At 35.1% G+C, this 72,089-nt stretch overlaps 6 protein-coding genes, 1 long non-coding RNA gene and 1 pseudogene across 17 annotated transcripts; 2 read left to right on the forward strand and 6 right to left on the reverse strand.

The window, feature by feature from the left end:
• Positions 1–6,618: 6,618 nt before the first annotated feature.
• Positions 6,619–7,674, reverse strand: LOC135150782 (uncharacterized). Its single transcript, XR_010289047.1, has 2 exons — positions 7,291–7,674; positions 6,619–6,886 (listed from the first exon to the last, which is right to left on the reverse strand). It is a non-coding gene; the product is annotated as an uncharacterized LOC135150782 (long non-coding RNA).
• A 9,547-nt stretch (positions 7,675–17,221) lies between these two features.
• Positions 17,222–22,530, forward strand: LOC108205241 (probable inactive receptor kinase At5g10020; annotated as a pseudogene).
• A 2,422-nt stretch (positions 22,531–24,952) lies between these two features.
• On the forward strand, positions 24,953–28,874 carry LOC108192549 (uncharacterized). Of its 11 annotated transcripts, XR_010291273.1 has the most exons (8): positions 24,953–25,097; positions 25,196–25,303; positions 25,538–25,602; positions 26,118–26,184; positions 26,544–26,634; positions 27,048–27,148; positions 27,237–27,397; positions 28,597–28,874. XR_010291273.1 is itself a non-coding variant. In XM_064091788.1 (7 exons), exons 2-5 carry the CDS (start codon positions 25,223–25,225, stop codon positions 27,121–27,123), a joined length of 315 nt encoding a protein of 104 aa, XP_063947858.1. In that variant the 5' UTR covers positions 24,953–25,097; positions 25,196–25,222; the 3' UTR covers positions 27,124–27,397; positions 28,597–28,734; positions 28,839–28,874. The 11 variants fall into 11 exon arrangements, 5 of the variants coding, with proteins under 5 accessions (XP_063947858.1, XP_063947861.1, XP_063947864.1 ...); XR_010291274.1 differs by having other exon boundaries at positions 26,503–26,634; positions 27,048–27,397; XR_010291271.1 differs by having other exon boundaries at positions 27,048–27,397.
• Positions 28,875–30,390: 1,516 nt separating this feature from the next.
• On the reverse strand, positions 30,391–35,596 carry LOC108196050 (uncharacterized). The gene is made up of 5 exons (XM_017363129.2): positions 34,552–35,596; positions 33,676–34,283; positions 33,438–33,445; positions 31,376–32,280; positions 30,391–31,091 (listed from the first exon to the last, which is right to left on the reverse strand). The coding sequence occupies exons 1-5, from the start codon at positions 35,422–35,424 to the stop codon at positions 30,474–30,476; spliced, it is 3,012 nt and encodes a 1,003-aa protein (XP_017218618.2). The 5' UTR covers positions 35,425–35,596; the 3' UTR covers positions 30,391–30,473.
• Positions 35,597–36,480: 884 nt separating this feature from the next.
• On the reverse strand, positions 36,481–38,444 carry LOC108197992 (cytochrome P450 71AU50). Its single transcript, XM_017365754.2, has 2 exons — positions 37,466–38,444; positions 36,481–37,332 (listed from the first exon to the last, which is right to left on the reverse strand). The coding sequence occupies exons 1-2, from the start codon at positions 38,339–38,341 to the stop codon at positions 36,715–36,717; spliced, it is 1,494 nt and encodes a 497-aa protein (XP_017221243.1). The 5' UTR covers positions 38,342–38,444; the 3' UTR covers positions 36,481–36,714.
• Positions 38,445–40,494: 2,050 nt separating this feature from the next.
• Positions 40,495–42,515, reverse strand: LOC108198071 (cytochrome P450 71AU50). The gene is made up of 2 exons (XM_017365854.2): positions 41,584–42,515; positions 40,495–41,281 (listed from the first exon to the last, which is right to left on the reverse strand). Exons 1-2 carry the CDS (start codon positions 42,451–42,453, stop codon positions 40,667–40,669), a joined length of 1,485 nt encoding a protein of 494 aa, XP_017221343.1. The 5' UTR covers positions 42,454–42,515; the 3' UTR covers positions 40,495–40,666.
• Positions 42,516–44,599: 2,084 nt separating this feature from the next.
• On the reverse strand, positions 44,600–46,584 carry LOC108199417 (cytochrome P450 71AU50). The gene is made up of 2 exons (XM_017367223.2): positions 45,558–46,584; positions 44,600–45,313 (listed from the first exon to the last, which is right to left on the reverse strand). The coding sequence occupies exons 1-2, from the start codon at positions 46,443–46,445 to the stop codon at positions 44,699–44,701; spliced, it is 1,503 nt and encodes a 500-aa protein (XP_017222712.1). The 5' UTR covers positions 46,446–46,584; the 3' UTR covers positions 44,600–44,698.
• Positions 46,585–52,714: 6,130 nt separating this feature from the next.
• Positions 52,715–54,164, reverse strand: LOC135150784 (uncharacterized). The gene is made up of 3 exons (XM_064087898.1): positions 53,363–54,164; positions 53,137–53,266; positions 52,715–53,043 (listed from the first exon to the last, which is right to left on the reverse strand). Exons 1-3 carry the CDS (start codon positions 53,434–53,436, stop codon positions 52,765–52,767), a joined length of 483 nt encoding a protein of 160 aa, XP_063943968.1. The 5' UTR covers positions 53,437–54,164; the 3' UTR covers positions 52,715–52,764.
• Positions 54,165–72,089: the final 17,925 nt, after the last annotated feature.

Raw genomic sequence — 72,089 nt, forward strand, 5'->3', positions numbered from 1 at the left:
GTTATAAATATTTATCAATTTTTTATTAAGGACGGGAGGAAACTCTTTCAGCAACATATTCACCATAATTTTATAATTAAGGAATGGAAGGAAGCTTTATAACTTGCATAACTGGGTTAAGTTTATAGTTATTTATGTTTCAAAATACAAAGATTTATATTGTACACGTCGTTATAATTTCTGTTGCGTGACTTTATTTTTTTCATTAGACATTCGTATATATTACCTTTAAAATCTACAGCGTATTGATCGCCAATAACATAACTTGGGTATTTTGACTGTTACCTACGTTGCCTTTCAGAACTTAAATCTCATATTATACCGTTTGTTAATAAAAAAAATGTATAGGTTAACTAGATAAAAAAATCAAAAAATCATACCCGTGTGCATAGCACGGGCCACAATGCTATGAGCATATTTTTATTGAAATAAAAATTTGATAAATGAGCATATTTTTATTTAAATAACTTGACAATAAAAATTTTACATACAGTTTACTATAATTTTTGTTATTTTATTTAAGATTGGAGGCGTCGCCGAGAAATTTTAATTATATAGTCATTACTATTTTTATGTCTTTTATAAATATTTTAGAAACAATTAAAGAATATTTTTTATTATTTTAACTATACAAATAATGATTTGATCATAGATCCATGAACATATAAATTTCTATTCCAAACACGAAATATTATTATTATATTAAATATTTCATTATATTAATGATACTAATGAAAAATCTATTTCGTTATAAAATCAATGCAGAATCTATTCCATTATAAATATTTATGATGTATATCCTCTTATTATCAATTTTCAATAGGCAATAATTATAGCATATGTATAGTTTTAGTAATGTAACTGAATTATGATTACATATGTATTCTTTTATTGATGTATTACTTTAAGGCTAATTATTTCTTAACATATTTATCAATTTTAATTAAGGACGGGAGTAAACTTTATCATCGGCATATTTACCTTAATTTTATAATTAAGGAATGGATGGAAGTTTTATAATACGCATAATTAGGTTAATTTTATAATTATTTATGTTTCTAAGTACAAAGATTTATATAGTCCGCGTCGTCACAATTTCCGTTGTGTGATTTTATTTTTTCAATTGACATTCGTATATATTATTTTTAACATCTCCAACGTATTGATCGTCAATAACATAACTCGAGTATTTTGAATGTTACATACGTTACCTTTCATAACTTATATCTCATATCATACTGTTTGTTAATAAAAAATTTATAGTTTAACTAGACAGAAAAACAAAAAATCATACCCGTGTGCGTAGCACGGGCGAAAATGCTACATGTATATTTTTATTTAAATAAATTTTTCATAAATGAGCAAATTTTCATTTAAATAACTAAACAATAAAATTTTTACATATAGTTTATTATAGTTTTTGTTGTTTTCTTTAAGATTCGAGGCGTCGCCGAGAAATTATAATTATATAGTCATTACTATTTTTCATATCTTTTATAAATGTTTTAGAAACAATTATCGAATATTTTTTTATTATTTTAACTATACAAATAATGATTTGATCATAGATTCATGAACATATATATTTTTATTCCAAAATGAAATATTATTATTATATTATATATTTGGTTAATGTAATGATATTAATGAAAAATCTATTCCATTATAAAATCAATACAGAATCTATTCCATTATAGATATTTATCACGTATATTCTCTTAGTATCAATTTTCAATATAGGCAATAATTATAGCATTATATAATTTCAGTAATGTAACTGAATTATGAATACATATGTATTTCCTAATTGATGTATTGCTTTAAGGTTAATTATTTCTTATCATATTTATCAATTTTTATTAAGGACGGGAGGAAACTCTATCATCAGCATATTCACCTTAATTTTATAATTGTGGGATGGATGGAAGCTATATAATCTGCATAATCAGGTTAAGTTAATAATTATATATATTTCTAAATACAAAGATTTATATAGTCCGCGTCGTTATAATTTCTGTTGCGTGATTTTATTTTTTAAATCGACATTTGTATATATTATTTTTAACATCTACAACGTACTGATCGCCAATAACAAAACTCGAGTATTTTGACTCTTACGTACGTTGCTTTCGTAACTTATATCTCATATCATACTGTTTGTTAATAAAAATGTATAGGATAACTCGATAAAAAAAAATCATACACGTGTGCGTAGCACGAGACAAAATGCTAATAAACATTTAAAATTCTATAATTTAAAACTCATAATAAATAATTTTCTGCGCCGATTATCCGCCAGATTTGGGGTTAATCACAACATAAATTATAGATTAAGTTGATAAAAATTAAAGAATCAATACCCGTGTGCGTAGCACGGGCCAAAAAAGCTAGTTATATTAGCGCACGTCTTACATTCGGCGGCAGTGATGACAATCGGGTCGGATCGGGTCGGATATAACATAATCCATATCTTAAGCTCAAATTTCTATTCATATCCCAATTCAATCCGAATTTGAAAAATATTCAAATTAAATATCTGAATCCAATCCCGCAGATTTCAGATCAGATTCGAATAAATCCGAAACCTGATATTTTTGGATCAAATATCGGAAATCCCCAAAAACAACATCTTTTGAAATACATGAAAAATAAAATTTAATACACCACTTGCGTTGTAGCAGTAAACAAGGAAAATAAGCACCTGATTTTGATTTTATAGATTACGGTACATCATATCACTCAAAATACATCAATTAGAAATTTTCTAAAACCAAAATGAGATCATTTCTAGTAATCTATTGAAAATATTTATAATTCTTGAATTAAAAAAATATTATAATAGTGACCAATTGAATTGGAAAATATTATACAAATTTCGAAATATTATATATGTATATGACATATATAATACTATATATTAGTTTATTACTCGTGTCATGGGTACTTTTGAAAATATAAGTTTATTTTAGTAATTCTTATGATGATCGAATATCTTTTAAAATATGTATTCGTATTAAAATATTATATAATATATAATTATTCGATTTATTTTATAAATTATCTTAGTAATATTTCATTGTTGATTGATACACGATCAGCGTCAAGAATTTTATATGAGAGAAATGAAAAAGGATTTAGTGAGAATTTAATAATTATATTTGAATTAGAACAGAAAATTGAAAATCGAACAATAGTTAAGAATTTTATAATAAGAATCATATTATATTTACTAAACTTCCTCTTATTTGATTTTAAATATAAAAAAAGAATAAAAGTCATAGTTTATTTATAAAACCTTATTCTTTTTTATTTTACAAAATCTCAATATATCTATCTTGTTTAAAACCGGGGATCTATCTTGTTTAAACCGCGCCGGGAGGGGGGGGAGGTAATTCTATTTATGAAACTCTATTCTAATATTCTGATTGATTTAGATCATCAAAAGTATAAATTATTTTTATATATAAATATTATATATATAGTATATATCTTATGATTATGAATATAAATATTTAAAAAACAATAAAATCTAAAAATTCATATTTATACGGTGGTATTTAGAATATATAAAGAATAAAAGTCGTATTCAATTACAAAATTTTCATTTATATTTGAATTTTACAAAATCTACTTTTTTTTTTTTTTTTTTACAAAACCTACTCTAAACTTACTTCTATAAGAATTTTACAAAACCTACTTTTGTTTGATTTTATTAAACCTACATCTATTTTGTTTAGAACATAAAAAGAATAAGAAATATATTTTGTTTTTTTTATTAAGAAATATATTTTGTTGAGGAACATATTTTATTTACGAAACCTACTTCTATTTGACATAGAACTTCAATGTATAGTTTTTTTTCTATACTTAAATATCTAAACCGTTTATCAAACAATAATATTTAAAAGGTTACGGTAGTATACCACACAACCAAATCATCCTATTACAATAATGGGATAAATATCAAGTTGGTGACTCGTTTCGTTCAAATGTATCAATTGAGTGACTGGTTTCCAAATTGACTCAAATTAGACACTCATTAGAAAAATTTGTAGCAGAATATTACTCTATCGTTAGTCGAAATTTTGCAAATATTATATATTGAGTTTCACACATTTTTTATGAATGGTATTACATCCAAATGAAAGATTCCGAGTCTTACTATTTTTGCTAATAATTTTAGATTTTTAAAATTTTAATAACTATTTATTTTTAATTTTTTGATTGTTTTATTTGATTTAAATAAAAATAAATAAGAGATAAATTTTTAAAAATCTAAAAATATTACCTAAAATACTAGAACTCGGAATCTTTCATTTAGATGTAATACCATTCATAAAAAATATGCGAAACTCAATATATAGTACTTTCAAAATTTCGACTAACGATAGAGTGATATTTTTGATACAAATTTTTCTAATGAGTGGCTCATTTGAGTCAATTTAGGAATCAGTCACTCAATTGATACATTTGGACGAAACGAGTCACCAACTTGATATTTATCCCTTACAATAATATAATATTTAAGTTATTTTTTTATATTTTGGGCTCGGATCGATCGGTAAACATTAAATCCAAATCCAAAAAAAATTGGGTCTTAAACTCAAATCCAAATCAAAAAATCGGGTTCATTATATCTAAATTCTCGGATTTTGAATTAGTATCTGTGTGATCGGATTATTTTTGTCATCCCCGTCCATCGCTCACTGCCTGTGAGTCGGATTGGTTTTATAATCACAATATTTCTAGCGAGTAAAAATGCATACCTCTCTGTTAGCTAACGATGCCCATCATTGCTATACAAAAAATCGTGATGAATAAGTAAATAACGGAAAGTGATCAGCTACAAACTACGGTTCCCCGACAAAATCTTGTATTATTTAAGACACATGACAATGAGCATAGACTGCTAAATGCAAAGTTTATTCACTTATCAAGACGTGCATACATAAAGTTTTATCTTCCTGCATAGACAGTCAATCACATACACACATACACACATTTTAAGTGGTCAGGTTTGTGGGGATGGTGGTTTGAGGTTTGGGACAACATTAACGTCCATACCAGCAAGGTGAAGGGAGCGTTCGCAGCAGTCAGGATCATAGAAACAACAAGCCGGGGTACTCCCAGATGCTCCTTCTATGTAAAGCATAAGAGCTATCAGTAACAAACTTACGAGCTTGGTAATACAGTACTTGAGTGTCTTATTCCCCATTTGCATAAACTTAATAACACTGTATATTTCTCTGAGGACCTCTATTTATACCAGACCAGTGTAGAGGATCCCTGCACAGGTTCTCTCGAAAGTCAATCTATTTAATGATTCAACTGTTTCGGTTGAAGAGATGAGTTCTTAAATGCACAAAGTATATTTGTAGATATGTTACGACTTCATTCATGCATCGAAATTATGAAACAGATAAGTTTGTTATCCCAGCATTTAACTCTGGTTTCATATGCTGGTCTAATTACTCCAGTTCGACAATTGACTTATGTTATACTCATCACACAACAGAGGAAATGTTGGAAATTCTAGATAAAAACAAAGTCGATGACACGAGAAACTACTACGAGAATCAGATTTAAGTGTTTTACAAAATATATTTCCAAATTAAAGGCCTTATTAGACAAAGACGGATTAATTATCATAAAGCCGCGTTTAGCCTGTGGAGTTGGCACTCTGCATCAATAAAACACAATACACAGAAATAGGCACATCTCGAAGCACATCGCTGTCTTAATTAGTTACAATGTTCTAGTCTAGGAAATGCAGAGTACAATCTCAATTGTCTTTGTGCCTTTGAAATTGGTCCCTTTCCTGTTGCATGTAAAATTATCTTTCTATACGGCCCTTTTCCGTTTTCCCCCTTGTTTTGATTTGGTACACTTTCTATTCTCATTAACTAGTCGCATCCTGAAGACTAATTGTTGTCTGGGTCTGTTCCAGAAACATCACTGATTTTCAAAATCTATTTACGGCTAAAATAAAAGTTGCTAAATTTTGAAGGGAGGTTAAATGATGCCGAAACTTAGGAGGTGTTTGGATGACGGATGAGAATGATGGGTATCCCAAGGGGTGTGAAAGGAATGATTTACCCACCAAATGGGTATGTGGTTCCTGTTCCATATCACAAAATGGCTAATCCAAACACTAACACATGGTGGTTGAGATTCCGATTCTCGTTAATCGGGCTCATTATGAACCAAACGCCCATTCTGTTAGCATCCTTATATTGCCCTTGTGAGCATTAAGACCATCTCCAATCATAATTTTATAAATAAAGCAACTTCATCTTCATTTTCACCTTTTTCACTTTATATCTTTATTCCATCTCCAACCATTACTTCATTTTATAAATAAAGTAATTTGTGCTTTATCTTCAAGTTCAACTTCATATATAGAGTAGGATAGTGCATGACTTTATATTTAAAAATAGAGTAATGGATGATTGGAGATAAATTACTCTATTTATAAAGTTAAAAGTGAAGAAATATAAAGTTTAGAGTGATGGTTGGAGATGCCCTAACACATTGGCATGTTTCGCCACCAGGACAAACACTGCTATACTATAATTTACTGTACCACATATTTAAGCACTTATACTTTCACCCAGCTCATTTCTAAAAAAATTCGATCTCTTGATGATGGATAACGAATCTGGGAGATTTCAATCGACTTGGGGATCATAAGTAGCAACTAATATTGATTTATATTATTCGAGATGAATCTACATGACTAAAGCTAAGGGATGGATTGAGTGTAAATGTAGTCCTGGTTCTCGAATACATGTCTGGCTTCCTCTTCCCTTGCATCCCTTTTGTGCTTTCCTTTGCACTCAGTAGTGCTCTCTTTCCCACATAACTCATTAGCTTTCCCTGCCTTCACCTAATCCAAAACAAATCAAGCTTAGTATTGCACCTCTACATCGGCAAAAATTCAAAAAAGAATCATTTCTCCGCACACATGTCTGCAGTTTTTGTATGATTTATTCTAAAATTTTGGAAGTTAGAACTAAAAGATATTAATGTCAACACACTTCTAACAATACGGGCCTTTTGATCCAGCGGTATCTTCCTCGCTCCTTTTATGAGAAGTCGAGAGTTCAAAACTAGTCAAATTTATTCTAAAATTTTGGAAGTTAGAACTAAAAGATAATATTAATGTCAAGACTCTCCTAACAATACGGGCCATTTGATCCAACAGTATCTCCCTCGCTCCCTTTCCGAGAAGTCGATAGTTCAAAACTAGTCAAATCAGATAATTAATACACAAGAGGGTGAGAGACAAACCACATTAAGAGCACTATGAGAAGCTTCGAGTGGCCTTCCATTTGCCCTACCATTGCCATGAACCATAACCAGAGCTCCCAAAAAAAAGATCAAAACAAAAGAGAAAACACTAAACCTCATGCTACTTCTCTATCAATATATATAGACTATAGGTACAATAAAGTTTAGGAGATCAAGAACTCAAGAGGGTAGATATATAGGACTGCACAGATACATGTTCTCTAAAAATACACACATGGGTCTAAGCACTGATGAGTTCAGCTTATTTTGACCTGTCTGCTGATTCCTTGACATGAAGCTCAATGATCAAGAGACTGCCTTTGTATTTATCTTCCAATAATATAATCTGCATGTTTACTTGTGTAGGAGAGGTGTCAACTGTCAACTAGTACTTTGCTTCTTGTTTTTTTTTTCAGATTCCCATGATTTAAATACTTCAGTTGCTACAGTACTCAGTATTATTACAGTTTTTATTTTATTATATGCAGTTGTTTTTTGTGGAAAATATTAAAAAATAAGCTACCAGTTAAAAGTGTGTGATTATACGCTGTTTGGGGCACTAATTTTAAGTGCTTTGGGACCTCTTTTAGCATTTTAAGTTGCTTCTACTTTTGTATGTAGTGTTTGGCATAAGAACACAAGTGCTTCTTTGGGTTATTTTAGGTCAAGTCGTTAGAGTTTTTTGATTTTTTTAGTGATTTGCATTTATTATGAAGTTTTTAAAATTTTAATATTGAATAAATTTTATTTTTTAATAAAGTTTTTGTATTTTAATGATTTGAATTGTTTTTAGATTTATAAATTTAAATTAACAAACACTCAATTGACTTATAAATAAAGTTATTCAAACACTTTTATTAATTTATAAATCAAGTTCACTTATTGTTTTTATAATCATCTTATTTATTTTAAATAATAAGTCATTTTTTTAAAATTAAATCAAACGGCTCCTATATAATTTACAGAAAAGACTATACTGCAATTGAGAGATGCTACACAAGAAAAGCACATATTTTAAGTTGAAATCGGTAATGTTATCAGCAACGTGATGGCACACTGTATTGCTTTATGCCTCTATAAAAATTTTGTATAGTCAACCCAACCAATACCACATTGTGGAAATTGGATGCTGGTTCAGCTGCCTGCAAGACTTTGGCTTTTTAATTTTCTTGTTATGGCTTGTTAATTTCTGGGATCTAGTTTAGTACTGTTCGGATATATCTTTATGATTGGGTCTTATAGTTCAACAAATAAAATATTTAAATTTAAGACTATCGTGATATAATATCAAAAAATGAAAAATTCAGATTTAGAAACTACTATGATTATCAAGAAATGAAAATTTAAATTTAAAGATTAACCAGCTATTATATCATAATAATCGTGATATAATATTATGGGAGTTAATTTTTTTTTTAAGTTATAGTTCTATCGACGAAAAATTACTATAATATTACATAAAATCAATTATGGATAGCAAAGCATACTGCAAGACTTTGACTTTTTAATATTCCTGTTATGGCTTGTTAATTTCTTGGATCTAGTTTACTGTTCGGATATATCTTTATGATTGGGTTTTATAGTTCAAAAAATGAAATATTTAAATTTCAGACTATCGAGATATCATATCAAAAAATGAAAGATTTAGAAACCACTATGATTATCAAAAAAATGAAGATTTAAATTTAAAGATTAACCTGCTACTATATCATGATAATCGTGATATAATATTATGGGAGTTAGTTTGTTCTAAATTATAGTTCTATCGACGAAAAATCGCTATAATATTATATAAAATCAATTATAGATAGCAAAGCATACGAACTCATGCCTTTCTTTTTCCTATCAACAACCATATTTTCACAAATATCATCCACATGTCTTGTAGAAACAGGCCTTAATGGATCTGATTTGTAAATGGACGTATTAACTGCTTAACAACTAGATAAATATATTTAAAATTAAAAAATATTTTTATAGTGTCATAATAATTCTTAAATTGGTAGTTTAATTATTCAAAAATTTAAAATACCGCTATATCGGGATTAAAAACTTGCATATAAAACACACGGTGATATTGTTGGTGATTATATAAGAATTATAGAAAGCACATTGACAGAGAGCTTGAGAAGTTTTTAAAAATAATTGTAAAAATATTTGATGAAGAATATTAAAGAAGAGCAATGAATGAAAATGTGACTAAAGTATTTGTGGGAAATAAACGTCATAGTCTCATGAAAAAAAAAAGCACAATAACATTTATATTATTTTAAATTCAATAAATGAAAGATTTGACTTAGAGTACCCCACAATTCTCTCTTTGCTAATAAATTATGTGGCGCGGATATATGGATGTAGAAAAAATGTATTTCGATTCCCTACATATCCCCTCAATCATAACTACTTTGTTGCTTTATGAAATGTGCAATTGATATCATCATAGGATCGTAATTGATAAGAACCTACCTAAATGACCTACTAGAGCAGATTTCAATCTTGGACTTCAATCATATTTATCGAACGCTTTATTTCTTGAACACATACCATAAACGTTCTCTCTTTCAACAAAATTGCTTATTGTTCATCTAATTTTATTGGAGATGTCTCTTACATTCCAATTTAGTTAAGTTCACCTTCCTAACCTATTAGACATATTGACTAAAGCATCTTCCGTTCTTAATTTTATAAAAAGTCCCCCCATAAGACACGATTTGAAAACATGTTTAACTTATTTGTTAATGTAAGAGCTCGGTTTATCTATTCACTTGAGAGCTTTGGAGTAAGACATCGAGATTATTCTCTTTCTTCTCAGGATCCCATATGTTTCAAGATGATCATAATTCATCCAAATTTTTAATTATTGATCTAATTAAACCGCTATTCTAAATCTTAGTACATGACACAATATTTTTTTATTATTTGTCATTTCTTTGGAGATTGTCACAATATTCTTTGATCCTTGAGTGTAAGTTTTGCTTTTTAGTGAAAAGGTTTCATTCTTCCCTTCTTCATTTGATCAACTTCATCTTTGTTGGCAAAAAAATCATTCATTTCTACATTTTTTGTTTAATAGGTGGAGATTTCACCATTGTTTCCTTTTCATCATTGAAAACTTTTTCGCTTCTTACTTTTTCACCAATAGCACGATCGATTCAATAATAATTTTGAGTATATATCTCCTCCAAACACTTCACCCTCAGAAATATCATAATCTTTATAATCTTAGACAATACTTGATTAAAAGAGTGAAGTTATATAACTAGATTTTGATGGCTTAATATCTTCATATATGGCCAATATTGCAATGATTAACGTTTTTCACATTCCTTATAAATTTTACTATTTATATGTCAGCTTTATTTTCTAGCTATGAATTTCATATGGTTATAGATGTTGTTGCACTGAAATATATATATTTTTATTTAAAAATCTAACAGAATTACTAAAATAAATCTCATAAAAAGATATAAAGAAAAATTCATCACTCGTGACAAGACAAAACCTTTGTTTATAATATTACCAACCTCATAATATTGTCTATATATGATGAATATTTAGAGACCTTAATCATCCATTATCGTATTGATATAACATGTTAAATTATAACAATTTGGAACAATAATAAATTACTATTTTAACATATATTCAGTAATTATAGACAATTTTATTGAGTTTATTTTGTAACAAAATCTAGCCAAGTATTAATTTATAGCAATATAGCCAAGCAATTTAGTCAACATCGTTAAAAAAATTCTAAATTCAAAATTTTATCTAATCAATACAATATTTCATGTTACTTTTAGCTAAAAAATTTAGTAAACTCAATAAAATTATAGATAAAAATTAGATAACTTTAATTAATTATTATTATTTTATTTTCCCAAAGAGCAATTATAATAAATCACAATGAACATCTTCAAATATATATATATATATATATATATATATATATATATATATATATTTATATTTATACATATTGAAATTTCATCTAAAAAAATAATTAATACATGGTGAATGCACAGAGTACTTTATTAGTGTACATTATGAATTTTATTATGACATTCAAGTGAACATGAATGGGTTAGGTGTAAGTCACTCTCTATTTCTTTAGTTAATTTAAACTAGCGTAAAAGCTTTCACTTTTCTATTTGTGCTAATTAAAAGTGTTAGCTTATAACTTCTGCGATACACGGGCGGCTTTTAATCATAATTAATATACATATGGCGCTTACTCCAATACAATCCTTCTAAAAATATAAATTACAAACTAAAATAAAAAAATATATTAAATCACATCAAAAAGTAGGAAATATGTCATGCAAATTGACCTGGGAGGCCATAATCTAGACCACTGATTAAATATAATTTTTAGTTAATTCATTATACATGAAATAATGACATCACTGTAACTAAATTGAAAAAGACAGTGACATAGTATATGAATACGCAATATATTTCTATGTTAGGTCTACAACCGGGGGTTGGACATGGGATACAATCATGTCGAACTAAGAACACAATATATAAAGTAAAACTCAACTTTTATTCAATATATATATATATATATATATATATATATACACACACACACACTAATACAATAGAAGACGACTACTCTCTTAGTGATGTATATTTATCACTAAGAGCTGCTAAATTACAAAAAACGATATTGCTAATATACAAACAGTTATATGATAACTACTGATTGATATAATACTCATTTTTTCCCAAAGAGATATCAATCAGAGATTTAATATTGATCTTCCGCTCCTGATCTGTCTTCAGCTAACTCTGATTTCAGATTAAATTGATCAGTTCACCTGAAACTAATCAAAGTAGTTAAGTCTAATATCATCAAATATGTAGCATTCTAGAAATATGGCACCAACATTGATTTAGGGATCTTTTTGTATTCAAGAATATTCGCATTTTTGTTAATAAAATCAAGCCATCAATTATCATATAATACATTAGACTATATAAATTAATTTACAACACACTCATGTTATTGAGATCATTTAACCTAGGAGCTAGGGAGAGAAGAAGATATAACGAGGTTCTTAAGTTTCATTATACACTTCTTTATGTTCTAAATGTATGTTCAAAATGTCAATAAATGCTAAATTCTTTTAAGTGTTTTATACATGATGCTAATTATGTGTTTTGTATACAAATATGGTTTGACTTCTTATATAGATTTTATTCTATGATGAAATTTATTAGTCCGGAGTTCTATAGGGTTCTTGATAAGTTTATATTATTATTGATGGAAGAGTCCTAGGTTTATAACTAGATTTTTTGTTTAAATTGTTGATGACTATATCTTGTCGATATTTGGTATTTGTTTGTTAATTTCCTTTATATGTATGATTAAGATTATTTGGATTGAAGATTCTTGTTTTAATTTAGAGGTTTTCTTATTTAATTCTTCTATATATTTTTATAAAATAGATTACACGCACACATAAACACACAGACACATAGACACACACACATATATGCAAGTGATTAAATATTAAACCAACTCTTAAATACAAACTAAAAACCAGTTTTCGGACCAGTATTTATAATTACGGGAATCATTAATTTATACTGTATTAATCACTTTTTTATACAATTTAGAAACAACGATTTTTGTTATTCAAAATTGAGAAAATCTACTTACCCAAACTATTGGTGATCGATTATAGATGATCAATTTCGATCGTAGAAAGATTCATGACGGTAAGAAGCCATAAGAGAAGGTGTATGATGGTAGTAAGTAGTCACTAGTTTTGTCATAACTTTGTTCTTTTTTCTCTTAGCCTTCGTGGTAAGTTATAATAACAAGTGTCTGTGATTATTGGTAATGGTAGGCGATGGTGGCAAGTCATAGAAACGGTTAGTAATAGTGGTCGGAGGTCCATTATTACGATTTGGGTGAAGATGATGGTCATATACGATGCATATATATGTATGTATATATCTACATTTGAGAGATATTTTATATACAAAATAGTGATCAATGATATACAAAATAGTGATTTCTGTAGTTAAAGGTAGTGATTAAAAATTTGGTTTGTATATGTAGTGATAGACTCATAGTGATCTTATATTGTGTTTATGAATATAAGATCAATTAAAGATTATGTATAATTGTTTGTACATAAATTTTTAGTTTTTGGTAGGTAAGTTATATTCGTAAATGATCGTCATACATACATTAATTTAAAAAAAATTGATACAAAACAGTAACAAGAATCTAATATGTGTTTCTAAGAGTATTACGTATACTCATTGAATCAAGATTTTTAAAGAATAAAATGAAAACATATAAATTGGTAAGATTTCGAAGAACGATTCTTTACATTGTTTTTGCGGCTGCTTGAGATGGGGAGGGTGGCTGGTATCAATTCTTAGTGACAAAGCGGACCAAAATGCTTGAACCTCTAACTGAGCATGTTTTGTTATCAGTTATATAAAAATTTTAAGGTGATATTTAACATTTTATTCCAATTTAGAATGATTAATATTATTTTTAGTATAGCATATTAGTTTCAAATTAGAAATAATATTAAAATTAGAACTTTAAATTCATCTAAATTTATTAGATTATTGATTAAGCTGAGGGTCAAGACCAGATACTATATATAAAATTGATTATATACTACATTTTGATATTTGATTGTAGGCAATTATTACATGTATTAACTTAGATAATTATATGCAGTAAATTTAATATTACCTTCCAAAATTAAATTATACATATTAATTGATATAATTTTTCAAAATTTCGCAATAATATTGATATATTATTAAAAAAATATTAAGTAGAATATAAAACGTACTATAACACTATTAATATTATTTTACAACAATATTACACTATAAAGTTATTTTTTTCATAATATTAAAGTATCACGTAGATTATTATACATTTACACTTACGAAATTATATCATTTAAATTTGTTATGCAACTTATATGTATGGAAATAAAATATATAATACTTATATGTATGGAAATAAAATATATAATATGTGTTTAGTGTCTAAATTTTTATTCAGAAAAAAAAAATTTAGAAAAAAATTATAGAACTATGTTTTATAGGCTCATTAAAGTGTGTGTCAAGCAGTGAAATCGATGCGAGTCTTGTAGATCACCCAAAATATCATATATATCCTACTCATAAAAACTACTGAAACCCTTACCAAAACACACAAAGTTTCAAAACATAACATACTAACACCTGAAAAATCACGACTAACAACCTTGAAAACAAGGTACTCAACAAGATCTCACCTAAAAATATTAGATCTTGATTTTATTGAAAATCTGATAAATAGAAGAGAGGACCGGAGAGCGAAGGGGGCTTAATCGAAGACGGGGATGAAGACCTGGAAGTGGAGAAGTGGTGGATAAAACCCTAATCACGAGAGTCGACTATCAAAATAGAAGAGATAGAGAGAAAAACCTACGTTATGAAATGATTTAGTATTGATGCTATCAATTAATCAAATGACAAGCAGTCTATTTTTTGTGCAAATATCCCATTTTGTCTAAGCAGCTACCAACAAAGACTTATAAACATATTAGTATTGATCATCAATATTGGATCAGATCTGCTTTGCAATAATTTTTCATGATAATGTAGAAGCTTCAGGGATAGAGGCTTATCAGGTTTGTATTTCTAACTGGATTATTGTGATTTGTGCACATTGTCTGCATGTCATGTAATTCTGTAATGTTATCTCATCAAGCAGAAAATTCATTTACAAAATAAAAGACTAGCAAGGCAACACTTTGTAAGAAATAGTAATTCTGGATGATTTCATGATAGGCAGACCATCTTGTAAAAGGGCTCTCGATCAACTGATGCATTCAGTTAGAGAATCAAAACAGGTTTGTATGTTATTCATCTCCACATTAGCAAATCATATATATACTTTGGCTAATTTTTAGGGTTGCTATATGTTATATGATCATAATCATAATCATAATCATTGACATTTATCTATTTTTGATTTATTCGGAAAGTATAAAACGGGTTTTCAGGATAAGAAGATAATCTGACTAATAATGTGTGAATCAAAATTTTTGCAACCAGATTATATGTTTGGTGCTGGGGAGCTAAATAATACTGTTATACGGAGTTAACCAATAAATTATGTTACACGAACAAAGCCCAAATTGACATTTAAGATGTGAAGAATTTAATTATCATCATCAACAGCAAACAAATAATGTTGGCAAATGAGCACGAATTTGGCTTCTTATATTTTTTTTATAAGAAATGCTCCGTACATTTTTCTTGACAGGACTCATTAATTAATTCAGAAGTTGAAGTTAGAATTATGCACAAAGGACAAAGTATGGATGCCTTTTAATATCACTTGGATCTTCCTAAAAAATTATCTCACCGAAGCTGCAACTAAGAGAGGAAAGGCTGTTAATATGTTTTATGTATGAGGGTGTTATACGCAAAAATCACCATGAAGACCCGGCCCATAAAAGAAGATCATGATGGGCTCAAGATTGGACCAAACCCAAGCTAGCCATGTCAGTCAGAAGGGACCACTTCAAGAAGATAGGGCGCGCCTTATCTTCAGGACGCGCCAAGTTGTAGCTTACAAAGAAAGATCGTTATTTGAAAGGCAGAAGGAGACCTATTTTACCTAGGGGGACGCCCTTAGGTGTATATGGGCTCTACTGTTAACTTGTCGAAGACTCTACCTGGTAGTCTGAGGAGTTGCCTTCCTTGGGAGATAGAGAATGAAGATTAGAGGAGGCCTTACTCTGTAGTCTGGCGAGTTGCCCTTGTCGGGGAGCTTGTGGAACCTTCTCGAAGACGCGCCCTGGAAGGCTCTATCTCTGTAGTCTGGCAAGCTGTCCCTGTCGGGGAGTAGAGACGCGTCCTTGCATTTGTGGTAAGCCTTGGGTGCTCGAGAGTCTACAAGGCCCAAGGCTAAGCCTCATCGTATTGGGCCCCTTTCAGGAGGAAGACAACATAAGGGGAAGCCTAATCCAATTAGGTTGTTTAGGAGAAGGAACTACGTACCGGCTTGATCCCCTATAAATAGGGGTACGTAGGCACATCGTGGGCATAGGTAACTCTTGGGAACAAGAAGCCGATGAATGGACCCCTAGTTTTCTTCGCGATCTTGAACCCTATGCCTACGATCTCAGCCACATCCAAAAAACACATCATCACCACCCCCTATTCCGACGAACAACCGCCGTGACAAATCTTGATTGACGCCGACAACCTCATCTTTGTTAACAAACCAGATTTCTCCGTTAACAAATTGGCGTTGGAAGGAGGGGCTTTAAAAATTTTCCATCGAGGAGAAAGATGTCGAACCACGACGATACGACCCCTAGCGGTAGGCAACAACCCGATCCAAGGTTCAGAAGAGGCAACGTCGGAAAGACAAGCAACACCGGATGGACGGACAACACCACGGTCGGGAACACCCCCTGGAACAGGCAGTTGTGATAACAGATGGAGACAACGTCAGTCTACGACGGTCGATCGCTCAATCGCCGCAAATCATGGTGAGTAACAATGAATTATTTGAGAAGTCCGTTCAGAGGGGATAGATAATGGGATCGAAGGAAAAATCCGTTATGAATGAGAAGATGGCGGGATCAAAGGAGAAGTCCTTTATGAAGGAAAATAAGACGGCTTTGATGGAGAAGTATGTTCAGAGGGGAAAGACGACGGTAAGCATGGTTTTTTGTTATCGATATTGAACAAGGCAAGGTTGTGAGGGCGAAAGATGAAGGCAAGATTGGAGCGAAGGTTTCTAATTAATTTTTTATTATAAAAGTATTTTCACAACCCGGGCAGAGCTCGTTTTTGTGTCTAGCTGAATTAATAATTACACAGTGAGACTGACAGACTGTAAGACTGTGCTGCCCTCTCTTGGGTGACCCGAAACCGCCAATTTTAACCGATAATCTCTCTCCCTCTCTTCTCGCTCTCTCTCCCTGTCCATCCGCTGTAAACACACAGACACGTATATAATGAAATAACTAATACTCCACTTCATATAAACCCTGATTTTGTAGACCTTTTTATCTGTCAATCACACACTCTAATCCAACTCATCTTCCTTAATTAAAAAAACCCACTCCCCCTATTTCTCCTTCATCATCATCATCTTTCCTTCTCTTTCCTCTCTCATCTTTACCCCCCACCTCTCTCCCTCTCTCTCAAATTACATTCTCTCTCTCCCTTCCTACAATCTCTCTGACATAACATTTTCTCATCCACTTCCGATGCCCCTAACCTAGGGTTTCAAAACCTCCCTCTCTCTGTCAATGCTCCAAACTTAGTCTTCCAAATCCACACACATTGTGTTCAAAATGAGCACTCTCTCTCCGCTCTCGCTCCTCCTCCTCTTCTCTCTCATCTCCGCCTCCCTCGCCGTCGACTCCGATGAGCTCCGATCACTCCTCGAGTTCAAGAAAGGCGTAAAAACCGATCCTTTAAGCAAACTCGCCACTTGGAACATTCAAAACCCCAACTCAGATCCAACCGACGCCGTTTGCTCTTCTTTCTACGGCGTCTCCTGCGAATACAACTCAAATTCATCCGGTCTAGTCACCGGCATTGCGCTGGACCGGCTCAATTTAGGCGGAGACTTGCGGTTTTCGACACTAAATGGACTCAAAGGACTTAAAAATCTGAGTTTGGCAGGTAATTCACTAACCGGAAGACTTGTACCTACACTAGGTTTAATCACTAGTTTGCAGCATTTAGATCTAAGTGATAACTCGTTCTACGGGCCAATTCCTGGGAAATTGAATGATTTGTGGGATTTACGGTACTTGAATTTGTCGAGAAATAAGTTTGTTGGTGGTTTTCCGAGTGGAATGGAGAGGTTGCAGCAGTTGAAGGTTCTTGATTTGAGTGGGAATGGACTTTGGGGTGATGTTAGGGGGTTGTTTAATGGATTTAGGAATGTGGAGCATGTTGATTTGAGTGGAAATGAGTTTTTCGGGTCGGTTTTGGTAGATGCAGGCAATATTTCCGGGTGGGCTAATATTGTGGAATATGTGGATTTGAGTAGTAATAATATCAGTGGGGGATTCTTGAGTGGGGATGTTGTTTTGTTGTTTCGGAAGTTGAGAGTTTTGGATTTGGGGGATAATCAGTTGACTGGTGAGCTTCCTTCGCTTGGGGATTTGCCAAGTCTCCGTGTTTTGAGGTTAGGGAATAATCAGTTTTATGGGTCGATTCCAGAGGAGTTGTTGGGGAGCGCGGTCCCCGTAGAAGAGTTGGATCTCAGCCGCAATGGGTTTTCAGGTGAGAATGTGGCATCTGTACATATGACATTTACTGTATGTTATTTGTTCTGTTCAGTTTATAACTGAAATGGTATAAGAATCAAAGTATTTTTCTTCTTGTATTTGTTACTGTATATAACATCGAACAATGTATGGAATGACTATCAGCACTTTCAATATATTGCAGCTTGAGCTATATTATCTTTGAATCACCACCAAATTATACATACGCGCATACATGTGGTATTTGCTTGATCGTTCTGACTTCAAACTGACAAATATAGTACCCAGGTGCCACTTGTTAAAGAATAATAAAAGTAGGACTGCACCTTGTGCCTCTTTATTATGAGTGACTGTGTGCCTTTGTTTTTGTGTTTAAAAAATGTTAGCAGTATATGACATAGGCAAACAAAGGTCTTCCTTTGGTTGGCGTTGTGGTAACTTATTTTTCGTTTTTATGTGCGTTTTTTTTTTTGGATTGATGCTAATGCTATTAGTGGTTGTGTAATTAGTTTTATATGTAGATTCAGAATATAGTTCTACTGCTAGGTTTTATGCAGTAATCTAAGTTGTCAGATCATGATTGCAGGTTCGATCCCTAAAATTAACTCAACTACTCTGAGTACATTGAATCTATCGGTGAATGCGCTCTCTGGTTTATTGCCACCTTCAGTTGGAAGTTGTAAAATTGTTGATTTGAGCAGAAATAGTCTATCTGATGAGATTTCAGTTGTGCAAAACTGGGAAGCGAATTTGGAAGTTCTTGATTTAAGTTCAAACAATTTGGGTGGAATCATTCCTAACTTTACTGCTCAATCGCAAAACTTGGCTATGCTGAACCTGCAAAACAATTCTCTAGTTGGTAGCCTACCTGCTGCGCTGGGAACCTACCCTAGACTATCCGCGGTTGACCTGAGTGTTAACAAACTTGATGGGTCTATTCCGCGTAGCTTCCTTACTTCAGTGACTCTGGTGAGCTTTAATGTATCAGGGAATCAGCTTTCAGGACCCATTCCTCTACAAGGATCCCATACCAGTGAATTATTGGTTTTACCTTCTTATCCGCTGATTGAGTCACTTGATCTTTCAGATAATTCCTTATCTGGACCATTGCAAGCAGAAATAGGAAACTTGGGAAGGCTTAAATTGCTGAATCTTGCAAAGAATAAGTTATCTGGAGAGTTACCAGATGAATTGAAAAAACTTGTTGGTCTGGAGTATCTGGATCTATCCAATAACAATTTCAGTGGTAAGATACCTGATAAGCTTCCATTAACTTTGAAGGGCTTTAATGTGTCTTATAATGATCTATCAGGAAGTGTTCCTGGAAACCTGAACAAGTTTCCAGATTCTTCATTTCATCCTGGAAATGTCTTGCTAAACGCCCCAGATGGTAGTCGATCTAATGGAGGGGCTCCTGTACAGCCTGGAGGGGCTCCTGTACAGGCTGCAGGGGGGAGAAAGAACCACAAATCAAAGACTAATATCAGGACAGCTATTGTTGTAGCTTCTGTTGTAGCTGCTGTAATGATAGCCTTCATTCTACTGGCTTATTATCGAGTACAACTTCAAGATTTCCGTGTAAGAAGTGGATTTAGTGCGCAAACTGCTGGGAGAGATGTTAAAGTTGGTAGATTCAGCCGCCCTTCAATATTTAAATTCCATTCAAGTGCTGAGCCACCTACTTCATTAAGCTTTTCTAATGATCTCTTGCTAGCATCAAAATCAATGTCACTATCAGGGCAGAAAGAATTTATTGAACCTGTTTTACCCTCAGGAAAGGCTGCTACCTCAGATCCAGTAATCTTAATCTGCTTGATAGTTACCCCGAAACATCAGGAAGAAAGTCATCTTCAGGTTCGCCCCGATTCATTGAGGCAATTGAACAACCTGTAACACTAGACGTGTATTCACCAGATCGGCTGGCTGGAGAACTTTTCTTTCTTGATAATTCACTGGCATTGACAGCTGAAGAGTTATCTCGAGCACCAGCAGAAGTTCTTGGTAGAAGTAGCCATGGCACATTGTATAAGGCTACCCTACGTAGTGGGCTTATGTTAACTGTGAAGTGGTTGCGAGTGGGATTGGTTAAACACAAAAAGGAGTTTGCGAAGGAAGTCAAAAGGATTGGTTCAATTAGGCATCCAAATATTGTTCCGTTACGAGCATACTATTGGGGTCCAAGAGAACAAGAAAGGCTTGTTTTGGCAGACTACATTGATGGAGATAGTGTGGCTCTACATCTGTATGGTAAGAGATAGCGAGTGATTATGTATTATGTGATAGTTTTACTCTATGCCTTTCTTGTATATATCCTGTTAGAATCACCCTTTTTTCCCTCATCCACCTAAATGCACAGTTCTACCCTCTTCTTTTAGCTTGAGCCTTGTAGTTTCAGTTTAAGATCTTGTATTAGCTTCTTGCGCACTGGATACCAGTAAGGATATATACACATATATTGTCATAGTTTTGGTGAGTTGGATCATGGATAACAGCGAATTGTGTTCTGGTTATTTGTCGAATTTTTGTGTTAAAACTTATAGGCATCATATTACTTGTAAGGTGTGGTTGTGACTGGGTTTCTTTTTACTCTGAGACTGGCACATGATTATCTGAGACCTAGTGAGTATAAATCTTTAAATTATTATTTTACTTTTGCCCAACATTTCTCGTCACCTGACCGAGCATCTAGTAATGGTTCTATGATAAGTGAGTTTGTGCAACACACAATGGGGCTAAGTGCTGTCATGTCTTTGATCTCTTTCCCCTCGTACATTTTAATAGCCTAGAAATATTTAGGGTGTTTGTTGGAATCTTATGAGTAACACACATCAAAGTTTCGGTTCAGGCATGTTGATACTAAGCTGTCTCTGTCTCTTAGATATCCAGTGTATCTTTTGTTCTAAAAAATTCAGGATACAGAGACATGCAAGTCAAACTCCATATGATCTTGTGGTAAACGAATTTATGTTTCTCTGAATGGGTTAATGTGCTTTATGTGACACGTTAACACCAAAATTCCAGGGTATTAGATCTAAAAAAACAACAAAGTCGAAGCCCCAAATCCAGATCTTATATATGTTGTTATCGGCTCTTATTTTAATGTCTTGCATATTGATTATGTACTCATTGTTATGCAGGCAGAAAATTATTCTACATAGTTTTGCTTTTAACAGTCTTTATCATGTGCAGAATCAACACCTCGGAGGTACTCACTGCTTTCATTGAACCAAAGGTTCAAGGTTGCTGTTGATGTTGCTCGTAGTCTTGTGTATCTTCATGAGAAAGGGATGCCTCACGGAAACTTGAAGCCAACAAATGTCATACTGGCAGGCTCTGATTATGATGCCCGCCTTACAGACTATGGTCTCCACCGACTCATGACACCAGCTGGCATTGCAGAACAAATATTGACCTTGGGAGCTCTTGGATACCGTGCCCCAGAACTAGCAACCATGAGTAAACCAGTCCCGACCTTTAAGGCTGACGTGTATGCATATGGAGTCATGTTAATGGAATTGTTGACTAGAAGAAGTGCCGGTGACATCATCTCAGGTCAATCGGGTGCAGTTGATCTTACAGATTGGGTTCGACTGTGTGATCAAGAAGGGCGAGGCATGGACTGTATAGACAGGGATATTGCTCGTGGTGAAGAACATTCGCAAGAAATGGATGAATTACTTTCAATATCAATAAGGTGCATTCTCCCTGTAAATGAAAGGCCTAACATGAGACAAGTTTATGAAGATATCTGTTCTATATCAGCCTAGTGTACGAAATTTCTTCCACGCCCTTCTTTCATAACTTCATTGCTGATTTCTCATTATTTCATCTTTCTCCTTTGTAATCAAAATTTTCCCCTTCAATTTTTTTGTGTAAAGGGACGAATGTCCATTACTTGATTGAGACGGTAGTATTTTTCTTTTGATCTTTTAGTGAAAAGGGTGTCCATTCTTTTGTTCTCCAATTTTCTTTTATTGGTCTTCTGCTAACAATTATGGCCAACGTTATGATTGACAGTAATTTTGTATCTTTACAAATTTGAGATTCCAGTGGTACGAGTATTTCTCTGGTACGTGCATTTGGTATAAAAAAACCATTACAGGACAATAGAACAACACACTTTGGCCAAAACTAAAAATGAAATTTAAACCGAAATATCATTTGAGACATAATAAACGTAATAAAATAATCGGATTTTATTTGAGCATTTAATTATCTTGAAAAGAAAAAAAAAAGTAACAATTCAACATTAAAAAAAATCCCTATTAAAAAATTATTCTTTTATAACTACAAGTATATTATAAGTGTGTATTTTCGGGAATCTAATTAATCAATACCTTTTATTAATAAGCGAAACCACGTTTCAGTCGAACATCGGTATCACCAAAATTTGATCATTTTCATATTGACTAGGATTTTATAGTCATTATTATACTATCATCAAAAGACTTCTATATTGAATAGAAATTTATATTAAAGACCTCAATTTTGGTCATTTTCATATTGACTAGGATTTTATAGTCATTATTATACTATCATCAAAAGACTTCTATATTGAATAGAAATTTATATTAAAGACCTCAATATTCATTAGGACAGTGAAAGACTTCTGTATTGATTAGAATTTTATTATTAAAAACTTCAATATTGATTAGGACAATGTTATATAAATTTTTTATTCAATAACAATAATCATTATAGAATTATGAAAAGATTTTCATATTGTTATATAGGATTTTATACTTATTATTATACATTTTTAGGATTTTATGATTATTATCATACAATTATGAAAAGACTTCTGTATTGATTCGGATTTTATTATTAAAAATTTCAATATTGGTTAAGATTATTATACGACTACAAAAAGACTTCTATGGTGTTTAGGATTTTGTAATATAACATTTCTTATTCTCACAGTTAAATCGCTAACAATTTAACTTATGAAACAGTTCTATAAAATTCATATCAAAATTTGGCTATCATCATGTTATTTTTTATTTAACAATTATTACTATTATCAAAAAACTTCTATATTTGACAGGATTTTGTATTATAACAATTATCTCACTAATAAAAATATATTACCAACAAAATAATTTATTTTAATTTTTTTAAACTCAAATAATTTAATATACGGAACAACTCTATAAATCTTTTATCATGCTTCAGAGTTCAAATAAATAAAGGTTCATATTGATATTAATATAATATCCTATCAATTGAATAATAATGTCAACGAAATTATTCGTTTTAATTTATAAAACTCATACAATTTAATTTATGAAATAAATTTATAAACTTTCTATAATATTTCAGAATTAAAATAAACAAGATTTAATATTGATAGCAAATTACCAAAAAACTTGGTCGTGTATTTTTTAATAATAATAATTTTATTATCATTTAGTGTTTTTCAAAAGAGTGCGATAAAGACGAATAAGGCGGTGGTAACACTGACTTGACAATAGAATCTCAAAGAAAATGAAATCATTGTCCATATTGAAACATATAATAAAAGAACCAAAACTCTAGACATACGTCAAATATTCGTTTTAATTATTAAAACTCATATAATTTAATTCACGAAACCGATCTATAAAATTTCTATCATATTTCAGAATTAAAACAAACAAGATTCAATATTGATACCAAAGTACCAAAAAACTTGGTCATATATTTTTTAATAATAAATAATTATTATCATTCAGTGTTTTTCAGAAGATTGCGATAAAGACGAATAAGGTAGTGGTAACACTGACTTGACAAATAGAAACTCAAAAAAAATGAAGTCAAGTGTACATATTGCAACATATAATAAAAGAACCGAAACTCTAGATATACGTCAAAATATTTGATATCAAATTATTTTTGGAAAGTTAATTAATATTGTCAAACTACAATATTAGTTTATCAAACAATCACAACAACTATTAGATCTACAAAAACTCCAACTAGAATTATATATAATGTTTTCCAATTAAATGAATAAAATAATTGCGACTTAAAATTTTGAATTTTTGTTCAAGATTAAAGACGCTATAAACGAACTTATATGTGTTGATCTTGAATATTATTTTCAAATTTTAAAAATCATCGAACAACATAGTAATTTTACTAAAATAAATTATAATGCTAGAGTTAAGTTCCATAAAGTCCGTATCTAAGCCGCCATAAGTACCATTCATAATATTTTAGTTTAATCATAAAAAATATTTTTAATTATTCAAATTATATATATATATATATATATATATATATATATTACCATCTTTAAGTGGTTTTAAATATATAATCTACTTCTATATATTAAAAAGGAACCAGGGGCAAATTGAGCCAGAAAATTGGCTGTGAAATGACGTATATAACCTCAGTTTATATTAAATTTCAAAATTGCCATTGGATATATTTTTACGGCCGTTCTTCACATATCCCTTCAATCGTCTTCAAGGGAGTCAGCGGTTACATGAACAGGCAGGCGGCAGTTCCTCCATTTTAATTGGATGATGGAGTCGCCGGTGACAGGAAAGCGTAAGCGAAGTAACTCTGTCACTCAATATCTGCACCTCTATATATGTATGCTGATATATTGCGGTTTTGATTTGTTTGTGATTGGATTGTTATATTAGGAAGCGAGTGTCTCCGGGGGGAGTGTTATGGATTCCGATGTGATTGAGAGGCCTCTGCCGACGCTGATTAATCGGAGTTCGAAATCAAAAACTCTTGTAGTTAAGGAGGTAAATTAATTTTTATTTTTTTTAAAATTTGATTGTTGAAACTGTGTGGCCATTTCACTTAGCCATTTTGGTTTATGGGCAATTGGGAGTGGCTGCAACTGAATTGGGTTGTTAGGATATTTTCATCAATTGAATGCTGCTGAAGAATTATTTCAATATCACTGATTCTTATATTGGCAATCTTGCTTATGATTTGAATTTATAAATTAGTGTCCTCAATTTTTATTTCTGCAGTGTATTTTTTGGAATCCGTAGAACCAATGGATGATTTTCATGCATGTTTCCAGTTTTGCTTTAAGGTAATTTTGTTTTAGTAATCCATCTATACTTTCTGGTTTCGAGTTTTTTTTTTTTTTTTTTTTTTTGTAATTCAAGGTTGTTTGCTGTCATTGTTTGATCTTCTCTGGACAGATTAATAAATTAACCCTTTCAATTATTATACATAAATAAATATATTTTTTTATGTTAGAAATTATTTCTTAGTAAAAATATATAGAAATATTATATAAGTAATAAATATGATAATATATTGTTCAGATCAAATCTTACAAGTCTTAGTCGCTTGATATCTGCGCAGTCCCATGAACATCTATCTTTTAAAATCTTTGTTGACGGCGACTTAACTTTTTTTCCTGGTCATTCCAACACTAGAGCATCTATATAATAATACTCAACAGAATATGGGTAGCGTATACATTTATGCGAGGGTTGTGTTTCTCTTCTCTTTTATTAAGTCTTGTTTGCTGTTTGTACTAATTAAGTTATAATGGTATGAATTTAGTGATCCCGCCCTTAAAAATTATGTCGCGCTCAGTGTGCAGGATCTGGATCTGGGGAAGTTCATACTGGTCTTAGATTGTCTCATGGTGGAATCGATCGAGGTAATCATATATTCCTCTTGTGTTTCCCCGTAATTATATAGTGTGTGTATATTTTGTATATGATTAACTGTGACTTCTCTCAAAAGATGCTTTAATTGTATCTTTGAGAAATCATTGGTCCGTAAACGTCTGTTTGCATATAATTATACCATGTTATTGTATGAGTAAAGTTGTGCTACATTTGATATTTCACGTTAATGATTTCTAGCGGAGAAAGCTTATTACCTCGTAATGTGTATTCATCTTTTATTGCGGTCATCAACCCTCGTATTTTACCAGTGTCCGTACATCTGTTTGAGTCTAAGATTCTTAATCTAGGCATTGAGTTCCTGACACCACCTACCTAACACAATTGCTAGATCTCAACTTTGAAAGATGTCCAAGAGAAGTACTTGCCAGCCTACAAGTCATCAACTTGCAGTGGCAAGAAGGATTTTTTTGGCACATGAGGTAATTAATTAGTGTTTTGCCAATACTTCTTCGGTCTATATTATTTTTATGCGGAACTAACCTTTCTTCATGTATATTGTCGTGGCTTAATGGGGGATTGTGCTTGGCAATGGGCTAATCATCTTTTGGTTAATTTTTCATGTGCTATGCTCTTAATCATCTGCATCTTATTTCCAGAAACATGGAACTTGCTCCTCTCTTGTTGTTCAAGAATTATTTAATTACGCTAATTAAATGATTTATTTATTGTAAATCTGTTCTTTTAATTTGGTAAAAGCACACCCCAGTTGTCTTGGTAAAGCTTTTTAGTAGTACTTGTAAGGAATAATGGGTTTCCGGTTGTTTTTTTTTTTTTTTTTCATTCTGGCATATTTGTCATCCTATTGATTTGGTTTTTATCTCTATTCTGACAGGAAAAAAATATGCCAACATGATCATTGTTTTAGGAAGAGGCGATTCTCAACAGATTGTAGTAGAAATAATATATAAAATTTTGCTAATTATATCCACAAAGGTAAGACAACTCTACTTTTTCTTTTAATTACTTTTCTTTTATAATCAACAATATGCATTTAATTTTGATAATTATGCACACAACCAAGAGGTATTGTATGAAGCTGGATATGTCCCTTCAAATTCTGAAAAGCGTCCTTTGGGGGTTATCATCTCTATTATTCAAATTGCTTTCCATGCAACTCCAGAGTTTACTTGCTCACAAGGTGCTGTAGAGGAACTTCAACTGTGCTTTTATGAGTATTTTAAGGTTCGGATCTTCCTTCCGTTCTAATATAAAGTCGACAAGATTTTATGCATGTTCCTCAAACAACAACCTGTATTACATTTTTTAGTTATATTTGAGAGCAAAGTCCTTAGATTAGCATTTGTGTTGCCTTTTTATCTCGATCGAGTAGAACCCCATGAACACATTCTTCTCTTTGTTCTTGCCCTTGTGTCCTTTGCTAAGCAAATATTGCTACACGTTTACCTTAGTTACATACTTATAGCAAACATTAAAGATGTAGTACTGAAAGACATCTAAGCATTACATTTGCACCTTAACTGTCCCTAATAATTATGTTAGCTCCTCTGTAAGTAACCTTGCTTATTAACTTTATACCATTATTTATAGTATTTGCCAAATTCATTTTAGGAGCTTTTATATGTTTCTTTTTCCACTTAACTTTTTCTTGATTTATGTATCTGAAATGCCTTAATGTTTATCTAACATAATTTAGTTGCCGGTTTCCTGTTCATATACCTAATTCAGCGGTCTGCCAATTATGGGTTGTGATGTGGGTAGGAAGTTATGAAATCAAGACACCATGTGGCAGACATAATTCTTGGCAATAACAGATTCAGATTTACTGATAAAATACTATAATTTAAATACAAATCTTATCTATTCAAACTAACACGAATTCAATAGCTCTGTTACAATACTAAGACAACTTTTCAAGCTACTTACTTTATCAGTGTTGTAATCATAATTTTTATTTGTTAACCTTATTTTTATTTTTAATACCTTTTAATGTTTTCAAAAAATATATAAATAAACAGCTGCATCCTACACTTAAACATTATCTAAATTAGATTGCGATAATTAAGAATTACAAGTTATTTGCAATTTTTATTTTTAAAAAATCTTTATAGTTACTTAAATATTTACTTGCAAATGCATGAGACTAGCTTAAATATGCTTGATATATTGTAACTGGTTTCTCGCTTTATTACAAGATTTAGTTTTTCCATAATATTTGACATGCTGACTTTCATCATCAAGAGTTACATCCCAACTTTGCTCTTTTTCATATTTATTGCTGCCTTTGATTTTCATCCTTTCTATGGTGCCCCCATTCTTTATTTGTTAGCCAATCTTTCTGTTTCAACTTTTGTGATGAATTTTCAGATGTTCATATGTGTGCTTATAAGTTTTTTAAAAATGTTGTGGGTGTTGGTCTGTAGATATGAATAGGGTGGCGGAAATGGGGAATATTGCTCTAGGCTTGGATTCTTAATAAGGAGAAAAAAGTTGATTCTAAGGCTCCCCAGGGTTCTCGGCAACTGCCAAGACACTCACTGCTTTTGACCTCATTGTTATTGGTACATTAATTTGTTTAGCTCCCTTATAACAGTATATTTTCTCGTTCAGACATATGGTTTTTTGTTTTACACCTTGTCAAATATATTGTGTTTACTTGTTGCAGAATGCAGATACATCAGTAAAATGTATTTTATGGTTAGTACTTTCTTGATGACTGGAAGGGGAGCCATCTTTTGTGCACCCCTTTGGTTTTGCCCAACGGTGTTATAATTATATTAGATTAATATAAAGTAATCACTATTGTATACGATATGGGAATAGCCATTGGTGCAAGTATCTACATTTCGGTTGGAACAATTACTAGAGGGCATGCAAAACCTATTTTTGATATCTGTTGTCTTATCGGTAGAATGTCAGCTGATTTCTTAACGTGAGCTGGCTTATCACTGCCCTATGGTCGTTTATGGTCGTAAGTGCTTACAGGAACGAAGGCACAGGGGACATTGATGACGACTGTTCCCCAATTTTTTTGATAATCATGTATATTTTCTCTTAAATTATGTATATCACATGTAAAAAAGAATTAATTTATGATCCTCAAATATTTTTATAATATTTTTTTGATAGAATTGATTCTCTTGAAAAAAAAAATTAATTATAGATATCAAAATAATAAATATTAAAATTTATTCATAACAAAGGCTATTATAGAATATGAAATAAACTAAATTGGTCAGGAGGAGAAAGACAAGCCATTGTTTAGACATAACGATAAGAAGCGATGTCAGGTTTAACATACTAAGCTAACAAGTCACATGTATCATGAGAAATTTTTGTTCAAAGCACAACTTGCTTAAATCAAAAAAATTCGGAAAAATTTCAGAATAAGGCAAGTTAGGTACTCCATACCAATGCCCAAAAAGTAAAATACTCATGTACCATAAGTTGACGGAAATCAAATGATTCCAAAACCTTATCCCGTATGTTACATCGGATTTTTTATATTTAGAACTTAAAACTTGACAAGCATTTAAGACTCGTATAAAAGATAGAATTCATAATTTATTAGTATAATAAAATTTTATTAAGGGAAAAAAATTAAAATTAATTTATAAGATTATACTTTACATAAATCTATAAATACGAATCAAACCTTTCATCCCAAATACAAGCGATTAGATAGGATGGGAAGAGTATTTTGCAATCTACTGTATACATAATAATATAGAATGATTATTTATCAAGAGACAAAACGAATGCTTTGCTGCTGAAAAAAAAAAAAAATAGAACATGCCCGTGCCTTGCACGGACTTCTACGCTAGGTATCAATTAATCATTAACATCTTTCAACAGTAACAATCATTAAGATCATTATTCTACTTATGAGTTATATTTTAGAACATATATAGTGTTTAGTGATTTATAAAATAATTTTTTTATTTTTTGATTGCAACGATTATATTGTAGAACATAACCTGCAAAGCGAATTGTCAGATGTTTACAAATATTGTAGACTAAAAAATTAAACTTGAAACGAGTAGATTATTTTAAAATAATTTTGGACTCCAATACTCTTATTTTGTGGACTCCATAGAACCGTGACCCATATTGTTATGAAATAAATTTAAAGTAGGATCAAGTTTTAATATATAGAAAGTCTTATATTAAATAACAATAATTTAAATATCATTTAAAAACAATAATTTAAATAGGTATAATAAAAATATGATAATGTAATTTAAAAAAACATTATTTTTTCAATAAATAACAAATTTTAAAATTTTATTCGGGTTATCAACTAGTATACATGAAGGCGACAAGATGGAGTAGCTGTGAGGTGATTAGCCCTTCTAACAACAAGACCAAACTCCTCAGTCATGTCCAACTCTGATGGCATCATTCCATCAGGAAGCTTCCAATCAAAACATTGCACAAGCGTCGCCACAATTAGGCGAACCATGAGGATCCCCAAATGCATCCCGGGGCACCCTCTCCTTCCAGCGCCAAATGGTAGAAGTTCAAAATCCTGTCCCCGGACATCTATATCAGTTCCAACAAATCGCTCTGGTAAAAATTCTTCTGCATCATTCCAGACCTTAGAGTCTCTCCCAATGGCATACACATTAACCATGACCGTCGTCTTTTTTGGTATGAAATAGCCTTCGACGTTGCAGTCGTCTATTGACTGATGAGGAAGTAACAATGGTGAAGGTGGATGCAGTCTAAAGACTTCTTTGATTACCATGTTTAGGTATACTAAACTCTCTAAATCCGACTCGTCGACTAGCCTGTCCATGCCAACTACTTCTGCTAACTCTTTTTGAACTTTTACCATGACTCGCGGATGTTTTAGAAGCTCAGACATTGCCCAATCCACTGTTGTTGACGCAGTGTCCACTGATGCAGCAAGCATGTCCTGTAATGCATTTTGTCACACAAATTATGTTGCACAATATGATTTTTAAAACATAATAGTTTAACGGTTTTTTTATGGTGTGCCTGTGGCATGTGCTAAGCATTAAATCCAATGCATTTAACTCATTTTGATTGGCTCTTAGTGGACCCCCTGCATGTACAACAACCACACCAATCAAAATGAGTCAAATGCATAGGATTTAGTTCTTAGCATGTGCCAATGGACACATACCAGACAAACCGACGATTAAAAGGAAAAAAGAAAGCTAGTCATTAGTGGTCTACCAGCAGAACAGCCTTGATGTGGGAACGATCCAAGTCGAACTCTGTTTCCCCTGATTTCATGATGTCTAACATGATATCGACGAAATCTTTAGTTTGCCCGGAGTCCTTGGGAATTTCATGTTCATTAAGGATCCTTTCCAAGAATCTATCGAACACTAAAGCAACAGCCTTCATTCTCTTTGTGAATCCCTGAAGATCAAGTTTCCCAAGAAAAGGGAAGAAATTAGCAATGTTAGGAACTGATGCCAACTTCATGCCCTCTTCAATCACACCCTTGAATCCGCGGCCATCAATGTCCTTATCCTCGTATTTCTTACCAAATATCATTCGGCAACTCACATTTGCACTCATCGACGACACTTTGGCGCTGAGATCAACTGCAGCATCTTCCCCTGCTGCATCTGCAATACTTTCCACCAATAGTCTAATCTCTTCCTTTCTCAAGGCTTGAAATGAGTTGATTTTGACGTTATTAAGCAACTCTAAGGTGCATAATTTACGCATGCTACGCCAGTAAGGACCGTATTCACCAAAAGACAAGTTCTTCTGATCATAAGAAGCGTGCTTAGCAGCATCATGAGACGGCCTACTAGCAAAGTTAAGATCGTGAACTTTTAGAAACTGCTTAGCTGCTTGTGGGGAGGACACAATGATGTTCGGAACAGATCCAAAACGGATATACATAATAGGGCCATGTTTGCGAGCTAGTTTTTGCAAGCCCTGGTGAGGATTTTTACCTATCAAATGTAAGTGTCCCAAGAGAGGTATGCTTTTCGGGCCTGGTGGGAGCTGTCTTTGTTCTTTCTTAGACCATGCTTGGAGAAGGTAAGCAATGAAAACTACTGCAAGAGTAATTAGAATCCAAGACATGGCCAGAATTGATAAGTTTTCAATTCCAAATTGTTCTATTTATAAGGGCTTATAAGGGCCAGGTGCAAAATTCCAAAATTCTCGATAACTTGAATTTGCAATATGGTATATATTGTTTGTTGAAGGGGTGTCAACCCAGGTCCCACATCGTAAAAAAAAAAATGATGATTTGTCTTGAATATAAGCAGTCAAATAACTCCACTAGTATAAGGCCTTTTGTGAGGAGTTTTTATATATTTAGGGGCTGTTTGGTAAGCAAAATCAATTTCTGCTTCTGGTTTCTGCTTTTTTGACCCGTTTGTGTAAAGAAGTAGAAGCACTTTTAAGAAGCTGAGAATGCTAGCTTCTGTCTCACAGCTTCTGCTTCTTTTCCAAACACTTTATTAACTTATTTACTTCTCATTTCTACTTCACTTCTTTACTTTAAGCATGGAATCACTTTTTTTAAGTTTGGCCAAACGGCCCCTTAGTCTGGTTTGAGTGTCACTTATTATCCGTAAAAAGTATGTTGCCACAATTATCTATCTCATTTTCACCCTCTTCAAGGATGATTTAGCTTGCGCAACACAATATAACTTTTACCTTTGAATGTATGTTGCTTCTATGATGTTCCTTGTTACTCCCTCCGTCCCTTTTTACATGTCCTTTTTGAAAAAAAAAATTGTCCCAAATTACTTGTCCACTTCTCTTTTCAAAGCAACTTTTTGTATGTTTTTTCAAAATGTAACAACTTCCAATGTTTGACTAGCATATATATATACACAACTCTATCTAATTCATTACATTTATTAAGGATATGTATGAAAACAAGATCTCCACCTAACATTTTCTTAAGATGCGTTATTTTTTCAAAAAGGACAAGTAAAAAGGGACGGAGGGAGTACCAATGTAGCCTCGGGAAGTTGTAAATGTAAGCCATCATCACACTTTACATGTTTGTTGTTAATTTCTACTGTTTCTCCGCTTAAGAAATAAATTTCGCTTCAGCATCAATGTCACACCAGTTGTGCTTGTAGTTTGTGATTACTTGTTCTCTGCTCAACTGGTGTACATACATTTCGGCACGAATCACATGGACAACATAACGTGATAAACTACTTGTTCAAGTTGGTGTTATAAAAAAGAAGTGCAGATGATGATGAAGAACTTTATTTGGTTCGGTTCTGTCAATTGAATCTGCAGTAACTTTTACTTGCATATCTGAGATTTTGTAGGTTTAGATCTTACTTTTGATGCCTTTGCACAACTATTAAAAGAATAATTCAGAATATCTCCAACTTTTTAATAATTATTAAAACATGCGAAACTTCAATGCAGTATCCTCTTATGGAGTACTCATAGGGGTATTGCACAGTGTTGAGTAAACCTTGTACTCCTGCCTACTTTTATTACAACAAGTAGAGAGGCTGTTTCCGAGGATCTAGTTTAACTGAAGGCGACACGAAGGATTAGCTTTTAGGTGACTAGCCCTTGTAACGACAAGTCCAAACTCTTCAGACATGTCTATCTCTGATGGCTTCATTCCATCAGGAAGTGTCCAATCAAAGCAATGCACAAGTTGTGCCACGACTAGGCGGACCATGATGAGCCCCAACTGAATCCCGGGGCAGCCTCTCCTTCCAGAGCCAAATGGAATAAGCTCAAAGTCGCGTCCCAGGAGATCTATATGACTCCCAACAAACCTCTCTGGTACGAACTTTTCTGCATCAGTCCAGACCTTAGGATCCCTGCCAATCGCGTAAATGTTGACCATGACTGTGGAGTTCTTGGGTATAAAAAAGCCATCGATTTCACAGTCTTCTATAGACCGATGAGGGATTAACAAAGGTGCCACTGGATGCAGTCTGAACACTTCTTTTATTACCATGTCTAGATATTCTAAACTCGTTAAATCTGACTCGTCGACCATCCTGTCCATGCCAACAACTTGTGCTAGCTCATTTTGAACTTTTCTCATGACTTGTGGATTTCTTAGGAGCTCAGCCATTGTCCAGTCTACAGTTGTCGCTGCAGTGTCCACTCCAGCAGCAAGCATGTCCTGTCAAGTTTATTGTTATATTATTAATAATAAAATAGCGTTTGGAAACGTGCATTTCATTTCAAAAGATGGATTTCAAATGACAGGACTGGAGTTGTCATTTCAAATTCTCAGGTTTATACTAATATTTGAATGTCCTCAATTTAAAATGAAATCCAAATCCATATTCCAAACCGGTTATCTGTTCAAATTTAGAATTTCAAATAAAATCCAGGTTCCCAAACAGACATGAATCAATTTGAAATTTTATAAAAGCCAAGTGGTTTACCAGTAGAACAGCCTTGATGTGGGTGCGATCAAACTCAAACTCAGCTACTCCTGATTTCATGATGTCTAACATTGTATCGACAAAGTCCTTGGTCTGCCCGGGCTCCTTAAGTACGTCGTGTTCATCAAGAATCTTCTGCAAAAATTTATCATAAACCTTAGCAACAGCCTTCATCCTCTTGGTGAGTCCTTGAAGATCAAGCAGACTAAGGTAAGGAAAGAAATTCCCGAGATTAGGCAGTGCTGCCAGCTGCATCCCCTCTTGGATCACAACTTTGAATCCGCGCTCATCAATCTCATTATCTTCGTATTTTTTACCAAATATCATCCGGCAACTGACATCTGCACTCAAAGAGCCAACTAGGTCGCTAAGATCAACGGTGTCATGTTCCCGAGCTGCATTTTCAATTCTGTCCACCAAGAATCTGATCTCTTCCTTTCTCATAGACTTAAATGAATTGATTTTAGTGCTACTAAGCAGCTCTAAGGTGCACAATTTACGCATGTTGCGCCAGTAAGGACCGTATGAGCCAAATGACAAGTTTCGCTGGTCATAAGAAATGTACTTGGCAGCCTCATGAGGCGGCCTATTAACAAAATTAAGATCATAATTCTTTAAAAACTGCTTAGCTGCTTGTGGAGATGAGACAATGATGTTACGAACAAACCCGAACCTCAAGTACATGACAGGGCCATGTTCCTCAGCTAGCTTTTGCATATCCTGGTGAGGATTTTTGCCTATCAGATGCAGGTGTCCCAGAACAGGAATGCTTTTCGGGCCAGGTGGTAGCCGTCTTTCGAATTTTTTCTTGGACCATGCTTGGAAAAGGTAAGCAAGAATAAGTAATGCAGGAGTTACTAATATCCAAGCCATAGCTAGAAGTCTTAAGTTTTCAAGTGCTCAAATTGTTCTACATATAAATACTACCTCCAGCATAGAACAAAATTCAACCTTGGTAGAATCGAAACTTAAGATAATTTTGATGCTTATTCCTTTTGTCCTCACTTTTACATTAGAATACATAGCTTGAATCAGTCTAGGCTTGTTAGAGAGCTACTGTACATATCTCTGTCTGAAATCACAGAAGCTTGAATTCAACTATTTAAGCCAATAGTATGAGAATCTAGCATCATTGTTCTGTGCAAAATGCTTGTCAGTGACATCGATAAATCCAAATTTAAAGTTTATTTACAGAATTGACTGACTTTACTATGTGACTTTCATGAAGGCATGCATATGTATTGTATTGTGAAAGTGAACTTTAAGTCTGGTTTTAGCAGATATGACGACTCTGCCTTCAATCACAAAGATACACTAAAAATATAGAAACGTAGCATGAACAACTGCCAGATGTGGAATATATAATTTACTACAAGAATTGACAGAGAGGCTTAGATTGTCACTTATAAAGAAATTTTTCAGATGAGGAAGACTTAAATCGGCTACTTGGCTTAATATGTGTTTGGCAAATACATGATCAAAAAGAGGTTTGAAATAATCTTTTAAAATATGATCTGAAAGTTTCTGTTATTTTGTTCGAATAATTTTAATGTCTGCTCAATATGAATGTGTTAATGTGATTCACATGCTTAACTAGGATTGAAATGGTTCAGACAATTGAAGGCTAGAAATTATGCTGAAAGATGGAGATCTGATTATGCCGATTATCTATATATGAAAAATTAAAGCGGTTCAGGATAGAGATAGATAATTAGTTCAAAAACATTTGCAAAAGGCTCCGGTGGTACTAAATCTACAGATAAGGTGCAGCTGGTGATTGGATGAGACAATCAGTGAGACAGAAGGCAACTAAGCTTGGCGTGTACACGAGTTTTAGCTGCTGATTGTAACTTAAATCAAAGTTTGTAGTAGTTGTACTAGTCTACTAGATACAGTTTAATTATAACAATGGCTCAGAAACAACATCTATGAAGCTTGAAGAGGATCTGACATCAAAATATGCTTAATGGTGAAATGATGTTTATTTGTGCCTTAATCATTAAAAGCACATAATAACTGCAATACATTCTTGAGTTGCTACTGCAAAAACAAATATTTTACTACAGGTCTGCAAGCATGAAATGATCAGATTATTTATCAACTTTTCGCTCAGTAAAATAGACTTGTCTATATTCAAGTATGCCCCCCTTGAATATACAGACTTCATCGCTTTTTAAGGCGACATGTAGGAATGACCATAAGATGAGTAGCCCTTCCAACAACAAGACTGAATTCCTCAGTCATGTCTAGTTCTGATCCCTGCATTCCATTAGGCAGATCCCAATCAAAACAATGCACCAGTTGGGCCACCACCAGGCGAACCATAGTGAGGCCTAATTGCATCCCAGGACACCCTCTTCTCCCAGTGCCAAAGGGAAGAAGTTCAAAATCCCTTCCTCGAAGGTCAATATTGCTACCAACAAATCTTTCTGGGATGAACTTCTCTGCATCAGTCCATACCTTTGGATCTCGGCCTATTGCCCATACATTAATGGAAACTCTTGAATTTTTAGGTATGAAAAAACCATCAACCGTGCAATCCTCTATAGACAGATGAGGGAGTAACAGGGCTGCCACAGGGTGCAGCCTCATGGCTTCTTTTATAACCATTTCTAAGTATTCCAACCTCTCCAAGTCCGATTCTTCCACCATTTTGTCCATTCCAACTACTTGTTCTAACTCTTCTTGAACTTTCTTTATTATTCTAGGATGTCGTAGAAGTTCAGAGAGTGTCCATTCAATAGCCGTTGCAGAAGTCTCCGCGGAAGCAGCTAACATGTCCTGCAAAAAACATTAAGGGTAAAACACAATTAGTGGCTTGTTATTGTATTTTTCTCTTGCAAGTGAGTACAGTGATAAATTTATATGATCATTTTGACTCCATACACTACCATGGTACTAGAAGAGTGGTTACCAGTAGAATAGCTTTGACATGGGTTCGATCAAACTCAAATTCTGAATCTCCAGATTTCATGATGCCCAACATGGTATCAACAAAGTCTTTGGTCTCCCCCTGCTCCTTTGGATGGTCATGCTCTTCGAGAATCTTTTCTAAAAATCGATCCCATACCTTGGAAATAGCCTTCATTTTCTTAGTCAATCCCTGAAGATCAAGTGCACCAATATAAGGAAAATAATCACCAACATTAAAGGCCACAGCCAGCTTCATTCCCTCCTGAATTACACCTTTGAATCCTCTTTCATCCAACTCCTTATCCTCAAATTTCTTTCCAAACACCATCTGGCAGCTGACATCTGAGCTCATACTTTGTATTCTGGTACTAATATCAACAGCAACCTGTTCTTGAGCTGCGTGCTTAAGAATTTTCACTAATTCGTTAAGCTCTCCATTTCTTATGCTTTGGAAAGAACTGATTTTAAGGTTACTGAGCAATTCCATGGTGCACAATTTGCGCATATCACGCCAATAAGGACCATATGTTGCAAATGTCAAACTTTTTTCCTCATAAGAAATGTGCTTAGCCGCTTCAAGAGAAGGCCTGCTAGCAAAATTAAGGTCATGGGTCTTGAGAAACTGCTTGGCTGCTTCTGGCGATGAGACAATAATGTTAGGGACAAATCCAAAGCGCATAGACATAATGGGGCCATGTTTCTCAGCTAGCTTCTGCAAATCTTGATGAGGGTTTTTACTTAACAAATGAAGGTGTCCAATGATGGGCAGGCCTTTTGGTCCTGGTGGTAAATTTCTGTGTGACGTTTTTTTCATCCATGGATGGAAAAGGTAAACGAGTGCTACTACTGCTACAAGTACGATCCAAGTCCATGCCATGAGTAGTTTCTGGTATGTTATAGACTCAATAAATTGCCCCTTATAAGAAATAGTCCTCAGAATGTATCATTGTATTAAAGATCAGTGATGAAAAGTCAGAAACAAGAAAAAAGACTTAGTTGAAATCGATGTCTGAATAAGATGATTTTATTATACTTAAATATTAAACATTTCCGATTTGCTAGTGGCATGACATTGAAAACACACCATATCATTATCAGTTTGTTTTCATGTTAATATATAAGTTGCTATCAGCTTAAGTAAAATATTACAGACTGTTGCATATGACCTTTTTTTTTTTTTTTTGCAAATCATAGTAGATCAGCGGATTATTATAAGCTTGGAAGTTGGACTTAATTATTTGTTCAACTCTTCTTAAGATATATCAAACGTGTATTATTGGTTCGAGGAATTAAACTTAGACTTCTCTTTCAGATGGATCAATTATTCACTTAACTGTTACTATGTATGTTGTGCAGAATCTTGATAATCGGCTGAATCATCAGTTATATCCTGATGTATGAGATTTTTAATATTGGCAGCACCTTCTTGGTTATGTGCTACTAGGAAGAATGCAAGAGAAAATGAACATCACAGGACACACAAGGGGTTTTGCCTATGTTTGACGCTAGTATAATTAAGAGCAAATGAACACCAGCTTATCACTACTTGATTCCCATGTTATTGTTATTATTTCTAGTGTAGTTATCTGCTCCTTACCATTATAGATCTAACATAAAAACACACAGACATTCTGTATTGTGAAAACTGGCCGAACCTGGATTTTTATCTTATTTATCTGCGTTAAAGAAGTTTACCAAGAATTCTAGTACCTGAGCAGGTTTTGATTAAATTCTATTTAGCCACTGCAGATGTGAAATTTTGAGCCATCATCATACAGTTTAGAACACTATGAATCGAATCCCTGTATACACTCTCAGGTCTCCTACCACATTACAGGTCCAGTTTAGTTGTGCCCTTATATATTATATAACTATTTGTTCTTCATCCCTTGGCTTTAATATATTCAGTAAATTCTTCCCTGTTCTTGTTTGGTTTTTACTGCTCGTCAGAACATTTTTCAAATAAACAAACTGATACACTCTATCCCTCATAAAATTGTGATCATTCCTTGAATGTCAAGTATAAGCAGATAGTCTATAATTACCAAAAACAAACAATTGAGTGCCAGTTTGCAAGCAGGAAAACCGACATCATCATTTCTTAAGGCGACAAGTGGATATGGCCATAATAAGATCGATAGCCTTTCCAACAAGACCAAATTCTTCAGTCATGTCAAGTTCTAATATCTGCATTTCGTTAGGGAGATCCCAATCAGACAATGCATCAGTTGTTACCCAACTGATGCATTGTCTGATTATGGAACTGGTGTTTATGACTCTACCGATCTTGGTAAATCCAAATTTTCTAATTTTAAAATGTTTCAGCTACAAAATCTTAAAAAAAGTAAAATTAGTTATATGATAAATTAGTTTTATGATATCGATGTTTGTATATGATTATTCCATTGATGGTCGATTATAAAACACACCATATGTTTATTAGTTTCTTCTCATGATATTATCTACATGTAATACCTGGATAATTCTCATTAAACTATAATAAGTTAATTAATTTTCTTCTTAATCTCTCCTTATTTTTCCCTGTGTAGTGTGGATTATGTTTCGTCTTGTTTTTTACTCTCCTAAGAAACATAATGCATGTTTAGTGGTTCTTTGATTTAAAACCTTAGAGTTTTCTTTTGAATTGATTGCTTTATTAGTTTATCAACGAACTGCTGTCATATGTTGTTCAGAATGTTGCTATCGGCTAATCATCAGTTATCATTAGGTAGGAGATATTCTTTTTTGACAACACGCAGTTGTTTTTCAGAGGAGCACACATAGTTTCAAGTTTTGGTTTGAAAACTACTGCAAGTTGCCCAATTTTTTGGAAAGATTTCTCTGTGATGGATCAGTAGCTGTTGTTGAAGAATTAATAGTTTGTTTGAACTTCACAAAGTGGACAACTTTACATATCACTTTTTTCTTTTATTTGTCTCACTGATTTAGTTTTGGTTTTAAATGTCAGTACTGAGAAAGTGTTTTCTGATAAAAAAAACACTTGAGATTTTTCTATGCACCATGGTGGAAGATGGGTGGTTCAATAGATGTTGTTTGTAATTACCATTATCTGAGTCCGGGATCAATTAAAACAGTTTTCAAGCATGAAACAGTAACGATCAATGAATTTATTAACATCGTTACATACTCAGTAAAAGACTAGTGAATTCACAAGTATATTTACTGGAAAATGCAGACATCATCATTTTTGAAGGCGACAAGTAGGAATGGCGATAAGATGTGTAGCCCTTCCAACAAGTATCCCAAATTCCTCAGTCATGTCAAGTTCTGACAGCTGCATTCCATTAGGGAGATCCCAGTTAAAACAATGCAATAGTTGAGCCACCACTAGGCGAACGATAGTGAGACCTAATTGCATCCCAGGACACCCTCTTCTCCCGGATCCAAAGGGAATAAGTTCAAAATCCCTTCCCCGAAGATCAATATTGCTGCCACCAAATCTTTCTGGGAGGAACTTCTCTGCATCAGTCCATACCTTAGGGTCTCGGCCTATTGCCCATACATTAATGATTACTCTTGAATTTTTGGGTATGAGAAATCCGTCAACCGTGCAATCTTCAAGAGAATGATGAGGGAGTAACAGTGGTGCCACTGGGTGCAGCCTCATGGCTTCTTTTATAACCATGTTTAAGTATTCCAAACTCTCCAAATCCGATTCTTCCACCATCTTGTCCATTCCAACCACTTGTTCCAACTCTTTTTGGACTTTCTTCATTGCTCTCGGATGTCTTATAAGCTCAGATAGAGTCCACTCAATAGTTGTTGAAGCAGTGTCAGCTGAAGCAGCAAACATGTCCTGAATAAAACAAAATTATTGGCTATAAAAACACACTGCTTTTGAGCTATTATTGTATGTTCTAATTTTATAAGTTCTAATATTCCCACTAAAATCCGGAAATCTACCTTTTCCTTGCATAAGTAGCAGCTAGAAGTTGTAAATAAACCTAAATCAGTAGATAATCTAGTAATCTACATTACATTTCTGGCAAATAACTTAATCTGTACTGTAATTGAATGTTTAAAATGGAGAATCTTAAAAATTGCATGATGCAATTAAATTCATCTACTAAGACCTTAAAGTTTTAGAAGGGTAGTTACCATTAAAATAGCTTTGACGTGGCAGCGATCAAACTCAAATTCTGAGTATCCAGATTTCATGATCCCCAACATGGTATGTACAAAGTCCTTGGCTTGACCATGCTCTTTGGGTTGCTCATGCTCGTCAAGAATCTTTTCTAAAAATTGATCCCATATGTTGGCTATAGCCTTCATTTTCCTTGTCAATCCCTGAAGATCAAGTCCACCAATATAAGGAAAATAATCACCAAGATTAAACGTCACTGCCAACTTCGTCCCCTCCTGAATCACGCCCTTAAAGCCTCTTTCACCAAACTCCTTGTCCTCAAACTTCTTTCCAAACACCATCTGGGAACTAAAATCTGAGGTCATGGATGTTATTCTGGTACTAATATCAACTGCAACATGTTCCTGAGCTGCATGCTCAAGAACATTTACTAATTCGCCAAGCACCTTTTTTCTCATGGCTTGAAAAGAATTGATTTTCACGTTACTGAGCAATTCCAAGGTGCACAATTTGCGCATGTTACGCCAATAAGGACCATATGTTGAGAATGACAAATTTCTTTGCTCATAACCAATGTGCTTAGCAACTTCAAGAGATGGCCTGCCAGCAAAATTAAGGTCATGGGTCTTGAGAAACTTTTCAGCTGCATCTGGCGACGAGACAATGATCTTGTGAACAAACCCGACGTGCATGGACATAATAGGGCCGTGCTTCTCAGCTAGCTTCTGCAAATCTTGATGAGGGTTTTTACCTAACAAATGAAGGTGTCCAATAATAGGTAGGCCTTTAGGCCCTGGCGGCAATTTTCTTTGTGCCTTTTTCTTCAGCCACGGCCACAGAATGCAAGTGAGTACTATTACAAGTATAATCCAAGTCCAAGCCATGAGGAGTATGCTATAGACTTATCAATGCCGCCTTATCAGGAGTGTTTAGTGTGTTTGTTACTTTACAGCTAACACATTAGAAACACCAGAAAAACTTGGTTTAAATAGATGCTTGGAAATAATTGTTCTATTAATAAATGATTATAATTATGGCAGGTTTAATTTTTTACAGGCCTGACATAGAAAGCACACAAATTGCCATCAGCTTACATATAACATAATAATATACCAGCTCAAAATACTGATAATTCACAGACGACTAATTGATCCCGCAAGTCCATTAATTAACTAAATCATCAAGTAATGAGTACTATGTATGCCGTACTGGATCTTAGAACTCAGCCGTATCCTAGGTATCTTTGTGTAGGAGAATGGAGATACCCAGTTTTGGCTGCATCTGGTTGGTTTTGTGTGTTTCATTGCGCATGCTGCAGATTTGGTTCAATTATTTTGCTTATATTGGTGCTTATTAATTAACACCAATCATCTACAAGTAGTTCCTGAGCTGGTTTGATAAAAAGTATTTTTAGCCAGTTCAGACTCTGTGATCAGTTACAGATATTGTTGCAACAATGAGATTTGTTACCTGATATTTACTTTTCAAGACTCCAACTAAATTTAAAAACCCGAATTTGAGCCTTGTTAATTATGATGGTCAGAGGATGAATAGAATAAAAAGTTCAAGTCTACTTGAATTAAATACTAGTTTTCTTTCTGTGACCAACATGGATGCTGTGTGTGATATGTTTAGTTCGTTTTACCAAGACAAAACATTGATTTAGTGTCTGTAGCACGGGTGTTAGCCTGCTAGCAGGACCGGAAGTTCAATTCAAATTCTCTTTTAGATGAATAACTATCCCTTTTAAACTTTCTGTTGAATTAGCCTGATGAGTGAGTAGTCAGATTTGTAGAGCGAATCCAATATAAATTTGAAGTTAATCTGATCCGAATGCAACCACTACAATATAAATTTCATCATACATATTTTTAAAGGAGTGGAAAGAAGGCATATGAGGCCTCAAGACACAAGGTATCGTCTCAGCTCAATGTGAGTCGAAGTGAAAACAAACAGCAGCTATGATTAATGAATTTCAAAAATAGAAAGGTCTAAGCACCTGCTAGGTACAGCGCCTCAAAGCACGGCTCTGAACCCCCTCCAATTCATAACCAAAACGTTAACACTTCTTTCTGGAAAACCCTACATGTCTTATCTCAAACCTGCTAGGTTTCTACAGTTTGCAGCCTCAAGGGAGTACAGATGGGCAAAAGTAAGGTCATAGCTCTAATGAAACTGCACGTCTGCTTGTGGTGATGTGACTATTAGCATATTGTGGCGCCTAGTTTCTTTGAATCTTGAAGAAAGTCTTTAATTACTTGGCAGATGATAGAGGTGTCCCTAAATAGACTCTCTTCCTTTTCTGTTTAAAGGAAGCGGAAATATCATTGGAAACATGTGAACAGGACTTACCTTTACGTTTTGGCTGCTTCAACTGTTTGTAGGAGTTCTTAGGCGCAAAAGATGCAGTCTTAATTTATTTGCATTCATCAACAACTTGTGTTCAGCCTTGAATCTATCATGCATGAAAAATCATTTCAAGAATTCTAATCTGGATCAACCAGTCTAACAGATAGAGCATTATTTAAGAGATAACAACTACACACTAAAACAATTAGCAAGCGTTATCTAACAAATAACAACTACACACTAAACATCGCGTCAAACACGCCAACAACACGAGTACATCCATCAAGGATTTGGACATGTTAGTGTTTTGTCTGGCTGAGGCCTAGTTAACTTTATGAACCTCCCCCCTCTTTTGGTGGTAAGGCTATGAACTTCACTAATACTGATTTTAAAATTTAAAATTAAGAAGCGCAAAACAACAAATTTGTGCATCAAATCTCACTGTACAAAAAAAATTAAAAGAAGAAGTATTCAGAAAAGTATATGAAATGGACAATAATTACCTAGATCTAAAGCAGTTTCTCAGTGCAGGACCTCTTTTAAAGCTTAGTTTTGAATCATCTTCCATTCATTTCCTCCTTATCCATAAAAAGTGTAATATATTTATAATAAATTCAGGCCCCTCTGGACTACCTGAGCTGCTGCTGCAAAGAAAAACAGTATAGTGCCAGTTCGCAAGCATGAAAACAGATTGATCAATGACTTTATTATCAGCATGTCATTATCAGTAATATAGATTGGCAATACACAAGTATAGTCCTTTCGGAAACACAGACAACATCATTTCTTAAGGCGACAGGTAGGAATGGCGATAAGAGGTTTAGCTCTCCCTACAAGTATCCCGAATTCCTCAGTCATGTCAAGTTCTGATAGCTGAATTCCATTAGGGAGATCCCAGTTGAAACAATGCAACAGTTGCGCCACCACTAGGCGAACCATAGTGAGACCTAATTGCATCCCAGGACACCCTCTTCTCCCAGAACCAAAGGGAAGAAGTTCAAAATCCCTTCCTCGAAGATCAATATTGCTACTAATAAATCTTTCGGGGAGGAAATTTTCTGCATCAATCCATGCCTTAGGGTCTCGGCCTATTGCCCATACATTAATGAGTACTCTTGAATTTTTAGGTATAAAAAAACCGTCAACCGTGCAATCTTCTACACACATATGAGGGAGTAGCAGTGGTGCCACAGGGTGAAGCCTCATGGCTTCTTTTACAACCATGTTCAAGTATTCCAAACTCTCCAAATCTGATTCTTCCACCATCTTGTCAAGTCCGACTACTTTTTCTAACTCTTTCTGGACTTTGTTCATTACTCTCGGATGTCTTAGAATTTCAGAGAGTGTCCACTCAATAGTTGTTGAAGGAGTGTCAGCTGAAGCAGCAAACATGTCCTGAAAAGACCATATATTAAGGAGTAAAACATTATTGACTACTTACTATTATCTATTTCTACGAGTTTGAAGATTACTAATAGAAATCTTGAATTATGTTTTTCCTAATACTTATTGCAATTAGAAGTTGTAAAAAACCAAAATTGGTCTATAGTTTAAATCTTTGACAACATACTTGGTACCATGACATAATCTTCAACATGGGATACCTTCAAATTGAATGATCAAACTAAGTTCCTCTTACCATTAGAATAGCTTTGACATGACCGCGATCAAACTCAAAATCTGAATCTCCAGATGCCATGATACCCAACATGGTATCAACAAAGTCCTTGGTCTGACTATATTCCTTTGGCTGGTCATGCTCATCAACAATCTTTTCCAAAAATTGATCCCATACTTTGGCTATAGCCTTCATCTTCCTAGTCAATCCCTGAAGATCAAGTGCACCAATGTAAGGATAATAGTCACCGAGGTTAAAAGCCACTGCCATCTGCATCCCCTCATGAAGCACCTCTTTAAACCCTCTTTCATCTAACTCCTTGTCCTCAAACTTCTTTCCAAATACCATCTGACAACTGATATCTTTGTTCATGGATGTTATTCTGGTACTGATATCAACAGCAATATGTTCTTCAGCTGCGTGCTCAAGAATATGTACTAATTCCTTAAGCTCTTTTTCCCTCAGGGCTCGAAAAGAATTGATTTTGAGGTTACTGAGCAGTTCCAGGGTGCACAATTTGCGCATGTTGCGCCAGTAAGGGCCGTATGTTGAGAATGACAAATTTCTGTTCTCATAAGAAATGTGCTTTGCAGCTTCAAGAGGGGGCCTGCTAGCAAAATTAAGGTCATGGGTCTTGAGAAATAGCTTGGCTGCATCTGGCGATGAGACAATGATGTTGGGGACAAATCCAAGGCGCATAGACATAATAGGGCCATGTTTCTCAGACAACTTCTGCAAATCTTGATGAGGGTTTTTCCCTAACAGATGAAGGTGTCCAATAATGGGTAGCCCTTTTGGTCCTGGCGGTAAATTTCTTTGCGTCCTTTTCTTCAGCCATAGCCACTGAAGGCAAGTGAATACTACTACTACCACTACAAGTGTAATCCAGGTCCAAGCCATAAGTAACATGCTATGGTGTTTATAAAATGCAACCTTAAAAGGAGGATTACTTAGTTGGTATTTTGGTAACGAGAGAATAAATTTGTTAAAACAGATGTTTGGAAATGATTTTTTTATTGATAAATGGTTATTTTTAGTCTGCTACTGGCTTGACATAGAAAACACAGTATAATACTGCAAGTCTGTGCTGATGAGAGAATAAGCTGCCAAGAGCAAGAGCTTCCATATAATATAATAGTAGTAATGGCTTAAAATACTAATAATTCACAAACTGATGTGTATCATGTATCGTAATTGCGTGGTATATGATATGGACTTTAATCTACTCTCCTTGAGATTTAAGAGTGACAGACATGTATCATATGCACTAGGACTTGAAACCTCATAATTTCTGCTGCAACTCTATTAATTAATCGACTAATCGTTATAATATATGTTGTATAGGATCTCAGTAATCGGCTGAATCATGGATAAGCTGGCAGGATATACCGTATTTTGTCTGCAACTGGTTAGTGCAACTCTGAGGAATGCAAAAGTATATCCGACAGATGGCAGGTTTGGCTCGGTTACTTGGCATTGGCTCAGTTACTTGTCATATTCTTAATTAGTGCTTTTAAATATTTGACATCAATATCTGAACCAGTAACTGAATCTACTCATCAATGGCATGACAGCTGATGATAGTTGGCAAGCTTCTAGGATAAATGTTTGTTACAGACTTAGTTACAAATAGCTGAACCAGTACTCTTTTCACATAACAATATTTTTTCATTCTTCATCTCTGTGCAAACAGTTTATCTTAATATGAGTTGAATATTATGTCTTCACCAATTCTGTCGGTTTTCCATGATATTGTTGTTGTTATATATTATATCAGTGTACTTATAATTCTGACATAAGAAAACAGGACACCTGGATTGTAGTCGCTTCTGACTAGCAGTTCTGTTCTGGTATAAAATACTAACTAGCTTTATAGCCCGTGCGAGGCACGGGCATGGTGTTTGTAAAAATTTGATTGTTTTTCTGAGAAATCAATTTGGTCTTGAGAAATGCGATGTCATTTTTTTGTTGTGAAGTGGGATATATCTTTGTTGTGTTGCTCTCATGTCCTCTACATCTCCTACTGAAGGGTGAGGTCTGGACGTTAAGCTGATTGACCGAGAACAGTCCATCGTTTTTGTGGTTGCAGTAGAGGCTTCCATGTTCGCTTTGTAATTATAGAAACGGAAGAGCTTAATTAGATGCCAGGTCCGATGGCTGCTGTGAGTTAGCATAGCCTCTTAGACGTGCAGATGAGACCGAAGGAATCCTGATGAGATGAATTAATATTATTCCTGACATGTATGTGTCATAGTGTTTGTTTGGGTGGAGTATGTGTTTAATATTGTTGCCCTTTTTTATATGTTGGTATAGTTGAAGGCAAGCTTTTATTGGGAATGACTGTTAATATGAAACTTGATATCCTAATGGATTCTTTATTAAACTATTAATATAGCCATAAAAGAAAATTCATCATTTTTAGTTTTTTGACTTAGTTGTTACTAAGGCAGCAGCAATGAAGTCATCAACTTTCTTGGCATAATTATTATTTTTGTTTCTTAATTTGATGCATAATACTTATTTATATATATATATATATATAAATGCAGGTAACCTGATAGTTTTGCTTGAAATATTAGTATGGAGAAATCTAAAATGTATTTATACAGAAGAAAGTGCTACCATGTTAGGACTCTCTTAACCGGATTAGTCAGCCAGGCGTTGATATGCTCATTCTCTAGGATGATAGGTCATGTTGGTTTTGGAGATGCCAAACAGGAAGATATATCAGAAGATACAGTAAAATATGTAGCTGAGACACTAAAGATTTCGCCCTATATAAAGATCTCTGAAGATATAGTGAGTGTTCATTTCATTGTTGTCATGCGTGTTTAGCCAGTTTTAAATTCTCGGGCTTGCATGTTTTTTGCTTAAATCTGTGTTTAATAAAATGCAGTAAATTTTAGGTCTCTAATATTGCATTGTAGGTCAGAGAGTTGTCAGGACAACAGAATTACGAAAACCAGAAGAGATTATTGAACATTTCCACTAGAGCACAATGGAGAGCTTGAAGATGTGGAGTCTTTCTTTGCTTAGTTTGCCAAGGTAGTCCGTGCTCTTTCCTAATTTACTCTCTCCAGACAAAAGTTGGTTGCCAATGTGATTGACTAATCTTTAATGTTCATGTGTATATTATTTATTTCATTAGTTTTCTCATTGTAGGATCCTTTGTTCGATCCAAAATTATAGTCTGTTCTCTTTATGAATGAAATTTACTACTTCTGTAAAAATCTAGGAATGTATCCTAAGGCTGTTTGAACTCATGAACTGTAACATTTTTGTTTGTGGCCTAAAGGTTTTCAAAAACAGGTCTCTTAGCTCATGGTTATTTTGCAGACTCAATTTATATACAGATGAGCACTAATACTATGTTCAGTAAGCAAGTTGCCTAAAACGTTACGTTGTTAAAGGAAGGCCCGAACAAAAGGACCTATATATTATTGAACAAGAACCACTGAATCTGACTAATCTAAATTCTACCTCTTCGTAGAAATCTTATAACCCCCACTGTTTTGAGCTGCTATGGGGTTGGAAGACCTGCAGTTAAATGTGCATCTCTACAGTGAATCTAATTTTCAGAATTTTAACCTGTTTATAGGAATATTAAAACTTTTACTGTTTCTAGCTTTCAAGGGGCAAAAGACTTGCAGACTAATGTGCATCCCTAAGAATTTAGTGTTTAGAAGGAGAATGATGATCTTCGTGTAACAGGTAATGGTGAACCACAAATCACAAATAAGAAATAGTCTTTAATCATATTTGCCCTCAAATGTAGTTAATTTCAAAGGGGCCTTTCACACATGACAACCATAGTCTCCAACGATTAAGCAAATAGTTTGTTCTAAGTGAGAAAAGAAACGAAGTAGCGTACTTGTGGCATCACTAAACGACAGAAAACCAAAGGCATATATAAGCGATTAATTTCATAACCAGGAGGAGTCTTTTCCTAATTGTTCAGCAATGGCCATCTTTCATTTGGGTAAGGAAAGCCTCGCTTTCTTGCTCGGACCCACCTCATCGTGGTGTTCACCTCCTTTCACGTGTGATGATGAGCCAGGCATTTCTATTAGCCGTCCGACTGTGTATCCAGCACGTCCATCTCGATTGTAAGACGACACCCTGACCTCAAAAGCACATCGCCTGCCTATGATGTTGTTCATGACCGGTGGGATGTCCTGAGTGAGGTTGTCCTGCAGAATATTATCATTGTGGTAAGGTTTTAATTTGTTAGTAGTGTAAGTGCAATGCTTTCCTTGCATAAATGTGGTTCTTTGAAGGTGGTGGGAGAGTACCTGTCCCAGATTGCTTATAATGCTCCTGACCGGGACGCCTATAAGCTGTTCTGCATCATTGTTTAGCAGTGCAAAGGTTGTTCTTCAGAGTCATCTTGTACGCCAATAATGATCTTGTAGCTGCGAGGTAAATAAGAAGCCACGGTGTTCATTGGTGTAGCGATAAACATAAAATATTAATGATTTGAGTAAAGTTAAACCGTTGTGTGTAGCCGTCTGTCTCCTTCTTGCAAGCGTCGCAGTAAAATTTGTTGTCCTCTATTCTTATACCCTTTGGGCATTTGGGACAGCTATTGTAGTACCATCCATCATATTTTGAGACATTGATAATGTTTGCCTCACATATGAAGCGCATAATCTGCATGGGATGCAATGTCATGTTATCATATAACATGTTTATGAAGTCCAACGCACAAAAATTTATCACTTACCTCTCCCGCATTGGGAAGCTCAACCCCCAGGATGCCCTGTATTTTTACCACCTTTAACTCTTTAAGGCATTTTCTGCCGTTGAAACGAATATTTTTTTTCTTGGTGGAGGGATGGTTGTGCCTCTCTCCCTTGCGTTGCCTATCATACTCTGACTGAGTTCTTTGAGCGGGGCATAATCTATGTTGAAGTAAGTCCTTGTTGTATCCCCACTGGAGAGTACTATATTCTTCCCTGTATGTTTTTTGTTTCAGTTTTTGTTAGTTTATGGCGTTGTTTTGTTGTGGTTGCATCTAAAGGAATTAAAGGACATGAATTGCTGTAAAATGATTGTATATTCAGATAACAGGATTATGCAGTAGGAGGAAATGAATTATCTTTTATAGTGGACATAGCTAAAAGAATATGCATGCATAGGTGTCAACACCGAACTATAATGGTTTTAGAATTCACTGGGTTGTTTTTGCGCTTGGCAAGTGTCCAAGACATTTCTACAATATGGTTGTTTGCAGTTTGCTCTGCTTAAATACCACTGGTGAGAGAAGCGCACATATGCTGATGAAGCATCCTGTTTTTTCGAAGAAAAGTAGTGCTAATATATAAGTTTATTTTAGTAGTTTAGTGTAGCCTGTCCAGCCTGGGCGATTGTCGTAAAGATTTTGAAGTTCAAGTACCTTATTGCTCGACCAGAAATAGTTGACAGCTGGATTCTGTTAGAGTTAGTCAGTTAGTCCATATGCCTATATAACAACTAGACATTCATTTCTTGTAGCTTAAGATTTACAATTTAGTTTGTACTCGTTGTTTTCTCAAGTATGTAGAGATGTAATCACCATTGTTAACACCTTCAAGTTTACTGTATAAACTCTCCATAGATTAGTAGTTTTACATTGATTCTTCATATATTCCGCATCCATATCTGCAATTTATCAGAAATAACTATAGCTGGATTTTTAAAATCACATAAATTACGCCCTTGCGATAGTTATAAGATTTTCTATCCTTTGACCTAACTTTGCTGTAGGTAGTATTGGGTTTTCTTGTTAATTTATTTGTCCTAACATCTGGATTTGGATAATTTTAATGCATATACACTGGGAAAAATGATCACATGTATGCAGATAATGCAATATATAAGCTTATCTGACCTGAATATTTTTTTACGAGAAGTCCTGTTATGATCACAAATGCAGCTCCATCATCTGCAGCAGCCAAACCATTCTGAAACCCGTTGGCTTTCTCTTCCCACAATGTCACAATCATGTCTTTGTTGCTGCACGAGAATAAATTTTGATGTAATCTCCCTTAATATTCTAAGGACCCATTTGATGCAGTTTCCGGGTCTCCATAACCTCTGTGGAGTTGCATGGAGTGTATTTAGGTGTTTGTAAATTAATGTTACACAGTCAGTGGCAAATAGTTCATACCTATGAGGTTCTTAGTGTTCCAAAGAAGCCAAGGAACGTCTTCGAACTTTGTGAGTTCAAATTTGAATAATGGGATGCGTTCAGTTTCCTCCTTGGGTATCACTTTTGTATTGTGATCAAAACTTAAGGCGATCTCAGAATTGACGATTCTGTATCCTGTTGAGTTGGGGACAACTCTGAATTGAGAGTAGTCTTGTTTCTGGTTGTTCCAGACTGTCAGCATAATCTGGGATTGCTGCATTAGGCCCAGATGTTATCATTAGGAATCAAGAAAACCAACCTATGCGCATAATAAGGTTTTCAAATACAAGTTTGTAAGTTACCTCTTCATCAATGAAAACAACTTTGGTGTTCAGCTTTTCTTGTCAACGGTGAATGATTCCCATATGCGTGTTACACGAACATGAAGGAGAACGTCTTTCTTATTCAGGCTGAGAGAAGAAATGAGTGCTGATTGAGGAGCCATGAGTTGGTAGATAAAAAGCTGTGATGCTAGAGTTGAGGTTTTATAGCAAGGTGAGTTCCTGCAGTAATGGGCCTTCTTCAGGTTAGAATACCAGCAGCCGGCTTTTGAATACCATACTGTCAGTTAACCAAATTTATTAGGCCAACAATTTTTGCGTATATAAATCATCCATGTAGTTTTCTTTTATTTCTAAGCGCGGGATTAATTTTTTATTTTGTTCTGATTGTCTTGTGTAGTTGTGTAGGTAATAAATGTTTTGATCGAAGTTACAACAAAAACTATATTAATTTTTGATTGTATTAATAATTTATAAAGAAAAATATATTAATGAAATTCATTTTGAAACCTACTAAAGCCTAAGTAAATTATAAATATGTTTTGTTCTCACTTAATTTTAAGTAGAAGGAGTATTCCAATATTCATTGTGGATGTCCTCCAGACAAGATAGGTGCATTATATAAAAATTGTAAACACAAAATTAATAACGTTTATAAATAATATTGGGAATATATAAGTAACAGCACATAGTAGCACAATATTTTTGCGCCTAGATTAGAAAAACGATGAGGAAGAAACGAAGTACACATTGCAAACAAGAAAATCTCAGGTCCTTATCATTTGCAGCAAAAGTCTGAAGATTTTAAAGAAGCCAAAATTAATGTATTTTGTAAGATCGATCGAAAACCATTCTGGAATCCAGTATTCTTGTCGAGCTGAGCTAAAAAGTGTCTTGGCTTCCGCTTTCCAACCAGTTTTTCTGCCTCAACAATGGCAGTGATTATGATTTCCTCTGTGCTGTTTGTGCCACTATAAACCGGGGCTTCTACCTCAAACGTGCACAAGGCATCTTTAATGCGGTTGATTCTATTCTGGAAAGTCGCTCCATGCTTGGCCTAGGACATTTGTACCAAATTTTTTTGTTAAATTGCAGGAGGTCATGTGTTAATTTTATATGTAAGGTTGAACAGTTTGGAACTTTGGAGTACCGCATGGTTGGCAGAGCAATCTGTTATCAACTCGAGCATAGTCAGACCAGCTATTTGCTCCAAGTCATGTGCCTTCAATACTAATCTAGCATTTGTGGTAGAGTCAGCCACCAAAATCACCCTTCTCGACCTGTAACAATTTTGAGTGTTAAAAGTAGCCAAGAAGCAAGCCGAAATTCATGTATACATATTTTGGGTTGCCATGAGATCGAGATGTATATATTACCGTTTGTTGATTGGAACAAATGAGACATTACAACCAGCACAACGATATACCTTCTCCGATGTCTGAAGTCCCATTTCTCATGTAATAATATATCCACAATAGTAACTTTGCAGAAGAATGCTTGTTTCCTGAAAAGCTATTGAAGATGCATGCCAAAACACCATAATAATGAAGATAATGTGGTGAATGTGATAGGAAGAATGAAGGAAGTCAACATTGCAGCAGACCTTTGGCTGGACCCATTTGTTTGGGTCTTGCATTTCTTGAAGATTCAGATATATCCTCTGTACCGAAATAGGATATAAGTTTTCATAAATTTCTGTTATTGGCTGTCGACACAAGAATTCTCCATATCTTAATGCCACTAAATCTCCAAGGAGGCCTAGTTGTTTATACGACAGGTCAAAATATAGTTTTGTGGCCTTTGTTGTCGACAAATAAACACGCCCTGTATGAGAGACAATTGCAGATAGCGGAATATGGATATCCGTTCACTAAACTATGTAGATGCTTGAAATTTATGGTAAATGTTATGCCTAACCTAATATCATGTAGACATTATGATACGGTGTATACAGATGCATTACCAGGCTGCGCAAGCAGATTGATGAGACTTACCTTTGCCACGCTTAACCATTAAGTTGGAAATAGCCAACACGACGTTCCTCCTGCGGTATATGTTGAAATTATAGTCAAATTGTAATGTTAATTTAGGCCCCAGAAGCGAAATGGTAACAATTTCACCGCTACATGAAAAGGTCCAATAATTTTAGCTATAAGTATAGTACTGGAAAGCTGTTTTTCAAATTAGACACAGATCAAAGTACAAGCAATAAGTTAACCATGAGTTGTATGTATAGTTTTTGGATGTCGTAGGCATTATGTCCCCAACATTGCAGATAATGCCACTCACATCTGCCAAAGACTCAGTGAAATATATGGAGAAGGTGACGTATATATAAAGCACTAACCAATCAAGGCTGAATCTTTTTCTAAATGTGTTGAAATAGTTGGCAGTGGGCAGAATTCAAATTTATATCTAGCAATATAACAAGCATCATAGCATGCACGAACTTTTGTCCGCTGACCAAAGAGCAACGCCTTCTTTGTATGGATCGGCTTCCATTTTGGGGGGCCTGTTGGGTTTGTGGAGTCAGATTCAGAATAGGATTTGGTTAGAAATATTTGGACTCAGAGTTAGATATTTCAAAGTTAGACTCCTATTTTGGTTAGGCCAATTTCTTCTCTTATAAATACTCCCATGTAATTGTAAAATCACAACACAACAAAATTGTGAGAGATCAATAAAATTAGTGTGGCTTGTGCACGTAAAATCTTTGTCTTGTGTGATTGTCGTTTATTTTTCTTTATCTTGTTTATTCGCTTTTGGATTTTGCTTTCGTTGTTGAATACTCAACAGGGCCAGCAACAACCTTAAAATTGCTTATGTAGTAAATCATCCCCTCATCCATTTGGCCTAGGGAAGGAGTTTTTGTTGGTGATTGGGTAAGTGCAAGACTCTGTTTATCCTGTTCATATGAACAAAAATCATATATATGTACAGATGTGAAATCTAAAACGAACTGAATTGGTAAACAACCGGATTGATTACCTCTTCATCAAGGAGTATAAAATAGGTAGCCAGTTCATCTGGCGCTCGGTAAGATACATCATCCCACACTCGAATGATGCGTACCCTTATGATCTCTTCATGAAAACCGAAGTTGAGGTTAGGGACGAGAGCGACGTCGGGCATGAAATAGTAGTTTTTCTTTGCGGTCATGGTTTTCTGTTTTCCTAGGAGTGCACGAAGGTGATTAGTTGAAAGAAAATAGGTTATATGTAATAAATAATAACAGATGCTTAATGACACATTATGGAAGCCTTTACGAGCGCCCAAATAATCATGAACTCCTCAAAGCTGAAAAGTCAGGTAAACAATGATGATATAATTTTGATAAAAATCATTATTATTATTTAGTTGTCTATATGTCATTATGTCCCCTTCTATCACAAAGCTGATTGAAAAGTTGAAGCGCAGGCATCGTAGTAGCGTCGATATTATATGACAATGAGACGGAATACAAAATGATTCTAAAAAATAATAAATGTTCAGGATCTTGTGCTGATAAGGAAAAATAAAATGATTTTTAAAAATAGTAAATGTTTAAGCTGTTGTGCTGGTAAAGATAGCGAGAGAGATATTATTAGCAAAAAATTGATAATACAATATAATATTTATGGACAAAATTAACCAACCAAAGCCTTCTTAAGATTGTAATTTGGTACAGAACTTTGATAGCCCTATGAGGGAGGCTAGGAAGCTAGTTAGCTTCTAATAGCGGCCCCTGATAGTAAGTGGTGCCTCCAACGCCCCTTGTTGACACCTAGCATGCATGTCGCCGCTGCCTTGTGTAGTCTAAGTCCTGTAGCGCCGCTTTGTTCCACCTGTGCTTGGCTGCTACAGGTAAGTGGCGCTTTGGTGATGGGTCTAAGTGGCAGTTGGCCTTGGAGCAGCGCCTGGTTATATGCTAGTGGCGCCTCTGCCGTTGTATGATACCTACTGCACCAAAGCTAGGAGTTGCGCAAATGATACCTGGATTTATAAATCACATGTGCTAGTTTTATGAATTATGTCAATGAGTTTTGGAAAATCGCTCCAAGGAATGAAGGCAACCTTAAAACATACATGAAAAATGGTTTCCAGATGGCATTTGAGTAAATCTTTTGATGGCGAAGAACTCTTGCCATTTAGCGTGAGGCATCTAATCCAGCCTCCAATCCACTAAGTCTCAGGTGTTCTTATAAGACTTCATCACTACGTCTTCTGATGGCCTTTGCTACCTCATCAGGATAAATATTACTCCCTCCGTCCCATTTTAACTGCTTTTTTAGAATTTGATTGTTGTCCCAAAATATGTGACTTTCTCTTGTTTTCATACACTATTTGGTAGGTGAATTTCAATTTTGCCCCTCATTAAATGCAGCTTATATTTTCAATGCAATACAAATGGTATTTTAGTTTGACTTTTATTAGGGGTAGCTAGGTAAAAGTATTTAAATAAACATCACAATAAATGTAAAAATTGGTTCGTGTGCATTTCTCTAAAAAAGCAGTTAAAATGGGACAGAGGGAGTATAGAGTAATGCTAGGCGTACAGAAATCATTACAGAAATTTGCACCGAATGAGCTGGAATCCACTAGCGCTCTTCATTTTTAATGTTATAATCTATCCTTGTGTACCGGTGGCTCTTCTCAGTTTTCAGTTCCTATTATTTTATTTACAAGCTTTGCACCTCAATTTAGAATTTTATCATATAAAATATAAAATAAAAACAAACACACAATAAAATTATTTATTTCATATGAAATAATATATAAAAAAAGACGAAACAATATGTAAATTATCTTTTAAACTTTAATATTATTTTTTATGACTTGTCTTTTATAAATATAGTAGAAAATTAAATATTATTTCATATGATATACATTAAATATAATTTATATTTTTTACTATATTTTATTATATACATATTCAAAGTCATAAAAAAGTTATATTTTATGTATATCATAAAAAGTTTAATATTTTTTTATCTATAGCCTCTTTGGAGGGCTCTAACTATGCATGGTTCACTTGTATTATTTCTCTTAATATCATTTATATATAAAATGTTATAAAGTTTCAATTATTTTTCAACTATATTTTATGCAGATATTGTTTCTTTATAATATAATGATAGATGATAAATTATTTCCCAACAATTTTTTTTATCTGGATATTATATCTTTATAATATGGTGATAGATAATAGAAAATCAATCTTGTCCTTCAAATGTATACCTTAAAGTATATGATTTGATTGTTAAAATCTTTAAAGAATCATTAATGATAATCAACCCCGTACATGACCAAAGTTGGTAAACTCTAAATAAAAATATGGAGTAGATAGTGACTTTCTGACACACATATATCTGGTATTTCTTTTGCAACTTGAATAAAATGGATGTTTCCTCCATAAAAGGCAAAATTTTCAAGAAATTCTGAGGATTTGAGTAAGATAAGAAACATATATAATATGGCTGCTTAGAGTTCTGACTTTCATCTTGTATCATCAATATTTCTTCAGCAAGTAACAGAAACAGAGAAATATTTTTCTTCAGTGTACAGAGAGATGAATAGCTCAAAGACTTTCGCTTGGTTTGTTATTACGAGCACAACACCATATAATCTCTCAATTTAGAGTCAGAAACATGCATTATAATGATATATAATTAAGTAACATAAATAATACAAATGACTGGCATGATGGTAGTCTATAGAGCTGTTTGGAGAAAATATTGATGAAGACTAACTGAAGCGCAAAGTACTACCTGGCATTACACTTGGAGTAAGTGATGTATAATCCCATGTTCCATTGGCTCACTGACTTTTTTTGGTGATGCTTTATAAGGTAATGAAATAATAGAATTCGTGAAAACCAAGTATGCAAAGGCCTTAAATGTCTGCCAAGTAACATCATAAGTCAATGAGAAACATGATAAATGTATGAACTCATTTAAAGAATAAAGTAACAAGAAGTCTAGATTTTGTGAGCGGAGACTCGTCTACAGGTGCATGTTACAATTTACAGTATGTTGTAAGCCTCTAGTTAAAGGCGCCTGAGTCTTGCTACCCCAGCTCTCTAAACTCTCAAAGACATGAAGTATAGAGGTTAAAAAGATCATGTGCAGCCTAGTGCAATCCAACAGACTAACTGAGATCATCGGGCTCAATATGCATATATAGCAACAACAGAATAGCTTCCCTAAGCAGAATTTTAGCGCAACCCATGTTTTGAATTATTTAGGAAAGTGTTTACGAGGAGGAATATAAAGAAGTATGGAACATCATAAACAAACACGCAGAGGCGGAACCGACAAAAAGTATCTCAGAGCCAGCCTGTAAAATCATAAACTGTAAGGTAGATCAGCACAATTAGAAAGGCAAGTCCCAGCATCAGCTGAACCTGCTCTTGTAGGTTGTTAGGGCCTAATATAACATAACCATTCTGTGCTACACAACAACATGCATATTGCAATTTGCAACTGACCAAGAAAGAAAATGATAGTATATAAAAAATACACATAAGGAACATAAATGTTCTTACATCTCTATGCTATTGCAAGCACACATAAATTAAACACTTACCTTAGATACACTTGCATGTCCCATAATTGTTGTAACTACAAGCTGGAGATACTCCTTATACGCATTGATATTTGAGGGAAAAAACAGACTTATATGTATAAGAAAATTGCGAGGATGGTTCTCAAGAGATATATAATAATGTTATTAACTTAACTATATCGGAATAAATTCTGTTAAAACCTAGTCAGCATTTTCTATGAAGATAGACAAAGTAAAAAATGAAAGCTGAAGTCAATTTCCATATATTGAAGAACAATATTTACCATAATTTGCAGCACATATCCCAATAAGCAACTGTGCATTGTTACATGTGGCGACGACAAAACAATAAAGGTATGAATGAACTGAGGTTAATACTGTTTTTCGAGCCTGATAATTGATTTCATTAAAAAAATCTTTATGTAATAGGTGTGGGATGCTGTATCTGGGCGAAGAGAATTTATATTTGAGGGTCACGAAGCTCTTGTTCATTCTGTATGCCCTCAGTTTAAAGAAAATATACAGGTAATACATTAAAGTTTTGCTCTTTGCTTTGCCTATAAATTCAGATAAAATTTAAGCTGACTTCTCTTATGGGGGAAAGAGGAGGTGGAATAGGGGAGAGGGGTTTTTTTGATAAAAACCGGGCTCTGTGTATTTCCTATCAGCTTTTTGCAGGTTTGTTATCTTATTTTCTTTCTCCTTGTCGCATTTTGCAGTTTATCTTCTCCACTGCAATTGATGGAAAAATTAAAGCATGGCTATATGATTGTTTGGGGTCCAGAGTGGATTATGATGCCCCTGGACACTGGTGCAAGCAACATAAAGAATCAAACATTTCATCCGAGTTTTTGACCGCCTCTCTGCCTTACAGAAGCAGACCCTGGATGCGTTTAAGGTATTTAAAACACCATTTATGAGCCATGGCGCAGCTGATGACCCCCATTTTTACCCTTTTTTTAAATTTCTGAACTAAGACCAAGCACGCCTGTCTTATAGCAAACATCCAGGAATAAATTATAAGTATATCAGGGAGCAAATAAATTTATAATAGAGCAGCTAACAGTAGTTGATTTTCGTTGTGTCCTGTAATATGCAGCTTTCATGAGGTGTAAACTGTCCAGATAATCATCAGGAGCAGCCTATGATTTGAACTTATCCTGAAAACACCAACTACCAATGTTATTATGTGCTAATGCGATATGGACCAGAAGCCATCTTTACTGACACAGCCTCTGACATAGGTGGCGAGCAAAGCAAATCTATCTGGAAAATATTACAATTCATCAAGAAGCAGTGAATGGCTAAGTATGAGTTGGGTCGATGGGAACAATGTCGTTGAATATTTCATGGTAGACCACATTTTTTGTATAACCAGCATACTTGTCATCTTCATTAACACAAAGAATTCTGAGCCCAGTGGGCGAGGTGACTCTTGATATCGCCACGTAGATTTGACCATGGCTGAATGCAGGGTCAGGCAGAAATAGGCCAACGTGCTTCATTGTCTGCCCTTGGCTCTTATTAATGGTCATGGCATAACAACCACCAATTGGGAATTGCTTTCTTTTCAGAGTAAAGGGGAGTGTTTTGTCAGCGGGGGTCATGCATATCCTGGGGATGTATGTCTTCTCGCCGATTTTATTTCCTGTTATAATTAGAGCCTCTAGGAGAAATTTATAGCTTCGTGTGACAATCAGCCTGGTCCCATTGCACAATCCTTTTTTTGGGTTAAGATTTCGCAGAATCATTATGGGGGTCCCTACTTTAAGTTGAAGCTCATGGTTAGGGACTCCGCTGAATTTCAAGGAATTTAAGTATTCAGGAGGATAAAGGATATCGTCAAAGGCATTACCGGAAGAACCTTTACAAATGCTATCAGAGCTTTTATAGACCGCAGGTGTGTCTGGTAACCTGCTTAGTACCTCGCGGTTAATCTTGTCCACATATTCGTTTAAAGGTGTAAGTATGGCTCGCTCACGCAAGTAGTCAATGCTGCTATGTCTCTCTTCTCGGCCACCATAGATTTCATTAACAATTGCCTTGATTGGGTCTCCAGAATAGGATACCTGCAACTGCAGAATTGAAACTGTATAAGTAAGAGGTGATTGCCATGATTCCATGTAAATGATGGTTTTTTGTAGAGTATGCATGTTGGAGCAGTAAATATGAAATTGCCCATCTTTGTTCCAAACTGGAATTTAGCGCAAGTGGTTCATTTTTCATGAGATATGTGCAGTTTACATCGACAAATTATTTAATAAAAGAAAAGGCTGGTACCTTGCCTCCTAATCCTTATACCCCCAAACTGTCACGCATAGGCATTCATTAATTTGCAAATTATAGGCAGGTAAATTTATAAATTGCAAGACATATGCAACCGCCATGCGACTCATGGTAATTAATTACATTGTATTATGAATAAGAGATTGAGGAGGGGCACATAAGATACCTCTTTTGGGATCTTGATACATGAGGAGTCACCATTGCCTGCAAGGTCGTACGTTTGCTGCACCCCATTACCAATGTCCAAGATCCAATCTCTGAAATCCATCACTTTTCCATCTAATGTTATGGGCGGTATATTTCTCTGAACGCGCATGTTTTCCACCAATGTGAAAACCTTACATTCCTGCCATAAATAAGACTTGCTTATGCTCGCGGCAACAATCCCTTCACGACCTTCTTTCAGAACCACCGGGAGCACCTGCCTAAAGTCTCCACCAAGTACCACAGTGAGACCACCGAAAGGCAAGTCCTTAGCATTGGGATTCACAATTTCCCGGACATTACGAAAAGTCCTATCGACAGCCTCGAAAATAAAACGGTGTGTCATTGGGGCCTCATCCCATATGACAAGGCTAGCTTTGCATATCAACTCAGCAAGATGAGTATTCTTTCTAATTTCACATGTGCTGGACTCATTTATGTCTATTGGAATCCTAAATCGGGAATGTGCTGTTCTTCCACCCTCAATAAGCAATGATGCGATGCCTGAGGTAGCAACTGCTAGAACTATATGGCCCTCACTCCTGAGCTTACATATTATGGTTGACCACAAGAAAGTCTTTCTAGTGCCACCATGCCCATAAACAAAATAGAAACCACCTGAACATGAATTGACAGACTGCACAACTTTCTCAAATATTAAATGTTGCATGCTGTTTAGGCGTCCAATGCGCTCTGTTGCATCTATTTTCAAAGCCTGACAGTCATACATCATTTCTTCTAGCACAAGCTGGTTGCTAAACTTATATGTTGTTCCCTTATCAATTTCTGGGAGTCCAGGGAAGTCTGCCAATGACTTTCCATGCTGATTGAGCAAGTTGTTAATCGCCTCAAGTGCAAGTGTCTGTTTGTCAAGATCAGAAAGCATAAGTGTCGGCAAATGCAAAAGTTTTCTTTGGTTGTATTCAACATCATCGGCTAAGTCACTCCAGTGCCTATCCCACAGGGATGATGGGTTGCTCACTTCACAGAATAACAACATAGTGACAAATAACTCCCTGAGTTGCGGCGCAGTAGCATAACTGGATGCATCATCAAGGGCAACATGCCATTCATTGTCAGATTCCAGCAGACCTCTATGGAAGCAGGCCTCCCTGTATGTCGGGTAAATAATTCCATCAACAGTTCTAATGGCCTCAAAAGTGGTGGCACCAGCCACAAGATTCAGCAGGAGCCGCATATAGAATCTCTGACCACTGGCTGGGTGCGCATACACCATGCGCCCAACGACATTATCATTTTGCCTACGACGAGCCCAAAATTTACCGGCATTGTCCCAACGATACCTTGTAGGATATCAGGAAAAGGTTAAGTCACGTCCTGATTCATCCCGGCGGTTATTTAACAACCATTGAATAAACATTGTCGCATCTGGCTTGTACCTACCTAGAACCTGCGGCAGGCTCTCATCATCGCGGAATCTAACCTTTTGCTCATCCTCAAGGTGGAAAAAAAGCCGCTGCACAAATGGTTGTCTATAGTGTATAGGGAATTCAAATATCCTCCAACAAGACTCGGCTGAAGATACATATCTGCATGAGAGATAATTTTTGACCTCGTCTAATTGAACCTGTTGGGCTGCGGGCGCCGTCACATCTAGTCCTTGAGAGCTCCCATTTGAAGGCTCTATCACCACAGTGGCTTTATCAGGGCCCTTGCCTATATACTTGAAGAGATACTTAATTGATTGTGATCGGTTACACCGTTCCACATTAATGTGTGCCTGATATTTGACAAGCAGGCCACGGTTGTAAGGCACCACATGCCTGCATAGCACAAAGAAAAATAGGAAACAACCACCAAGATTATTAATATGCCCACATATATATTCAGCTAGATGTGCCGTAAATCATATAATTCCTTATAAATAATTTGAAAAGGCACTGTTGTTGGCACGATAGTAAGGTTTGTGCTTGTAATTTTGATGACATGTATGTGCTATCATTAATTTGTCACCTACCTGTATCTAGATTTAAATTTTTCACTGACAACTAATTTACACACATAGCAGTTTATTAGATTTCCTATTTATCAGAAATAATGAATATGTACATGTAACCTATGTTTTTTTAATGGCTATGGATCACTTTCTTTAATATTGCTAACATTGTAGATATTGCACAAGGGCACGATCACGTGGTTGATAAAGAGGAGCAAATATATGCTACAAATCTTTTTAGGCAACTTGAATTTACCTATTATCCAGGTGGATATTGTTACATTCCACTGTCCGTCCCAAATCCCTTCTCCTATATAGAGCATAGCCATCTGAATCCATAGTAGTGTTGCTTGCATAAGGCCTGGGGTAATATTTCATGCATTTGCCATTAAACATACATGGACAGCTGGGATTGGCTTCTCCACATAGGCCGTGCATCATGAGCTGAGCAACGACTTCATAGCCAATAGGATCAACCTCTTTATCCGGAATTTCAGCGCTGATGACGAGATCGATCTCATCGGAAGAGAGTAGTTTGTCACCGTCAGCCAGCCATAGGACAATATGAGCATGGGGTAGGCCGCGCTTCTGGAATTCAATGGTGTATACAGCTGTATATATGACATAAAAATGTATCAGCCATGAATGAAAGAGGCATAAGACAAAACCTGTGTGAAAAAAATTGTAATAGCAATCCAGAAGAATACATGTGAATTGGGAGACATTATTAATTCCACCCTTAACAGAAGCACACCAAGCAAACATTTTTCCTGGAGCTTTTGTGTGTTGTGTTTGAGGAGTCTTAATGAGACGGTTAATTAGTAAAATGGACAGGTACTGTCCAAATCGAGATTCCTTCTAAACAGAAATACAGGGATTATGTTCCGGGATAAGGGTATTGGATCCTCACAAGTTGAGCTGCAGATATATTCCCATGGCCTTAGGGCTAGCCTAATGCCAAGCATTATTTGTGCAACAGACTTTTACAAGGACATGGTGAGGGGGAAAATGCCAGAAGTATATTCTGTCTGGTTTCTTCGTAAACATACTAATGTAAGAACCATTAGGAGGCACTATATTAACTGCAGAGCAAGGTCAGTACGCTATATGCATATGCACGGTATAGTTATGATCAAACAAGTATAAGAACTTGCCATGTGTATTGTTAGCTTAGAACCACTAATGATCCAAATAAAAACAAGATGCTGATATTAATTATTTTGGCAGTAGACCTGATGGCAATACTTATCGTAGCTAATGTTTTATTCTTTGCTTTATTTTATTTATTCATCAATAAATAAGTAGAAGCATAATAAGTCCAGAGTAAGTCCTAAAAGCTCAACGTCGCAAGATTTTGTAGCAGAATAGAAAAGCCTAAATAAATTAATGTAATTCAATTAATGCATCCAGCTTCCGGCCATCATCATAGCAGCAGCAACAGCTTGGAGCATAATGAGCTGCATGGAGAAACTTTAAAGATGACCAGGAGGTTTGTTAATTTTGATATTAAACACCTAGAACGCCACTATTATTTTTTTATTGCCTTTCTGCCCAGATAAATCCTGGTACAGCACACAGCAGACCTAGATATGTTCCTACAAAGATCCCTAGAATTTATACACTAGTGGGTGTTGAATCAATTAGATAAAGTATCATCTTCACATATTTATGACATGTATATTTATTCACAAAGTTAATAGCCTGACATTGCATTACATAGAGTGGTTGCACGTGCCAAATATGCCAGTGATGCTTAAAAAACAAACCAACGAATGTTATCATGCATGGAGGTAAAACTATCATCCTGGGTGACTGGCAGGGGCTTCTTTGCAGAGCACCTTTATTCCTGTCGCTAATGAGCCAATTTATATTCTCTACATCATCAGCCCAAAGCTGGAGATTGACCAAAAAATTAAACCTGCCTCAGTGTAATAAGTCTACAAATCTGTGAAGGAATGCTTTTCCAAACTCTAAAATCCTAATTGTTTAATTTTGTTCTCACTCAATAGAGCCGTTATATGTAAGTTTCGAAAACTGGAATTGGCTAAATATTTGAGGCTGTTATACATACCATGATAGTGCCTGCTCGCGTGAGCTTAAATGTTAAACAAATATATTTTGGTTGCTCCTTCATATATTGTAATAAACATTCTTATTTTTAATTATTTGATAAATAATTATATCCAAATAAAAACGAGTACGACACATTAGAATTTAATTACGAATTATGTAGAGTATATAAATAATTTGTTATCCCCATAAAATATGCTTATATTGAGTGAGACCTCAGTGTAATAAGTCGACAAATCTGTGTAGGAATGCTTCTCAGATGACCCGGAAGCTCTGTAGTGTGCCAGCAATATATATCTTTTATGAATTCTGCACTATGATTCCAGCCACAATGGTAATGTTGCTTATGGACACTCAAAGATTTGCAACCCACCACACATTAATGAGCTTCTAGGGCCATTCATCTAACTATTATCTTTATTTGTTTTTGAAATATAGAATCCCTATTAATGTAAATCTTTGAAAAAGGTGTGCCAGCTACAAAGTTGTGATCTAGGATTTGATTCTAGGACTGAACATGAAATCAATATATATTGAATGAAAGTATGTTGGTAGGTATCTGCATTTGTTTGTGATTCTTGATAGCTCCAAAGATATATAATCCTAGCAACTTCTGCACAAAGGCTGTTATATGTGCCTCTTATCATTCTTAGGTTTTCATCAATATATAATCCTAGCAACTTCTGCACAAATGCTTAACATATATCATGCACTATAAACACACGCCTGCAAAGTGCAGAAAGAGACTGAGACACTAACCTGCAATGGCTCGGCCAAACGCGTGCTTTTTCATCAAATCAGACATCATGGCATCAAGTTTCATCTTGAAAACAGGTGCGACAAGGTCTGGCCTCACTGATGCATCCCCACACCCGGCATCTGCAACTGCACGCTGTATTTCCACCCACTTTGGATTGCAAGTAAATGTGATAAACAAATCAGGATGACCATATTCCCTGCATAGTGCCAGTGAGTCCTGAAAGTTTTGCCGCATATATCTGTATCCACTTGTAAAACTCGAGGGCAAAACAACACGCTTCCCCACATCAGCTGCAGATATATCACCATGGCTGACACTATCAACAATATTTTTATACAGGTCTGAGCGAATTATTGATTGATGCTTCTCCACCCATTTAAGTCTGCTGCGTTCTATGCAACACCAGGCGTCAACAACATATTGCAAAAAAAGTCGACCACCGAACAACAGAGTATGGCCCTCTGTAGCCCGGTTCTGTAATCAGAATGCCTGGAATGCCCTCATGCTGACTGTATTGCCCTTGTTTTCACCTGAGATACCATTGTCTCCAGATGAATCCTCATCCCCATAGATTTCATTGTAATCATGCTGCAATAGACGGCCAACACTACGATGCTTTATGCCTAAACGGTAGCCATCCTCTCCTCGAGGGAACAACAATGGGTATTGTAAGGACATAAAGCAAGGATGTAATTCAGATATTCTCTCCAGGCCTCCTTCTTTGTAGTGCACAACTATATCCCTATTGGCAGCTAACAAGTAATAATATTGTAGAGTCTGATAGAGAGCAGAAGAACATGTAGTTGTTGCTTGTTTATTACAATACCAGATGGGTCTATTTATACATGAGAACTTGTATAGAAAGTCTAAGCTATTAACTGAGAAATGCTGAGCTACTTTCCTGCTACTTTACAGCTGAACATTAACATCCTCAGTAGAGTATGTACAATAGTCAATGGATCAGGAGGTACAATAGTCAATGGTGTATTGGTGTAGCATTGTTATCTGTTATCCCCCTCAAGAAGGAGGCTCCGTTGTTGACTCCTATCTTCGAACGAATATGCAAAAATCCTTGGCGAGGGAGAGGCTTTGTGAGGATGTCTGCCCATTGATCTTTAGTGTGTACATGTCTCACTTGAAAAGTTCCTTCAGAGACACGTTCACGAACAAAATGGTAATCTAAGCAGATATGCTTCATACGAGAATGAAAGACTGGATTTGAACTTAAGTATACAGCACCGGTGTTGTCACAAAAAATCTTTGGTGGTGATGAAAGTGAAACATGAAGCTCATGGAGTAGGTTTTTAATCCACAGAATTTCAGCTGCGGCATTGGCAACAGCTTTGTATTCGGCCTCAGAAGAAGACCGCGACACAGATTTTTGTTTGGTGGACTTCCAAGAGATAGGATTTGAGCCTAAATAGACAACATATCCGGTTGTGGAGCGACCTGTATCCTTATCCCCACCCCAATCTGAATCACTAAAGGCATTAAGAGTAAGGCTGAAGTTTTTATTCAAGTAAAGACCATGATGGATTATACCTTTTAGGTATCTCAGAACTCGTTTAAATGCCGTCCAGTGTGTTTCAGTTGGAGAATGCATGTACTGAGATAAACGGTTCACAGCGAAGCAAATGTCAGGACGTGTAATAGAGAGATACTGTAAACCTCCAACAAGTTGACGATAAGGAGTTGGATCAATTTGAGAGGTTCCATCTGTGTGAGTAAGATATGTGGAGGAACACATAGGTGTAATTGTATCTTTAGCACCATCCATTTTGTGTAAAGAGAGTAAGTCCAATATATGCCTGGCTTGTGAGAGAAAAAGTCCCTTAGGAGTAGGTATTACTTCGACTCCGAGAAAAGTGTTGAGTTCGCCTAGATCCTTGAGAGAAAATTTTGTATCTAGCTGTTGAATTAAATTTTGCAGAAAGTCATTGTTGTTACCTGTAACTACAATATCATCAACGTACACGATTAAGAAGACAATAATGTCATGAGAGTTATAGATGAACAAGGATGCATCAACAAGTGAGTTGGAAAAACCAAATTTAAGCAGAAAACTTTTCAGCTCTTTGTGCCACACATGAGGTGCTTGTCTGAGGCCGTAAATTGCCTTGTGTAGGCGACACACATGTTTGGGATACGAATGATGAACATAGCCAGGGGGTTGTGTAATGTACACTTCATCATCAAGTATGCCATTGAGAAATGCATTATTTATGTCAAGTTGACGAAGAGCCCAACCACGTGACAAAGCAAGAGTAAGTATGATGCGAATTGTGACTGGTTTTGTGACAGGACTGAAAGTTTCTAAGAAATCAATTCCTTGCCGCTGTTAAAACCCCTTTGCAACCACTCGTGCTTTGTATTTTTGGACTGAACCATCGGCATTTCTTTTAATGCGGAAAACCCACTTAGAAGCAATAACATTTTGATTAGTCCTGGGCACCAAGTCCCAAGTACCGTTGCGGATCAGTGCATCACACTCAGATGACATGGCATGACGCCAATTAGGATCTTTTAAGGCTTGACTAACACATGTAGGTTCAAGTGTTGGTGGAATAGGATGGGTTGTGGTGTAGTTAACAAAGGAGCTGTTAAAGTACTTTGGATTAGGCTTCCAGAGTATTGTGGATTTGGAGGGAGGAGGCGAGGACTCAATAAATTCATCAGCAACAGCCGATAAATCACGAGTAACTGATAATGATGAACTGGTTAATGATGTAGCAGGTGATGATGGATTCTGGTGAGATGGTGATTCTGGTGGAGGCATATTTGGAGTGTGTGTTGGGCTGGTTGCGGAGGATGTTTGCAGTGGCAAAGTTCTGCGATGTGGGATGATATTATGGAATTGGCCAGGAGGTGTTGAGGTGTCTGAAAGTTGATCTCGGGTAGTCTGTGATGCAGTTTGAGAAGAACACAATGATGAAACTTGCATAGGAAAATGATTCTCCACAAACCTGACATGTCTTGAAAAATAAAGCCTTTGATTCTTTGTGTCAAAACATTTATATGCAGACTTGGCTGATGAGTACCCAAGAAATACACATGGAGTCGATTTAGGATGAATTTTTAAAGGTGCATATGGGCGTAACCAGGGATAACACAGACATCCAAATACTTTGAGACGCTTATAGTTCGGAGTTCTACCAAAAAGTTTTTCTAATGGGCTGCAAGTGGGGTTTGATTTTGACGGCATGCGATTGATTAAATACACAGCCGTAAGAAAAGCATGAGACCAAAATTTTAAAGGAAGAGAAGCTTATTGAAGTAAAGTAAGTCCAGTTTGGACGATATGGCCATGACGACACTCAGCAGGACCATTATGTTCGGGTGTATGAGGTGGTGTCATAAAATGTGATATTCCAAGAGAATTGAATATGGAATGAAGTGCTACATACTCCCCTCCATTATCCGAATACACAAAAATAACAGGCAACTGAAAGAATTTTTCCATGATGTTTTTAAATTGAACAAAGACATTCTTTACATCTGATTTTTGTTTAAGAGGATAAAGCCAGATGTATTTAGTATAATGATCAACAAATATAATATAATACCTATAATTATCAACAGATTTTGTTGTAGGACCCCACACATCAGTGTATAACAGCTCAAGAGGTTTAGAGCTAGTCATGGAAGATGCACCAAACGGAAGCTTGCGACTTTTATTGCAAAAACATGCATTACAAGGTAAAGTAAAATTTGAAGGTACATAATCAACTAGTTTATTTGAAGCTAGAATGGACCTAAGAGTAGGAAAAGCAGGATGACCGAGACGGTTATGCCACGAGGCAAGAGTGGAGATTTTGACAGAATTTATTTGTGGCAAATTTGAATTTAATGCATAGTAAACATCATTTTTGTTCTTCCCTTGCATTAAAACCACCCCTGTTTTGAGATCCTTGACCTGAAATGTGGAAGGGAAAAATTCAACGGACACTTGATTAGTCGTACACAACTTAGCTACTGAAATTAAGTTTCCAGACAAAGAAGGTGCACATAAGACATTGCTCAGTTTTAATGGTTTTTCAACAGAGTGTAACTGTGTGTGTAATTTTCAAACCTGAACCATTTCCCATTAAAATTTCATCTGGACCGCCATATTCAGAAAAGGTTGTGTACGTGGAGGGATCATTGGTGATGTGATGAGAGGCACCAGTGTCAAACAACCACCGTTGAGATGCTGCGGAATTAGTAACGGTATTGTTTGCTGTGGGAGATGGAGTAGATATTTCATTATCTTTGAGAAACTTTGCAAGCTGTCTACAGGCCTTGGTAGAATGATTTGGACGTTGACAGAAATGACAATAGTTGTTGGATCGATTATTTGAAGTGTTGGACTGATGGCCTCGATTTCCCCAATTATTTTGATAACGATTGGCATGGTTACGATTCTGTTGATAAGAGTTGGTGATGCTTCGATTAGTATACTGCTGAGAATTTGTACCTCTGTGACTGGGGTAGCCCTTCTGAGTGAAATTAGCAGTAACTACTGTTGGTTCAGGATATTTAGATTGCAACCCTCTTTCACAGTCACTGAGTTTCTCGTGAAGTTCTCCAAAAGTCATCGGAGATTCTCTTATTTTGATGGCAGCACCAATATCTTCGTAGTCATCACCAAGACCTGCGAGGACATGGAGTACAAGATCATCATCAGAAATAGGATGTCCAGCGAGTGCAAGTTCATCGGTTGTGGACCTTATGTCTTGAAGATATTCTGCAATTGACCTGGAGTTGCATGGGTTGTTATGCAGATGACTTTTTAGAGAAATTATTCTTGATCGTGACTTGTTTGCAAACAATGTTACAAGACGTTCCCACATCTCCTTTGATGTTTCAGAGGTAGAAATCAGTGGTTGAATTGCTTCGTGGCAGCTTCCGAGCATAGCACTCAAAATAATCTTGTCTTGGCGATTCCAAATTGAAAAGGCCGGATTAGATTTTCCATCTGCTTGGTGTTTGTTGGGTATACTGACTATGCCATCAAGATATCCTAGAACACCCAATCCAATTAGTGTTGATTGGAGTTGAGTACGCCACACCAGGAAATTCGTCTGGGTTAATTTTGTTGGGAGGTGAGTTGGTGCATTTACTTGAATCACGGTTGTTTCTGCTGTAGGCGAGTTATCTGTTGTTTCTATATTTGTTGAGTGATCAGATGTTGCCATGCTAATAGGTGCTGGGTATATTGTGTAGTGAAATTGTATTGAGGATCGATTTGGTGAGCTGTGAGGCTATTGTGGCTCTAATACCATAACAAGTAATAATATTGTAGAGTCTGATAGAGAGCGGAAGAACATGTAGTTGTTGCTTGTTTATTACAATACCAGATGGGTCTATTTATACATGAGAACTTGTATAGAAAGTCTAAGCTATTAACTGAGAAATGCTGAGCTACTTTCCTGCTACTGCCTAACTACTTTACAGCTAAACATTAACATCCTCAGTAGAGTATGTACAATAGTCAATGGATCAGGAGGTACAATAGTCAATGGTGTATTGATGTAGCATTGTTATCTGTTAGTAGCCAGGTCATGATCGATTGCTAGGCCAGCAAACTCATAATCATTTACGCCTGGGAGATTAACAAAACGACCATCAGTTGTCCTTCTTTCCAGAAGTCTAAGCCTCACAGGTATTTGTTCTGAGGCTGGCCAACGTTCCCGAATCTGTCTATATATCCCTACAAGAGCATTCTCACGATTAAGCATCTGCGATAGTATAGCAACGACCTGAGGATTTTATGTGTTCTTCTGCCGTGGGAATTTCATGCGGTGATCAATTGCTTCTTGCCCATCCTACATATAGAATTGAGCATATTTAGGGGTACGGCCTTGTGGAGGGAGCAAAGAGCCCATACTGTGATATATATGATCGCTGACCCTGAACACATATGGTCCAGATCCATCGTTTATACTCTCGTCAACACGACCGCCAAAAGAGCAGAATGCAAAAATATTATTGTACATCCGAATATTATCTCGGAAAATTTTTTCCTCCCGATGAGTGCCAGTGAGCAAATGCAACAACTCTTGTGGCGTAGGCTGAAGCTGTGGCAACAACACCTTTCCCTTGGTGCCTTGGTGTAACAAATGGAGCAGGGTTTAGGGCCAGTGCCTACATGTCTCCCAGTAAACTCTACTGCCCAAACAAGTGCCTCGCAACACCCACAAACCTGATTTTGAGGTCCAATATCCAATATTATATTACCTGCAGCTGTTAGGCAAAAAAACATAAAGCATTTTCCTCCCTTTGCTTTGAAAAAAAACAAGATGCA

This window comes from Daucus carota, chromosome 1, assembly GCF_001625215.2.
Source record: "Daucus carota subsp. sativus chromosome 1, DH1 v3.0, whole genome shotgun sequence".
Taxonomy (NCBI): domain Eukaryota; kingdom Viridiplantae; phylum Streptophyta; class Magnoliopsida; order Apiales; family Apiaceae; genus Daucus; species Daucus carota.

Coding starts and splice junctions, on each gene's coding strand:
- LOC108196050 (XM_017363129.2), bottom strand. CDS start 35,424: ATGGCTTGGATATTAGTAACTCCTGCATTACTTATTCTTGCTTACCTT. Junction 34,284..34,551: donor ACATCAAGGCTGTTCTACTG/GTAAACCACTTG, acceptor TAAACTTGACAG/GACATGCTTGCTGCTGGAGT. Junction 31,092..31,375: donor ACATCAAGGCTGTTCTGCTG/GTAGACCACTAA, acceptor AATGCATTACAG/GACATGCTTGCTGCATCAGT.
- LOC108199417 (XM_017367223.2), bottom strand. CDS start 46,445: ATGTTACTTATGGCTTGGACCTGGATTACACTTGTAGTGGTAGTAGTA. Junction 45,314..45,557: donor ATGTCAAAGCTATTCTAATG/GTAAGAGGAACT, acceptor TGGTCTTTTCAG/GACATGTTTGCTGCTTCAGC.
- LOC135150784 (XM_064087898.1), bottom strand. CDS start 53,436: ATGGGACTTCAGACATCGGAGAAGGTATATCGTTGTGCTGGTTGTAAT. Junction 53,267..53,362: donor TTTGTTCCAATCAACAAACG/GTAATATATACA, acceptor AAATTGTTACAG/GTCGAGAAGGGTGATTTTGG. Junction 53,044..53,136: donor ATTGCTCTGCCAACCATGCG/GTACTCCAAAGT, acceptor CAAATGTCCTAG/GCCAAGCATGGAGCGACTTT.
- LOC108192549 (XM_064091785.1), top strand. CDS start 25,223: ATGGATTCCGATGTGATTGAGAGGCCTCTGCCGACGCTGATTAATCGG. Junction 25,304..26,117: donor AAACTCTTGTAGTTAAGGAG/GTAAATTAATTT, acceptor TGTCGCGCTCAG/TGTGCAGGATCTGGATCTGG. Junction 26,635..27,047: donor GGATTTTTTTGGCACATGAG/GTAATTAATTAG, acceptor CTATTCTGACAG/GAAAAAAATATGCCAACATG.
- LOC108198071 (XM_017365854.2), bottom strand. CDS start 42,453: ATGGCTTGGACTTGGATTATACTTGTAATAGTACTCACTTGCATTCTG. Junction 41,282..41,583: donor ACGTCAAAGCTATTTTAATG/GTAACTACCCTT, acceptor TGTTTTATTCAG/GACATGTTTGCTGCTTCAGC.
- LOC108197992 (XM_017365754.2), bottom strand. CDS start 38,341: ATGGCATGGACTTGGATCGTACTTGTAGCAGTAGTAGCACTCGTTTAC. Junction 37,333..37,465: donor ATGTCAAAGCTATTCTACTG/GTAACCACTCTT, acceptor TGTTTTTTGCAG/GACATGTTAGCTGCTTCCGC.